Raw genomic sequence first — 72089 nt, forward strand, 5'->3', positions numbered from 1 at the left:
CTGTACCAATGTGTTAACAATTTGTAACTGGTTTCCTGAAACTTCGAGCTTATTGAACATTTATGTGTGAGGAGGAATATTTTGTCCCATTCTTGGTCTGTCAGCTGAATACCAGTCGCCCTCTCCCACCTGCTCGTGTAATCTAATGGGCAACTGTCTCCTGTCCTCTGGAGCATAGCGTATAGGTATGAAACCCCGTGGTCTACATGTCGTCTGTCCGTGCACAGTCGTTTGAATTCCGAAAGTTGACGTTGTAGGTGAGTTCGTCCCGGGAGTTTGGCATAGTACGTCTTAACTTGGTGGTAGTGGAATTTGTCCAGTTGGGTGGGTTGCCGGTCTGGCATCAAGTTACCTAGCATTTGGAGCGTTCCCCCGGGACTCCACTGGCGCATATAGATCCAGTCAGTCCTCTGGAAGTTGTGAAGGGCAGCCGGTTGGAGGCCCCCTGCCAAACCCGGGTTGTGTGTAATGGGTGTAAGCGGGCTTGGGGAGGTGGTGAGTTGATGGGCATACCGCTGTCCGCACCAAACCCTGAGGGTGGCATCTATCATTGGGTTCCTTGTGTGGAGGTCCGAGAAAGTTTAGCCACCGAGCCAGAGCCTTGATGGGATGGTGCCCTGTGTCTGTTGCAGTTCCATGTTTACCCAACGTTTGGTGCTAGGGCGCGCATGCCAATCTACTATTCTGTGTAGATGTGTGGCCCGGTAGTATGAGATCACTGATGGTAGTCCCACCCCTCCGGCCGCCTTCGATCTTTCCAGGATCGACCTGCGGATGCGCGCTTGTCTATGATTCCACACAAACCTGCGGATAGCTGTAGTTACTGAATTGAAAAACGTCTGGGGGATCCTTAAAGGCAGTATCTTAAAGAGATACAGCAGCCTATGTAGTACATTCATTTTGACCGCATTAATGCGGCCGAACCAGGAGATGTACCGTTGTGTCCATCGCTGGAGGTCTTGTTGTATGGTTGTAAGGATAGGGAGAAAGTTCAGCCTGTAGATCTGTGTCAGGTCTGCCGGTAGCCAGGTGCCTAGGTATCGTAATTTCGTCGCGCACCATGAGAAGGCGAACTGGGTACTGAGCTGGTGGACATGCTCCTCTTTCTGCATTATCGGCATAGCTTCGGATTGTTCCAGGTTAAGTTTCAGGTTGGATACCTGGTGATAGGTTTGAAATGCCTATAGCAGGTTGGGCACTGAGATCCTGGGCTGTTCCAGAAAGAAGAGCATATCGTCAGCGTAGGCCGCCACACTGTGTTCTTCGGAACCCACTTTCACACCCGTTATGCACCCGTCCTGTCTTACCACCTCCAGGAATGGTTATAGAGAGAGGGCAAACAGGAGGGGGGACAGGGGACAACCCTAGCGGGTCCCATTGCATATAGGGAAAGACTGCGTTAGGGCTCCGTTAATGTGGATCCTTGCCGTCGGGGTAGAATACAGCGCCGACACCCATGTTCTTATGTGAGGACCGAATCCCATGTGTCTTAGCGTTTCGTCCAGGTATACCCAGTCCACTCTGTCGAACGCCTTTTCGGCGTCCGTGGAGAGGAGGGCTGTGTCGCTTACCGAGGTCCTTGCGCAGTGTATAACATTTAAGGCCCATATCGTGTCATCCCTAGCTTCTCTGCCTGGGATAAAGCCGACCTGGTCTGGGTGTATGAGATCCGGCAAGATCCGCGACACCCTCAGGGAGAGGGCCTTAGTGAATAGCTTCAAGTTGGCATTTAATAACGAGATTTGCCTATAGCTCGAGCAATTAGATGGATCCTTTCCTTCTTTGGGGATGACTGTGACTATTGCTGCCAGGGAGTCCGTGGGGAATTGCCCTCCCTCCTGTATGGAGTTTAGGCCCGCCAGAAGTCGGGGTAGTAGGGCGTCTCGGAATGTTCGTCAGTACGTTAAGGGGAGGCCGTCCGGGCCCGGGGCTCTATGTGGTTTTGAACACTTCATAGCCGTGGCTAGTTCCTCCAGTGTCAGCGGGTCACATTTTGTGTTAGGTAGTATGTGACTCTTCTGCGGTGGTTCTGGGCTTCTGTCCCTTGTGTGGGCGTAGATTGGTTGTAAAGGTCCGTGTAATAAGCCCTGAATGCCGCCATAATGCCTTCAGGCATTCTGGTGTTCGGTCCGTGTCGTGTGTGTATCTGGTGGATGTGTTGGGATCTACGTTTCTCCCGGAGCACTTGTGCCAGGAGTCGTCCGCTCTTATTCGAGTGCTCATAGAAGTGCCTGGCGGATTTCCGTAGTGTGTGTAATAGTCCCTGGGAGAGGTGGTCCCTGAGTGCCATGCGTGTCTCTGTAAGTCGTAGGTACGTATCATCATCTAAGGTCTGTTTATGAGTGTTCTCTAGTTCCGCTATCCGCTTCGTTAGGTCTAAGATTTGACGAGCCCTATCTTTCTTGCGTTGTGTGCTGATGGATAGGAAGTGTCCTCGAATAACGCATTTATGGGCTTCCCAGAGCCTCAGTGGGGGCATGTCAGGGGTGTCGTTGGTATCAAAGTATTGTGTAATAGTCTGTAGTGATGTGGTGCGTGTCTCTAGCTCTGTCAGCAGGGTTTCATTAAGTTTCCACTGTCGCTCGGCGGGTAAAATAGCGGAGAGCTCATTACCATCGTGATTGGGGCATGGTCGGACTGGCTTATAATCCCTATGGCTGCGTCCTGGAGAAGCGCTAAGCTTTCTTGGGGCATGAATATATAGTCTATTCGACTGTATTGTTTGTATACTGACAAATAATAGGAGAAATCCTTATCGTCTGGGTGGGCTACGCGCCAGCAGTCAACCAGCCCCACTCCGTTTAGGGCTCGCCGTGTTGAGCGTAGGCAGTGCGGCGGGACAGTGCTGGTACCCCTGGAGGAGTCAACTCGCAGGTCTAGGGGAACATTAAGGTCCCCCGCCACTATCAGAAGGCCGGCCCTGATTTTTTCCAGTTTGGCTAGCGTTTTGGCAAGGAAGATGTGTTGTCCACGATTAGGGCTTTAAATACATGCGAAAGTGTAGATATGGTTCACAATGGAGCCTTTCAGGAAGATATACCTCCCTTCAGGGTCCGACAGTGTGTCCATGTGTTGGAATGGGACGGAGCAAGAGAAGAGAATCGCCACTCCTGTTTTCTTAGAGTCTGGGTGGTTGGCATAGTACCGCTGTGGGAAGCGACTATTCTCAACCCTCGGTGAGTCTTGGCCCATGAAGTGCGTCTCCTGCAAGAGCGCCACGGACACCTTTTCCGCCCAGAGCTAGTGTAGTAATTGGGAATGTTTCTCGGGGAGGTTAAGACCTCTCACATTGTTGGACCACAGTTTAAGTTGTGCGGGGGTGAATTGCCCCCCATGTCCTCCTGGCGCGAGCTTCCCCCAACGTGCCCCGCTGGGTGATGAGGGGAAGAAACGCCGACAAGTAGGTTGGGAAAAGGAAGGGGGGAGGGAGAGAGAGAAGGGAGGAGAGAAAAAAAAATAAAATGCAACAATGAGCCTCGGTCGGATGGAGTCGTTCGGGAGATGCTCGTCTGCAGTCCCACCGAACTCCGACCAGAATGTACAGTGTGGGTCTGTTGCGTGGGGTGCGAGAAAGGTCACCTACGGTGTCTGTTGCACGAACGTGTGTGGTGAGTCTGTGGCTGACTCCACGTGCACCCAACCCGCCGAACACAGCGTCGGGGTGAGTGTCGTCCTCGCCATGTTGCACCTCTGAGTATGGGGGTCCAGGCTCCCTGGGTTGCGTCACTGTCCCACTTCCTCCCTGGGCCCGTCTTTCATGGTATGTGGGTGGTCCCTAATCTGTCCCTCTGGCCAATCATCTGTTGTCAGCCACTTGCCTCCCAGCCTTGTGGATTGTGGGTGTAGTCTACCCCCGGCCCCCTGGCCTCCCGTGTCCGTCCGGGCTATCGGTCCAGTCGAGTCTGGTCCTGCCGAGACAGCTGTCTCCGTAGCTAGTGCGGTCCTAAAGTACATAGTAATCTATATATAACAGCCAGTAACCTGTGTTTATTATACATTATCCTCCCATAGCCAGTATCCTGTGTTTATTATACATTATCTCCCCCATAGCCAGTAACCTGTGTTTATTATACATTATCCCCCACAACCAGTAACCTGTGTTTATTATACATTATCCCCCCATAGCCAGTAACCTGTGCTTATTATACATTATCCCCCTATAGCCAGTAACCTGTGTTTATTATACATTATCCTCCCATAGCCAGTAACCTGTGTTTATTATACATTATCCCCCATAGCCAGTAACCTGTGTTTATTATACATTATCCTCCCATAGCCAGTAACCTGTGTTTATTATACATTATCCCCCATAGCCAGTAACCTGTGCTTATTAAACATTATCTCCCCCATAGCCAGTAACCTGTGTTTATTATACATTATCCTCCCATAGCCAGTAACCTGTATTTATTATACATTATCCTCCCATAGCCAGTAACCTGTGTTTATTATACATTATCTCCCCCATAGCCAGTAACCTGTGTTTATTATACATTATCCCCCCACAACCAGTAACCTGTGTTTATTATACATTATCCCCCCATAGCCAGTAACCTGTGCTTATTATACATTATCCCCCATAGCCAGTAACCTGTGTTTATTATACATTATCCTCCCATAGCCAGTAACCTGTGTTTATTATACATTATTCCTCCATAGCCAGTAACCTGTGTTTATTATACATTATCCCTCCCATAGCCAGTAACCTGTGTTTATTATACATTATCCCCCCATAGCCAGTAACCTGTGTTTTTTATACATTTTCCTCCCCATAGCCAGTAACCTGTGTTTTTTATACATTTTCCTCCCCATAGCCAGTAACCTGTGTTTATTATACATTATCCCCCATAGCCAGTAACCTGTGTTTATTATACATTATCCTCCCCATAGCCAGTAACCTGTGTTTATTATACATTATCCCCCCCATAGCCAGTAACCTGTGTTTATTACACATTATCCCCCATAGTCATTTATCGTTGGACCTAGGCAGCATGATGTCTTAGGCCGGCCCAGAGAGTGAGTGAGTGAATAATATAATATATATGTTCAGAAACATATTAGTAATATACGTAAATCGGGTTCATGCAAAGAGGGTGAAAAGGTATTAAAGAAAAACACACTTATTGCATCAAATCTACAAAGCCAAACTTTTAAAAGCTTTCCTAATGTCTTTCTCGGGATGAGGAATATATCGGTTGTAGACTGAGGATTTCCATCTGCCCAATCTTTTAATAATATGCACCGGAGTGTCAGTGTTGAAGGAGACCGAAGCTGCCCCTATTCTAAATGAAAGACCCGAGACATGGATACAACCCAATCTTAGGATTAGTGTTCTGATGTAGAAGATGAATTTAGCCGTAGTCAGAGGGATTCAGTGAGAGTAGTGGTGAAATGTGTGTGACATGACTGAGTGTGGGTAAGTAAGAGTCAAGTATTTTAACTGGGCACTAGTTCTATGTGGGATAAAGTGGTATAGCGGATGGATGAGTAGTTTGGTTCGTTTTAGAGGTTTGTAGAGAAAGTATATAGTGATCATGATTTTTAGCGATATCCAATATTTTTAAGGTGGTCCCAGTGCCACCACTCATATGTGGTGTCACAATAGCTTGCATTTAAAAAAAACAAAAACTTTTTTGACTGTAATATAATAGCAGTTTCCTTCACACGTGTGCGTTTCAGGGCCTGCCAGGGCACAGTGTCACACCAGTGCAACTCATATCTGGTGTAACAGTAGTGTACTTTAAAAAAAAAAAACTAGAAATTTGACTGTGAAATAATAGCAGTCAGTTTCCTTCACATGTGTGCGTTTCAGGGCCTGCCAGGGCACAGTGTCACACCAGTGCAACTCATATCTGGTGTAACAGTAGTGTACATTTAAAAAAATAAATACAGGGGGCTTGTTGTCACCTTTCGGGGACCCTTGGTGTTGTACGTGGCTGAATGGAGGAAAAGACCTTCAATGACATCAGTGAGGACAAGGAACGGGACATGGCTAGCTTGGTATCCAACCTTGTGCAAATGGGGAGTTTGCAGTTGTGCAAATGGACTGTTTGCGGTTGTTTGCGGTGCGTTAAACGGGGAGTTTGGTCTGTCACTGTGAAGCGGGCGTAACCCTTACACTACCTGATCGATACAACATCATACCTGATGTTTTAAAGCACGTTATTCCAAACAATTTAGGAATGTTAGGTGATTTATGCCCTTTATGGATTAAAACCAGACTCTGCATCAACTATGTAATTTTCCATGGGAGTTTTGCCATGGATCCCCCTCCGGCATGCCACAGTCCAGGTGTTAGTCCCCTTGAAACAACTTTTCCATCACTATTGTGGCCAGAAAGAGTCCCTGTGGGTTTTAAAATTTGCCTGCCTATTGAAGTCTATGGCGGTTCGCCAGGTTTGCCCGTTCGCGAACATTTGCGGAAGTTCGCATTCGCCGTTCGCGAATGGAAAATTTTATGTTCGCGACATCACTAGTTCCAACATCACTTCTATGCAAATCATAGCCTTTGTCTAGCTATTTAAATCTATAAAAGATAGTTTTCAGTCGTGGTTTCCAATTTGGTTATCCAAGAGCGCATTTTTTCTATTGATTCCTGTGTATTTTGATCATGGCTTGTTAGTTGACTAATATGACTTCTGTATCTTTTGACCTTTGGCTTGTCTACTGTATACATATATTCTGTTTCACTGACCTCGGCCTATCCTGTACTATTCTATATTAACGCTAAATCTGGCTATTCTAAGGTCCAGTAATACATTTAAGGGATTCTTTGTTTATTAATGTATTTGTTATTAAGTTCTGCATGTTGGGTGTTAGACTATCCTGACAATATCATTCCAGATGAAGTGTGGTTGAATTTAAAGCGACTTTTGAATGTGTCAAGTCAGGTAGTCTGATTTTTCTTAGCCCGTCCACGAAGTTTGAGATGGCCTACAAAATTACTCTCCAGGTAGGCTTACATCATAAAGCATCTCTCCTATACCTATACATGTGTAACTGGCCTTTGTGGGTAACATAAACATTTTTTTTAATAACAATTATTGATCAACATTTTTTTTTTTTTTTTTAATTACAAATTTCATTTTTTTTTTTACAAAAACAATTCAATGTTGATCAATACCCAAGATCCACATTTTAATTCCCTTAAGATGAAACATGCAGGGGAGACACAGTCTCAGACAGTCATCCATTGCTTATCTTGGTCAGCAGCCATTTATTTTATTTGCACATGATAAGAGGAACAGTGACTAGGTCCTGTCCACATTTAAAAGCAAAAGTTCCTCATATCAGTAGTAGAAGACTGTCACTGCAACCTATTGTGAGTTCTATTGTTAAAGATAAGAATTGGAAAGCTATAGATCATAAACTTGGTGTCATAATACATTGTCTGACTAAAGATCAAATGAGCTATAAAAGTCTCCAGAACCCTGTGATGACATTATTTTTCTTGAGCAAAATGTATCTTTTATATTATATTATATTTTAAAATATGGATTAAGGCTAGGGTTCCTTTTAATTTGGGACAGCACCGGAATAAATGTGTTCCGGCCTGCCTGAAACTGGTAGTGGTTACATTTTCAGGCAGCAGCTGCGATTTATATTTATGGTCTCTAATCCAGTCTCTCCTCCTTTAGTGATACGTCAGAAGAGGAAGCAATGTTTTCCTTTCTTCCCACCTCCTCTCCTGGCATATCATTAACATGAGAAGGACTGAATTAATGTCAGCAGCTGCAAATGGCAACTACTGCCTGAGAGTGTACGTTTCCCTAATCTCAGGCATACTGAAATATGTAGGTGCTGGTAATGTCTTGATACATTTGGACCTGTACTGTGCTTGCACAGTGTGATGTCACCCACTATATTATTTCAACAAAAAGTCAATTATTTCCTGCTGTTGTCTAATGAAAAGCAAAACAAAAGCATAAAACTGATACTATTTTATCTATAATTTGCAAAGGTCTGATATGGCACCAAATATACCACAGGACAACAATACATATTTTGTAGTACTCTATAACGAGGCAATTACACACTTATCACACAAATAGGATAGAAAGTCAGGTTGTGCAGACAACTCTACAAATATAGTAATGGGATATACAGTGATCAGCGGCAACATTAAAAACATTAACCGGTGAAATGAATAACCTGTCAAGGGGTGGGATATATTAGGCAGCAAGTGAACAATCAGTTCATGAATTTCATGTGTTAGAAGCAGGAAAAATGGGTAAGCAAAAAAGATATCAGTGACTTTGATAAATAGCGATGGCGAGACAACTGGGTCAGATCATCTCCAAAACGGTAAGTCTTGTGGGATGTTCCGAGTATGAAATGGTTTGTACTTACCAAAAACGTTGCAAGGAAGGATAACTGGCGTCAGGGTCATTGATGCACATGGGGAGTTAAAACTGGTCTTGCCCAATCACGCAGAAGGGCTACTGTAACTCAAATTCTTGAAAAACCTAATGCTGCCCATGATAGAAAGGTGCCAGAACACACAGTGAATCACAGTTTGCTGCATGTGGGGTTACATAGACATAGACTGGTCAGAGTGCCCATGATGACCCCTGTCTACCGTTGTAAGCGCATTCATTGGGATGTGCGCATCAGTACTGGACCATGGATCTATGAAATAAGCTTGCCCGGTCTGATGAATCACGTTTTATTTTAGATTAGGTGGAGTGTCGGGTGCGTGTAAGTCATTTACCTGGGAAAGATATGGCGGCAGGATGCACTGTGAGAAGAAGGCAGGCCATCAGAGGTAGTGTAATGCTCTGGGCAATGTTCTACTAGGACACGTTGTGTGCTGGTATTCATGTGGATGTTATATGTACAACCTACCTAGAGATTGTTGCAGACCATGCACACAATAATGTTCCCTGGTGGCATAGGGGGGGCCTACACTATACTAGGCAGGTGGTTTTAATGTTGTGGTAGATCAGTGTAGTGTGTAGTGTAGGTATTCACTTGCTCTAGTACAGACTATGGGTTGTCGTTGCACTCCTTCAAAATAACAAAAAGTAAAAGTAGTAAAATTGGAACACACGCATATGCACTTCATATGTATCATAGTAAATAGCATATCTTAGATTAGGTGGCAGATCTTTCAGAACTAGACTCAGAGCCACATTAAGACTCAATATGCCTTGTCTAAAGCTGGTTTTGACTAATTTTATTATCGTGATACCTTTTTTTTCATTAGCACTCCTGTTCACAGCTATATCATTTATTTTTGATTGTCTCGTGCTATACAATAAAAAAATATTTCTAATTGTATCACCCACAATGTGTCCATGTTCAGATGTTTACTGTAGACCATTAAGAGGCAATGTGGTAAGGTGTCATAAATAGCAAGGTTTTTTTCATTGGCATCATTGTGCAAATCTTTATTTAACTAGCTCTTGACTTTGCGGATATGAAGAAAAACAATATAAGGTATATGACAAAGCTAACAAGTCAATGAAAGAGAACCGGCTCAGCTTTTGATCGATGACATTTTTTTGCTGATTCTTATTCTGTTTATACGTGCAATGAAATGACATTTCCCATGCTCCTCCAGAAGCTTGGAATGCTGGCTATTCACGGAGCAGTTTGTGTTTTTAAAATGTATGCTCCCACTGGTAACAATTATTACTTTCTTAATCAATAGCTTTGACAGTTTCCATGGAAATCCCACATAATCCACTGCCCGCTGGCTTTACAGACATTGTTTCACTTAAAAAAAATGTCTTCTTATTTCTCCCCAATTAAATGCTAGCTGTTAATAAAAACATTCAATAATATGTGAGAAGATTGAGGTTCTTTTTTTTTTCCCCGGTGTGAAAGATTAGTTGGCCGTTTTGGCTATGGGAAGGTTAGCTGTCAATGTACGAGATAGATATATATATATACTAATAGGGGCACAAGGTAAATAAGTGAAACAGATTTTGGAAGCAAACTGCTAACGGATAACTGGTAATTAATTGTTTGTATATAGCACAGGGCTCTTATACAATAATACAAGCTCACAGTTACGGTTTGTGGAGGTCACCTACCATCAGAGGCGGCTCTAGACTTTATGAGGCCTTAGGCGAAACGCAAACATGAGGCCCCACTAACAAAAAAGTGTCACATATACACATTGATGCGCTGTCTACCTGTGTATGTGCCTGAGAGTGTGTCTGACAGAGAGTATCCTTGTGTGTCTGAATGTATGTCTCTGTGAGCATGTTTGCGTTTTTGTCTGAGACCCTATGTGTATGGGGTAGCTGCTTTAAGTGTGTTGTGTGTGTATGGGGGGGGGGGTGATGGTGAGAGGGGGGTGATGGTGAGAGGGAGAAAGGGTGCGATGGTGAGAGGGAGAGGGGGTGCGATGGTGAGAGGGAGCGGGGGTGCGATGGTGAGAGGGAGCCGGGGTGCGATGGTGAGAGGGAGCGGGGGTAAAGTGAGAGTGAGGGGGGTAAAGTGAGAGTGAGAGGGGGTAATGTGAGAGTGAGAGGGGGTAATGTGAGAGTGAGAGGGGGTAATGTGAGAGTGAGAGGGGGTGATGTGAGAAGGAGGGGGTGATGGTGAGTGGGGTGAGGCTGAGGGTGGTGATGGAGGGTGATGCTGAGGGTGGTGAGGGGGTGATGCTGAGGGTGGTGGGGGGGTGATGCTGAGGGTGGTGGGGGGGTGATGCTGAGGGTGGTGGGGGGGTGATGCTGAGGGTGGTGGGGGGTGATGCTGAGGGTGGCGGGGGGGTGATGCTGAGGGTGGCGGGGGGGTGATGCTGAGGGTGGCGGGGGGTGATGCTGAGGGTGGTGGGGGGTGATGCTGAGGGTGGTGGGGGGTGGTGGGGGTGGTGAGGCTGAGGGTGGTGGGGGGTGAGGCTGAGGGTGGTGAGGCTGAGGGGGGTGATGCTGAGGGGGGTGGGGGGAGTGATGCTGAGGGTGGTGGTGATGCTGAGGATGAGGGTGGGGGGGTGAGGGTGGTGATGGTGAGGGTAGGGGGGGTGAGGCTGAGGGTGGTGGGGGGTAATGGTGAGGGTGGGGGGTGAGGCTGAGGGTGGTGGGGGGTGATGGTGAGGGTGGTGGGGGTGGTGATGCTGAGGGTGGTGAGGGGTGATGGTTGGTGATGGGGGTGGTGAGGCTGTGGGGGGTGAGGGTGAGGCTGGTGATGGTGGTGGGGGTGAGGCTGAGGGTGGTGGGGGGTGATGGTGAGTCTGAGGGTGGTGGGGGGTGATGGTGAGGGTGGTGGGGTGTGAGGCTGAGGGTGGTGGGGTGTGAGGCTGAGGGTGGTGGGGTGTGAGGCTGAGGGGGGTGGGGGGTGAGGCTGAGGGTGGGGGGGTGGGGCTGAGGGTGGTGGGGTGTGAGGCTGAGGGTGGTGGGGTGTGAGGCTGAGAGTGGTGGGGGGTGATGCTGAGGGTGGTGGGGGGTGAGGCTGAGGGTGGGGGGTGAGGCTGAGGGTGGTGGGGGGTGAGGATGGGGAGGTGAGGGTGAGGGTGGGGGGGTAAGGCTGAGGGTGGTGGGGGGTGATGGTGAGTGAGGCTGAGGGGGGTGGGGTGGTGAGGCTGAGGGTGGTGGGGGTGATGGTGAGGGTAGGTGGGGTGAGGCTGAGGGTGGTGGGGGTGATGGTGAGGGGGGTGAGGCTGTGGGTGGTGGGGGGTGATGGTGAGGGTGGTGGGGGGTGATGGTGAGGGTGGTGGGGGTGATGGTGAGTGAGGCTGAGGGTGGTGATGGTGAGGGGGGTGAGGCTGAGGGTGGTGGGGGTGATGGTGAGGGTGGGGGGGTGAGGCTGAGGGTGGTGGGGGTGATGGTGAGTGAGGCTGAGGGTGGTGATGGTGGGGGGCTGAGGGTGGTGGGGGTGATGGTGAGTGAGGCTGAGGGTGGTGATGGTGGGGGGGTGAGGCTGAGGGTGGTGGGGGTGATGGTGAGGGTGGGGGGTGAGGCTGAGGCTGGTGGGGGGTGATGGTGAGTGAGGCTGAGGGTGATGGTTGGTGATGTGGGGGGTACGGCTGGGGGTGGTGGTGATGGTGGTGGTGGTGGGGGGTGATGGGGAGGGAGAGCCTACCTTTCCCTGGTGGTCCAGTGGGCTCCCTGGTGGTCCGGTGGCCATTACTTCCGGTCTGCAGCTCCGCAGAGCTGCAGACCGTGTAATCTCGCGAGATTTCAGAGCGTTGCCGTGGTAACCCGCGGCAACGCTCTGATTGGCCAATTCTCGCGAGTCACATGGTCTGCAGCTCTGCACACTGCGGAGCTGCAGACCAGTGTCTGCGGTGGCTGGCCGGGCAGCCAGGAGGGGCCTCGCACCCGGCGGCATACCGGGCAAGCCGCCGGGCCCCCTCCTGGTGTCAGGTCCTCGGTCACTGCCCGAGGACCTGACACAGTCTGCCCACAGGCGGTTTAGGCGGCCGCGAGGCCCCAGCCAGCGCGAGGCCTTAGGCGGCCGCCTAAACTGCCTAATTAGAGAGCCGCCTCTGCCTACCATAATTACTCACATACCGTACTATCTTTGAAATCCTTTACAATCATACATGATACATATAATTGGCATTTCCTCATACATGCTGTTAGTTATGATGCTTCAATACAATCACAGATCTCCTAATATTCTGCCATAACTGGCAGGGGCTGGCTCGTCCATAAGGCTGCCAGACACTCAGTGTAGCGTGGCCGAGCGGAGCAGACTGCGGTACAGGAGCTCATGTTTCCTGTACCTGGCCGGACTGACAGGAAGTGCTTACTGAGAAAGTCAGTCTGGCCGGTACAGGAAACAGAAGCTCCAGTACCAGGGTCTGTTCGCTCAGCCAAGCTACAAGAAAGGTAATGAGGCATACCAGAGAGGGAGGTGAGCAGACTGTGGCGGGACACCGCCACTAGGTGCCATGCCCACTGAGTATTCAGATGTTTGGTTTTGTATGTTGTGTCCCCAATGTGCATTGTTATGATTTTCCCTTGTTAAATATGTGTTTCCCCTTGTATTTTACTTTTCAGCCACGCGGGGGCACTCCGGCGCATGAAGCCCCGTGCACCGGACCACCCCGATACTCCATTTATCGTTAGAATGTTCACACCTCACTAACGAGTTGTGAAAACCGCAGACCGCCAGGAATCAAGCAGCGCGTGCTTCCCCTAGGTGGCCTCCAGTTCGTATAGCCGAACGCCACCAGGGGTCAGCATTCGTATCCCGAACCGGCCTGCGCACCCTGTCTTCGGTCCCCATGTCGGGGGCCGTCCTACCTGCTCCCCAACTGAGCTATAGTCACTGTTTCTCATCCCCCCTACCTGGCAGCTACGAGGAGAACGTGCTCTCCGGCAGATACCTGCGTAGGGGTATCCACCGGAGAGAGGGACGTGCGCCAGCAGGGAATCTCTGGAGCTTTGAGTCAGTCTCACGGCCGCAGAGTCCTGCTGGCCGCATGGAAGTCCATGCCGACCAATAGGAGAGGGAGCACCCATTCAAACTGGGTTCGCCCCATTTTCCTGGTTGGTCGGCACGAGTGAGCACTGATTGGTCCCTGCGGGGTGCAGGTGACCAATCAGAGAAGGAGCACTCGTTTAAACGGGGGTTTGCGCTCTTCCTTCTGATTGGGCGGCGGGGCCCCTCATGCTGATTGGCGCAAATTGGTTTAGCGTCTTTCAGCAAATTGGTGCAATCTGGTTTAGCGCCCTTTCCCCTGATTGGGTGGCGAAATCCCTCTCCTCCCAGAACACCGATTGGTGCAGCCACGTTTGGCTCCCTTTCTTTGGATTGGGCGGCGAAACTCCCTTCTCCCCTGAATGCTGATTGGTGCGATTTGGTTCAGGCCCTTTCAGCTGATTGGTTGTTGCTTGGTTTGGGCACGAAGTTTGAATTCGCCAGAGGGGATAAGACACAAAAGGGGGGTTAAGAGGCACACAGGTGAAGATGCTTTTTTGGTGAGGCGGGAGGTGACCAAAATCATCTTTGCCGGTGTACCCAAAAATACTTGCACCAGCCTTGATAACAGGTGTTATACATTACTGTCTATGACAGGGGTTGGCAACCTTCCAGTACTCCAGATGGTATGGACTGTATCTCCCATAATGCTCTTTAGGTAGTCCACAACATTTGGAGTATCAAATGTGGTTTCCCCAGGTTTATGAGGATCTTCTATCCGTTGTGAATGCTGCTCACTACTGTCTGTGAGCTTGTAATATACCCAGTATACAAATGTGTGAGGTTCTGTTACAATCATATTTCATACACATTCCTGTCTGTGGGGTTTTAATGCAATGATCCATCCTGCACTGGAGGAGGAGTTTGTGTACCGATTCAGTCAAGATAGCTCGACAGGTGTTTTAACTCAGTATGACTACTATGCAGTAAACTCCTTGCTGAGCAAAAAAAAGTAAATTTGATAGTTTTCTTGGTCCCTGCACCCTCATTATACATTTCCCTAGCTTGCTCATGCTATTCCCTTTCTGTACTGCAACTGAGGAACAAAGAGGTACACTTAGCTGCAAAACACATGCATACCTAACTTATGCAGCTAAATAACTGGTTTGTCCCCCAAACTCCGAGGGGGTCTACTGCGAGTACTCATAAAAACATAGCTCTTCTCTAAAAGGTTTAATGAGTGTTCCCATGGAACCCTAGTTTAAGGGTTACTCAAACCACCTTGCTCACTTTGGGTTTTTGAAGGGGTCATGATGGTAGGAGTCTTGATGTGCAGTGTGTTTCAGCTTGAAAGTCTTCACATTCAAAGGTTATTGGCAATTGTGTGCTGGGGACAAGTTGCACCCCTGGCACATGTGACTTAGGCAATCCAGCAGCACCCCCTACCTCTCTATCCCCTCAGCTGATATAAATATATATTTTCCCACCACCCTCCCCCTGTTCCTCCCTCTCTTTCCCTCCTCTAGTTGCTCGCTCAGAGCACGTGCATACACTCTGAGCCGGTTATATCCTCCAATCAAAGGATAGAGGTAAGTTATAACTTTTTTTAAAACACTCTTTGACTGTTTCTATTGAGAATAATGCTGATAAGGCATTATTTTAATTAATACAAAAAAGGGTTGGAGGAATTACTTACCACCTCATCAGGCATTGGGTGTAGGTAGATAACGTCTTAGTGAATAAAGCCTCTGTATAGAACATGAAAAGTTAAGCAGAGAGGAAACACTAGTCCAGTAGCGTGGGGAAATGTTTACACCCCATTGTCTTGTGTTATAAAATATAGGACCTATTCTGGTACACAGGGATCTTAAAACCCTGGCCATATACCCCATACTGCCTCGTACATATACCACATACTGCCTCATACATATACCCCATACTGCCTCATACATATAGCCCATACTGCCTCATACATATACCCCATACTGCCGCATACATATACCACATACTGCCTCATACATATACCCCATACTGCCTCATACATATACCCCATACTGCCTCATACATATACCACATACTGCCTCATACATATACCCCATACTGCCTCATACATATACCCCATACTGCCTCATACATATACCACATACTGCCTCATACATATACCCCATACTGCCTCATACATATACCCCATACTGCCTCATACATATACCCCATACTGCCGCATACATATACCACATACTGCCTCATACATATAGCCCATACTGCCTCATACATATACCCCATACTGCCTCATACATATACCACATACTGCCTCATACATATACCCCATACTGCCTCATACATATACCCCATACTGCCTCATACATATACCACATACTGCCTCATACATATACCCCATACTGCCTCATACATATAGCCCATACTGCCTCATACATATACCCCATACTGCCGCATACATATACCACATACTGCCTCATACATATACCCCATACTGCCTCATACATATACCCCATACTGCCTCATACATATAGCCCATACTGCCTCATACATATACCCCATACTGCCTCATTCATATAGCCCATACTGCCTCATACATATACCCCATACTGCCTCATACATATACCCCATACTGCCTCATACATATAGCCCATACTGCATCATACATATTCCCCATACTGTCTCATACATATAGCCCATACTGCCTCATACATATACCACATACTGCCTCATACATATAGCCCATACTGCCTCATACATATACCCCATACTGCCGCATACATATACCACATACTGCCTCATACATATACCCCATACTGCCGCATACATATACCACATACTGCCTCATACATATACCCCATACTGCCTCATACATATACCACATACTGCCTCATGCATATACCACATACTGCCTCATACATATACCCCATACTGCCTCATACATATACCACATACTGCCTCATACATATACCCCATACTGCCTCATACATATACCCCATACTGCCTCATACATATACCCCATACTGCCTCATACATATACCACATACTGCCTCATACATATACCCCATACTGCCTCATACATATACCACATACTGCCTCATACATATACCCCATACTGCCTCATACATATACCCCATACTGCCGCATACATATACCCCATACTGCCTCATACATATACCACATACTGCCTCATACATATACCCCATACTGCCTCATACATATACCACATACTGCCTCATACATATACCCCATACTGCCTCATACATATACCACATACTGCCTCATACATATACCCCATACTGCCTCATACATATACCCCATACTGCCTCATACATATACCACATACTGCCTCATACATATACCCCATACTGCCTCATACATATACCACATACTGCCTCATACATATACCCCATACTGCCTCATACATATACCACATACTGCCTCATACATATACCCCATACTGCCTCATACATATACCACATACTGCCTCATACATATACCCCATACTGCCTCATACATATACCCCATACTGCCTCATACATATACCCCATACTGCCTCATACATATACCACTTACTGCCAGTCCTTGCCAATTCAATGGATAAATACTTACCTCCTGCACACATGTCTATAAATTGACAGGAAGAGGTTGGTTTATGGATGATTTTCCATAAACTTTAAAAAAAAAATGATTAAAGTAATTTTATATTTATCATTTAGCCATTTAGGACATTGTTTGAAACTGTCTACATCTTATTTGTTTGATTTTAATATGGGAGCTTTGTTAATCACATCACATTTTACTGATTTACAGGCTTACAATCTCTATGGTCATATTATCTTGAAAATGATGGTCTGATTGGAGTTATAATAGTTTACTAACTTCAATCCTGTGCTGAAATGAAACTCAACGTGTGCGGTCAACTCAATAATTCATATACTTTAATCTTGCAAAACTAATGCTTTATAATTATGGTCTGCAAAAACTGCCACTAAGTGTTACTACCTTTCTCTTTCTAGCTGGAATCATAAAATGATTAATTCTTTTTTATGAATTATTATTTAAGGAGCTACCTCACTGTTTAGCCAGTTACTTGAAAAGCTGAAGTAGGCCTCTGCATAACCTAAATCAACCACAAGGTGGCACCTTGCTAGCAAATCTAGTCTATGTGTACTGTATTTCCAAAGTAGAAAAAATAGTGCAGGTTATAACTTTATTATGATAAATACATATGTTATGTTTTTACTATGACTTCATTATAGTTTTAACCTGTTTGTTCAGCAAATATAACTACTTGGCTTATTCATTTCCCACATTCTAATTAACCCATGTGAATGAAAACTTGTGAATTTGCCTTAGTGTTGGAACATTTTCTGCGCAGGTGTAGAAGGACACGTTAAACATTTATTTTAACGGGGCGGGCCTGGACATTATGGCGGCTGGACGCACCTCGTGTGAGCTCCGAGCTCAATTCATTAACTAAGTCTGATTTTAGCTAACCAGCCAGCCAAAACACCATAAAAAGAGACTTACCTGCCACTGGAGCCAGCCGAGGAACCCCGGGTCTGCTGCCCGCGGGTGCATTGCACGCCCGACGGAGGTTGGAGGAGTGAGGCCCAGTACGGCCGCCGGACAGGGGGAGCGGCCGATCCCCTCCTCGGTGCGACGCTGTGCTATCCCAAGCTTACCTCTCAGCCCTGTTCCCCCCCTCTGGACCGGCGGGGGTTATCCCGGTCCGATCTGGTCCGTCTCACGCACAAGAGTATACCACATCGACCTAAACCACAGCCCAGCAAAGCACGCAAAATGGCGGCCCGACATACCCAGCGGGAATCAGCAATCTGTGACAACACCTCTCACTCCTGCGCAGCTATCACTGAGGAAGCTGGACGAAATTTTCCACCGCTTTTGGGCTAAGCTGGAAGCACGCCAAGCTGCAGCAACACTTCTGCATGAGGATGACGGGGAGGTTGACGGCCGGGCGGTGCGTGGAGCCCCTCCGATCAACCATGCCTCAACCGCACACAAGCCTCCTAGTAAGGGATCACCTAGGCCGAGGGCCACCAGGGGCAAAGCCCCACGGCATCACCCACGCAGACGGAGGATCGCCCGCAGTCGATGGCGGTTTACCACCAAGACCTCCTGTCTACCCCATGCAGGGGAGGACCGGGACCCCAGGAGCCCCCAGGTCCGTGGCAAGAAAATGCTGGCCTTTCAACTGGCCTGGGGCGGGAGGGATGCTCAACGGCGCCACCTGAGTGCCGCTACCTCCCTAGCCCTCGATGTACAGGACTTTCGATTCCAGACTAATTGGAAGGCAAGCTGGGTCTCTCTAACTGTTGGCATTGGCTAGGTACTCTGTTAAATCTTACCAGTGGACTACTGGTAATTGAGAAAGGCTTGCTGCAAACCAAACGTATATAAATGCTACCTAGTAGTTATCCTAAGCTTATAGTTCCACATCTTGATTTACGCTCATAGTCTACTTTAAACTACCCTGCTATATCTCAATCAGTATGTATATAATATGCTTTTCTACCCTGGTTAACACAACCACGGGCAAGATCAACTTAAGCATGTTTAGTATAAAATCTTGTTATATTATATGCTTAGCCCCTCATGTGACCAGCATTACCTCTCACTCAGCCATGTTTACTATAACTACTACTAAGCTGGTCTACACTCTGTTTTAGATTGAGAAGCACTTACTCACACACTGTGTGACGAGAGCAATCTCGCCACATTGCATTGGAGAAGCCTGGCTGCCCGCCTGCTGCCTTTGGACTATGGCCCTGGGAGATTGGGCCCTTTAAAAACAGTATTCGGCCATACCAGAGTGTATGTCACTCATTCTGGCCCTTTAAATACAGTGGGGTCATTTGGTACTTGCCCTGTGTGAGCTGTGGTAACCCAGATAGCTATGCCATGGAGCCTATTCGTGTGATTAAAGACTTTGGCTCTATGGCGATTAAACTGTATTCGGTTGGTCTGAGTGCCATTCACCTAATAATGTGCACTCAGACCTGAGCTATCTGGGGATATGTGAAATGTCTGTGTGTTATGTGTAAAATGTGACTTTATGTATTTTAAAGAGTTTTATGTTGTTTTGCAACCATGTGGTTAATGGAGTCTGCCTCTAGTCCTGGATAATTGGATTACTTCTCCAATTATCTCCAGGGCAGAAGGGATGAAACCAGGATGCATTGTGGGGATGTTTTTTTGCCATGCTGCCAGGGGTTTTAAAAGATACTTTACTAACTTTTGAACCCCTGGTCTGATTCATGCCAATTTTTAATATGTTGTTCCCCTGAATGGATTGATTGTGGATATTGATTTTTATGTGAATGTGATGTATGGTTTTAGAGTTATGAAAGTTGGGTAAAAAGTATGTTTTAACTGTATGTATAATGGGATTATGTGTCACACTAAGGGGAGGGGATGTGTGGGTTGCACCCGTGATACTATTGGTTATTTTATGCCTCCCCCTGGGTGTGGCCTGTATGTGTTCACTTGTAATAAAAACCAGGCTGGGTGTGCCAGCACCTCAGACCACTGCTTGACCCTCAACACGGAGCCTTGTCTCGTTCTTGGGGGGATTCACTGTATGCTGTTGGAGATCGATTGCTAGGAGTGTAAGCTGATGTCTGCTTTTCCTGTTCGTCTGCTAGCAGCTATTCGTGAGGTTCCAGTTTGGAGTGCTATTTTGTATCCAGTTCTGGAGTTTGGTGTTCTGCAGTAGCTGTGCCTGTCTCTCAGAAAGGGGCATATCGCCTAAACTGGGTTTTATCCTCTTGTAAGCAAAACGGTCCGTTACACACTGATATCCTGTTTTATCCTATCTCTTGTTTTTCTCCTTGTCCTATGCTGTATTTACTGCTTAAGCGTGTACTACTTTTGTTATCCTCAAAATGGTGCGCAGTTAACTTCATACTCGTTTGAACTTACACATGCATGTCTTATTACTCCTGCAACTCACTCTCTTAACTATGTGACATATCGGAAAGTTTAAGCCTGTTTTTGTTTTATTAAATGCTAATGTGCACCGTTTTCATGCCACTGCCTCATTAGAATGTCAGTATACACGCTGCAGATCTACACTTATTGTCGGCTTACATTATGATCTTCCATACTCGATATAGACTACCTGCTGACATACCTATCGTTTTACCTCTCGTTAAGCCTGAATGTTTTAATTTAAAATTGTGCAGTTTCAACCTATGCCACATCTTGTTAGATATAAGTTGCCGGTACATGCTGTTGTGGCATAACCTGCATGTCTGTAATCTTCTTGCACGCAAAAATAAAGAATTAAAAAAACCCATTTATTTTAACACCCTCTCTCCCCACCTGCAAGATGAACAATATGGGATTGCTCACTGGAGAGAACACTTAGATGAAGCAGCTTGGTTGCTTCATCTAAGTGTTGCTTCTAAGTGTGTGTGTGGTTGGAGATATTCTGGAGATAAACTGGAGGTAATCTGAGGTATCCAGGAGGATAAATAAAAAAAAAAAAGGTAAAATTTGTTTGATTTAAATTATTCGCCTCATTGGAATGGCAGACTTAGTTCAGTGTAATAGTTGCTTTGCATTTGTTTCACGTTCCACTTTTTGGAGGTTTGGTTGTTGTCTAATCTGTAGACAGTTCTCTATCTTGCGGCAGGAGATTGTATTTTTGAAGTCTGAGATTTGTAAATTATCTGGTAAACAAATTCAGGCTGGAACTGCTGCAAAGCCATTGCCGCAGAGACATACTAGGAATGGCAGATGGATTACTGTAGGATCTGGTAGACTTGGAGTTGTGGATAAAAGGCATATTGCACAGTCTGTTGTTCTACATAATTCATTTTCTGCACTTTCAGAGTGTAGTGGTGTCCTGGAGATAGGCACTGAGGCTAGTGGTGTTGTGCAGAGAGGCACTGAGGCTAGTGGTGTTGTGCAGAGAGGCACTGAGGCTAGTGGTGTTGTGCAGAGAGGCACTGAGGCTAGTGGTGTTGTGCAGAGAGGCACTGAGGCTAGTGGTGTTGTGCAGAGAGGCACTGAGGCTAGTGGTGTTGTGCAGAGAGGCACTGAGGCTAGTGGTGTTGTGCAGAGAGGCACTGAGGCTAGTGGTGTTGTGCAGAGAGGCACTGAGGCTAGTGGTGTTGTGCAGAGAGGAACTGAGGCTAGTGGTGTTGTGCAGAGAGGCACTGAGGCTAGTGGTGTTGTGCAGAGAGGCACTGAGGCTAGTGGTGTTGTGCAGAGAGGCACTGAGGCTAGTGGTGTTGTGCAGAGCGGCACTGAGGCTAGTGGTGTTGTGCAGAGAGGCACTGAGGCTAGTGGTGTTGTGCAGAGAGGCTTGAAGACTATGGTGAGGCCTAATAGAAAGCAGTTGTTGTTGGGGGATTCCATCATAAGAGCTGTGGAGATGGACAATGGTGGTCTTGTGAGGTGTCTTCCCGGAGCTACTGCTCACAGAGACAGGAGACGTATCTGTAATATTGTTAAGCAAGCAAAGCAGGAAGGGGAATTGGATGTACTTGTCCATTTAGGGACAAATGACTTGGCTTGCAATGAGGTTTCAGAGGTTAAGGAAGTTTTTAGTGTTTTTGCCAATGATATACGGCAGGTTGCTTCCACACTGTCATTCTCTGAAGTTCTGCCTGTGCATAACACTCAGAACGACAGGCGGATGCGTATTAGGGACTTTAACTTGTGGCTTGGTGAATGGTGTCGGGAGCAAGGATTTGGCTTTATTGCTCATGGTAGCTCTGTTTGGAATGGAAATAAACTGTACAAAAAAGATGGTTTGCATCTTTCTCAAAAGGGAACAAATGTTCTCAGTGAGCAGTTCAGAGGTTTTGCTAGGATGTTTTTAAACTAGGAGGGGGGGGCAAAAGGGTGATAAAACATCAATCCAATTGTCCCCCAAAACAAGGACAGAAGGTGCCTGTAGCAAGTGTGTTAAAAAATGATAAGCTTAGAGTCATGTCTACAAATGCTCGCAGTTTAGGGAATAAGATCCATGAACTTGTGGCAATAATGGCAACTGATAGTGTAGATTTAGTCGCTGTTACCGAGACATGGTATAATGAGAAAAATGACTGGGACATAGCAATACCAGGGTACTCTTTATATAGAAAAGACAGGGAAGGCAAGAAAGGGGGAGGGGTGGCCCTGTATGTAAAGGATAGCATAAAATCTAGCCTAATAAAGGTTAGTGAGGCGAACATAGAGTCCGTTTGGGTTACGTTAGAATTTGGTAATCACACAGTAACTCGTGTAGGTGTGATTTATAGGCCCCCAGGACAAATTGAAGAGTTAGATAATCTACTAGTTGAAGAAATAGCTAAAATGACAATGAAGGGGGAAGTTATCATCATGGGTGACTTTAATCTTCCTGATGTGAATTGGAAAACAAAAATAGCTACTTGTGCCAGGAGCACACATATTCTAAACTCCCTACTGGGATTGTCTCTAAAACAAGTCGTTGAGGAGCCAACTCGTAAAGAGGCCATACTAGATTTAGTGTTAACAAATGGAGATTTGGTATCAGATATTACTGTAGGTGAAAGTTTAGGATCCAGTGATCATCAGTCAGTGTGGTTTAATATAAGAACAGTGACTGAGTCACACCACACAAAAACAAAAGTTTTAGACTTTAGAAAAACAGACTTTTCTAAAATTAGAATATGTGTAAAGGAGTCATTATCAGACTGGAGCAATTTATATGGAGTCCAAAAGAAATGGGATTATTTAAAAGTTGCACTACTGAAGGCAACAGAAAATTGCATTAGGCTTGTCAGTAAAAGCAAAAAATTCAAGAAACCACTGTGGTACTCCGCAGATGTGGCCAAAATAGTAAAAAACAAAAAGTTAGCATTTAGTAATTATAAAAAAACCCAGAGTGAGGAAGACAGAATGACCTATAAGATTAGGCAGAAAGAGGCTAAGCAAGTTATAAGAGCTTCCAAATCCCACACAGAAGAGAAAATAGCACAGTCAGTAAAAAAGGGGGACAAAACTTTTTTTAGATACATAAATGAGAAAAGAAAAGTAAAACAAGGATTAGTTAGATTAAAAACAAAAGAAGGAAGGTATGTAGATGAGGATAAAGGTCTAGCTGACTGCCTCAATGAATATTTTTGTTCGGTATTTACAGATGAAAATGAAGGAAAGGGACCTCAGTTAAGAAAAAGGATAAATGAGTCATTTATTACACGTGAGTTTACAGAGGAAGAGGTTCTATTTCAACTGTCAAAAGTAAAGACAAATAAGTCAATGGGACCTGATGGAATACACCCAAAGCTATTAAAAGAGCTTAGTGGTGTACTAGCAAAACCATTAACAGATTTATTTAACCAATCATTGATAACAGGAGTAGTCCCAGAAGATTGGAAGTTAGCGAATGTTGTGCCCATTCACAAGAAAGGTAATAGGGAGGAGTCGGGCAACTATAGGCCAGTAAGCCTTACTTCAGTAGTGGGGAAAGTGATGGAAACCATGTTAAAGGATAGGATTGTTGAACATCTAAAAACACATGTATTTCAAGACCAGAGACAACATGGGTTTACTTCAGGGAGATCATGCCAAACTAATCTTATTGATTTTTTTGATTGGGTAACTAAAATTATAGATCAGGGTGGTGCAGTAGACATTGCTTACCTAGATTTCAGTAAGGCTTTTGACACTGTTGCACATAGAAGGCTTATCAATAAACTACAATCTTTGAGTTTGGATTCGAATATTGTTGAATGGGTAAGGCAGTGGCTGAGTGACAGGCAACAGAGGGTTGTAGTCAATGGAGTATATTCGAAGCTTGGGCTTGTCACCAGTGGGGTACCTCAGGGATCTGTACTTGGACCCATTCTCTTTAATATTTTTATTAGTGATATTGCAGAAGGTCTTGATGGTAAGGTGTGTCTTTTTGCGGATGATACTAAGATATGTAACAGGGTTGATGTTCCAGGAGGGATAAGCCAAATGGAAAATGATTTAGGTAAACTAGAAAAATGGTCAGAGTTGTGGCAACTGACATTTAATGTGGATAAGTGCAAGATAATGCATCTTGGACGTAAAAACCCAAGGGTAGAGTACAAAATATTTGATAGAGTCCTAACCTCAACATCTGAGGAAAGGGATTTAGGGGTGATTATTTCTGATGACTTAAAGGTAGGCAGACAATGTAATAGAGCAGCAGGAAATGCTAGCAGAATGCTTGGTTGTATAGGGAGAGGTATTAGCAGTAGAAAGAGGGAAGTGCTCATGCCATTGTACAGAACACTGGTGAGACCTCACTTGGAGTACTGTACACAGTACTGGAGACCATATCTTCAGAAGGATATTGATACCTTAGAGAGAGTTCAAAGAAGGGCTACTAAACTGGTTCATGGATTGCAGGATAAAACTTACCAGGAAAGGTTAAAGGATCTTAACATGTATAGCTTGGAGGAAAGACGAGACAGGGGGGATATGATAGAAACATTTAAATACATAAAGGGAATCAACACAGTAAAGGAGGAGACTATATTTAAAAGAAGAAAAACTACCACAACAAGAGGACATCGTCTTAAATTAGAGGGACAAAGGTTTAAAAATAATATCAGGAAGTATTACTTTACTGAGAGGGTAGTGGATGCATGGAATAGCCTTCCAGCTGAAGTGGTAGAGGTTAACACAGTAAAGGAGTTTAAGCATGCTTGGGATAGGAATAAGACTAATATCCTCACTAAGAATAATATCCTCACTATAAGATAAGGCCAGGGACTAATGAAAGTATTTAGAAAACTGGGCAGACTAGATGGGCCGAATGGTTCTTATCTGCCGTCACATTCTATGTTTCTATGTTTCTATGTTTCTATAATCCAGCTTGGTCTACATAGATCAATATTAAGGAATCTATAAGATTCTAAGGCATGAGATATAGACATTAAAGGTTTTGACAGACTAATGCACTATACAGGTAAAACAAAATTTAAAATTAAAAAATATATAATTTTATGACAATTGAAATAATTCAAATAAAAATTTACTCGCCATATTACTTTGACTACACTATGTAAAAGACTGCTAAGTATTTGTAATATTTAAGATTATGTGATGCAATTTACTTCTTTAATACGATTTTTTAAAGAAAATAGAAATATACTCACTTTAATTACCTAATTTTTCCATTTGTAAGACGCCCCCCTGTATAATACAAAAAAAGATATATATAACACACGTGCACCCCAGTGGGTAAACAGATATAAAATAAAATTTACCCAAATAAGATTGTAAGAAGATCCCCTCGGTCTTCTAATTCAGTGTATAGACAAATACAATCTATAAAACAATGTAGCAAAAGGATGGTGTAGAATGTTTAAAACACCATAAAGTGCGCAAATATATAATGCACTCACAGGATGGGATAAAAATGCAGACAGAAAAAGGTTTCTTTAAAATTCAATGAAGGTCAAAATCTTTTTAAACAAGATACGAGGTAAAATGCCAGCATATCACAAAACTCCTGGAAGTTCAGCTCCAAAGGCGACCTCCTGGATGAGCAGATTGGATGCAGCAGTAAAAATAAATTAAATGAGAAGTAATAAAATGATAAGAATAAAAGAACATACAAATAAAACAAAAATATAAAAATATAATTAAAAGTTAAAGTCTTGGTCTCTCCGCCCGACGCGTTTCGTCCTAAATAAGGACTTCCTCAGGGGCAAAATAAATAAAGTGTACCTTTATTTTGCCCCTGAGGAAGTCCTTATTTAGGACGAAACGCGTTTGTATGTTCTTTTATTCTTATCATTTTATTACTTCTCATTTAATTTATTTTTACTGCTGCATCCAATCTGCTCATCCAGGAGGTCGCCTTTGGAGCTGAACTTCCAGGAGTTTTGTGATATGCTGGCATTTTACCTCGTATCTTGTTTAAAAAGAAGATTTTGACCTTCATTGAATTTTAAAGAAACCTTTTTCTGTCTGCATTTTTATCCCATCCTGTGAGTGCATTATATATTTGTGCACTTTATGGTGTTTTAAACATTCTACACCATCCTTTTGCTACATTGTTTTATAGATTGTATTTGTCTATGCCCCCCTTTGAAATTTTAGAGGTGGCTTCAGAGAAGAACAACACACTTCTGATTCTCATGCCTCCCCTGTGCTATGGTACTCTGTGAAGCTAATGGCTCCATAGTGCATGCTGGGAGACTACAGCTCCCACAATACAGCAGGTGGTATGAGGGCATGCTGGGACATCACAGTAGTATTCCCTCTGCTCCCTGATCCCCATTTCCTCCCAATAGATATAAATCAGAAAGCAAGATCTACCTGAGGTGGAGCAAACCTTAATATGGCTGCTCCTTTTATGGTGTGACATGTCTCTGGAGCTCTGTTGGTGGCAAGTGCTGATGTCTGCTGCAGCTCCCACGCATATAGAGACCTCTTCCTCCTAGCCACAGCATTCAGAAGTGGATCGGTAGGAGGGAGGCCAGGTATGTGTGATGGCCGTGGAATACTGAAATGCGTCAGGTGCCATTTTAACTTACAGGGAGTGCAGAATTATTAGGCAAGTTGTATTTTTGAGGATTAATTTTATTATTGAACAACAACCATGTTCTCAATGAACCCAAAAAACTCATTAATATCAAAGTGAATATTTTTGGAAGTAGTTTTTAGTTTGTTTTTAGTTATAGCTATTTTAGGGGGATATCTGTGTGTGCAGGTGACTATTACTGTGCATAATTATTAGGCAACTTAACAAAAAACAAATATATACCCATTTCAATTATTTATTTTTACCAGTGAAACCAATAGAACATCTCAACATTCACAAATATACATTTTTGACATTCAAAAACAAAACAAAAACAAATCAGTGACCAATATAGCCACCTTTCTTTGCAAGCACACTCAAAAGCCTGCCATCCATGGATTCTGTCAGTGTTTTGATCTGTTCACCATCAACATTGCGTGCAGCAGCAACCACAGCCTCCCAGACACTGTTCAGAGAGGTGTACTGTTTTCCCTCCTTGTAAATCTCACATTTGATGATGGACCACAGGTTCTCAATGGGGTTCAGATCAGGTGAACAAGGAGGCCATGTCATTAGATTTTCTTCTTTTATACCCTTTCTTGCCAGCCACGCTGTGGAGTACTTGGACACGTGTGATGGAGCATTGTCCTGCATGAAAATCATGTTTTTCTTGAAGGATGCAGACTTCTTCCTGTACCACTGCTTGAAGAAGGTGTCTTCCAGAAACTGGGAGTTGAGCTTGACTCCATCCTCAACCCGAAAAGGCCCCACAAGCTCATCTTTGATTATACCAGCCCAAACCAGTACTCCACCTCCACCTTGCTGGCGTCTGAGTTGGACTGGAGCTCTCTGCCCTTTACCAATCCATCCATCTGGCCCATCAAGACTCACTCTCATTTCATCAGTCCATAAAACCTTAGAAAAATCAGTCTTGAGATATTTCTTGGCCCAGTCTTGACGTTTCAGCTTGTGTGTCTTGTTCAGTGGTGGTCGTCTTTCAGCCTTTCTTACCTTGGCCATGTCTCTGAGTATTGCACACCTTGTGCTTTTGGGCACTCCAGTGATGTTGCAGCTCTGAAATATGGCCAAACTGGTGGCAAGTGGCATCTTGGCAGCTGCACGCTTGACTTTTCTCAGTTCATGGGCAGTTATTTTGCGCCTTGGTTTCTCCACACGCTTCTTGCGACCCTGTTGACTATTTTGAATGAAACGCTTGATTGTTCGATGATCACGCTTCAGAAGCTTTGCAATTTTAAGAGTGCTGCATCCCTCTGCAAGATATCTCACTATTTTTGACTTTTCTGAGCCTGTCAAGTCCTTTTTTTGACCCATTTTGCCAAAGGAAAGGAAGTTGCCTAATAATTATGCACACCTGATATAGGGTGTTGATGTCATTAGACCACACCCCTTCTCATTACAGAGATGCACATCACCTAATATGCTTAATTGGTAGTAGGCTTTCGAGCCTATACAGCTTGGAGTAAGACAACATGCATAAAGAGGATGATGTGGTCAAAATACTCATTTGCCTAATAATTCTGCACACAGTGTAGGCCCGTGTATAAGACGACTCCCCTTTTTAGACTAAAAAACTCAGAAAAAAACATAGTCTTATACATGAAAAAATGCGGTGTGTACTTTCACATATATTATTATTATTATTATTATTAATATTATTGGCATTTATATAGGGCCAACAAATTCTGTAAGACTTTATAATATTATAGGAGGGGGTGATTTAAAAATAAATGAGAAAACTTACAGGAACAATAGGTTGAAGAGGACACTGCTCAAACAAGCTTACAGTCTAGAGGAGGTGGGGTATAAAATACAGTAGGACAGGAGATGGCAATGAGGAGAGAGTAGAGTGCTACCCTTAGGAGAGAGTCAGGGACTGGTATGTGAGGTAGAGGTTACTATGGGAGACCATAAGCTTTCCAGAATTAGATGGGTTTTAAGGCACTTTTTAAACCATTGACTAGGGCAGAGTAAGATGGTGGTAGACAGGCTATTCCAAAGGAAGGGAGCCGCCCAAGAGAAGTCCTGCTAGCGTGTGTTGGCCATACAGGTGTGAGCGGCTTCCAGGAGAATGTCATGGGCAGAGTGTAAAGATCGAGAAGGGCATACTTATGGATCAGGGAAGAGATAAAGGAGGGGCTAAAATCATTCAGTGCTTTATAGGTTTGGATTAGTACTTTGAATTGACTCCATATAGGATACAGGAAACCAATGTAAAGACTGACAGAGGGGAAAGGTGTGAGAGGAGAGACTGGAGAGGAAAATCAGTATGGCGCCAGCATTCATTACAGACTCTAGTGGAGCAATGCGGCTTCTGAGAAGACCAATTAGAGAGGGTTAGAATAATCCATGCGAGAGATTACTAGAGCATGGACAAACTCCTTTGTAGTATCTTGCGTAAGAAAGGGGTGGATGCGAGCAATGTTTTTATGGTGGAATCAACAGGATTTGGTGACAGACTGGATGTGAGGCGGAATCAGAATGTCAGGAAAGTTGGTGGCCCCACCCACTCTTAGAGCATGCCAGTCTGGCATAAAGAAAATCAGGATGGCAGACAGTCTACTGGCATCCCACGGCCATGGAGAGAGAGCTGCGAAAGCACGCTGAATAAAGCGTGTGTGTGACACCAGGGAACAAAATCAGGACAGTGAGAGAGGAGTCACAGGACCCTAAAATAGGAACTCTACCACCAAAAACTGGACAGTGAGAGATGAGTCACAGGACCCTAAAATAGGAACTCTACCACCAAAAACAGGACAATGAGAGAGGAGTCACAGGACCCTAAAATAGGAACTCTACCACCAAAAACAGACAGTGAGTGATGAGTCACAGGACCCTAAAATAGGAACTCTACCACCAAAAACAGAACAGTTGGGTGGTCTGCATTATGTACATGAAATATTATTATCTCCCATGAAAGACACACAATCTGTTTAATAACAATACACAGAGACAGAATCCAATATGTTGGATAACCTGTGGCAGGGGAATCCTAAAGAAAATATAGAGGACTGGGTGAGCATGGGTGACAGCAGCTATTTTACCATGTTATAAACACTGCTTGTTCAATAATTCTATTACTTGCCTAACCTGATATTTTTTAAAGTTATGATACCAGTTCAAATAGGTTCACATTTAAACTTAATTAGTTTGACATAAGCACCAATGACAATTCAGTAATTGGATTGCTGCAAAATAAATAATGCGAAACTCAATGTTTAGCTGGTTATTACATTTTACTTCTGATTAATTTGCTAGAATATCTTCCTCTGCGAGTAACACACTCATGTAGTAATTGGAACTAATTTTTTTAACGTTTCAACATAATTATATTGCAACAGACCTTGGAAAAATCCTTTTCAGCAATGGATGTAAAAATATCAAATTAATCAGCAATAGATAACTATTATAACTATCCTTTAAAGGGAAATATCGTGCATATTTAAAAACCTTTTATTTTTAAACAGCCATAAATAGTAGAGCATCTCCATGTACCTTCAGTTATACAGTTTGCTTGCTACATATTGACTAAGCTCAGTTTGTTTATCCACGTAACAGAAATATTGTATCTCATAGGATAGGTTATCATCTAAAATATACCTCAACTCAATATGACTAACGCGTCTCTAAAACATCTCACCAGGTATTGGTTCTTTACACCAAAGCCAGTCCAATAAAGGAATACTTGAGGCACCATAACCACTACAGCTCTTTGTAGCCACAGTGCCTCCTGCATTTACGTAGCCAAGTAGAAACACTCACACATATACAGTACACACACATACAAACTTACACTGATGCACACAGACACATACTGACACACACATACTGCCAGAATGTGTCTGGCAGGCTGCCTCAGTATCTGTGTATACATGTCAGGTATTGTGGATCTGTTCATGTGTGTATCTGGCAGTGAATATTCTTGTATGTGTGTTTGTCTGTGAGTGTATAGCTGTGTGCATGTGTATGTGAATGTGTTTGGAATGCATATCTGTGTTTATGTGTCTGTGAATTTGAATCTCTGTCTGTGAATATGTATATTTCTGTTTCTGAGAGAATATGTGTGTTAGGGAGCTGCGTGTGGTATGTTGTGTGCATGAAGTACTGTTGTTTTACTTTTGATAAAACTGTTAGTTTTGTGTGTATGGCGGTGACTGTGTGTATGGAGGTGAATTTGTATATATGGGGGTTGACTATGTGTATATGGGGGGGACTGTGGATATATGAGTGGTAACTGTGTGCGAGGGATGACTGTGTGTGGAAGTGACTGTGTGTGAGTGAGGGTGACTGTGTGGGCAAGGGGTGTGACAGAGTGTGGAGATGACTGAGTATTTGGAGTGAGTGTATGTCCAAGCTCCCAGCATAGTATAAAATATATTATTATTTATTGTTACACCCCTCCTGCTTACCATTTTCAAAGACATGAGGCTATATGCCCTAGGACAGGGGTAGGCAACCTACGGCACTAGTGCCATGTACGGCACTCGAGGAGTCTTTGCATGGCACTCAAGGCTGCTAGAGCCAAACAGGCTCTGTCCTATCTTGCAGCTCCTGTCCTTGACCTGTACCTGGCCAGCCTGGTCCCAGGGAAGCCACCGACACAGCTAGATATACACAGAAATGCAGAGTAACCCTCCCCTTCATAAAATTAATACGAACAGCCCACACACAAACACAACACACAATTTGTACACAACACCACTGATAATCCACATACATGCACACAACCCCACATGCAGCCTCTCACATGCAATTTCCCAAACTGCCCCACACACTACCAAACACACAATGTGACATATCCATCCACACACAATAACACAAGCAGCCCTCATACACAGCCCACATTCATATGTATCATACATGATACTATAAACTACTAATGAACACATACAATATAATAGCTCATATACGCACAAATACAACGATACAAAGCAATTACAGTAAAAATAACACAAGCAGAATACGGCAGCATACACACCTCAATTAAAAAAAATAGGATCGGCACGCTACGGGACATCATAATCCTATATCAGCACAGTGCTGCTAAAAGGTTGCCTACCCCTGCCCTAGGACATTCTTCCTAGTGGTCCAGTATCCTGTGCTGCAGGTCTGCACATAGCCAGAGGTGTGAGAGAGTATCGGGAGTGACCTGCATCTCCCTTGATTCTGCAATAGACCTGCGGCTCCCCTCACTTCTCCACTAGAGCGAAAAGCCAACAAAAGGATCTTTAGATACCCTCATTGGCTCAAATTCTATTGGCTCTGTCTATCACAGGGGCAGACTCCCACTGTAAAATAGGCACTAATTGCTTCCAGTTGGTAAAATCATGTATATTCCGGGGTATATAAACATAACCTGGGAATCCTGTATATATGAGTCTCTTAGTGAAGGGGTAAAAGCTGAGATATGTAGTTGTATTGTTAGTGTATAGGAGACATGCTATTTATTTTGTTGGTCCTGAAAGGGTTTAGCTGTAGAATATATAGCGTACTCATAAGAAAACTTTTCCCTTTGACACAGTTCAGGAACCTGTACACCGTGCACATACTGAATTCTACACATGGCCTAAGGTGACATAAAATTTACACCAGGACTGTTTACATTTTCAGTGTGTAAGTCCTTTAGTCTATTGAATGAAAATTGGCATTGTGTTTCTGAGCTCTCCTACGGGACTCTTTGCATTCAACTGAAGCAGGGTTCTTTCTGGCAACGCACCTCTAGCTAGTAAATCACAATTTTGCATATTTGCTGCAACGCCAGTATTTGTCGGTGGTTCCACATAGTAAATCTATTTCATAATTTCTTAGTAACTGGTACTGGAAGGATAATGTATTTGCTTAAGCAGAAAATTTGGGCTCACTTTTAGTAATTGTGCCTATATTTATATACAGTGTTTACAAAACAAATATATCATAAATTTGTCAGTGCCATTTATTTATAGAGACATGAGAGTAATGGAACTCAGTATAGTTACTGCCCATGTTATAAAAGAGAAAATTAAAACTGCTGACGTTTGCATTTTTTTTGCCTTTGAAAAAAGTGAAATTAGCCTCTCATTCCAGTCTTCTAATTCTATTTATTTTATTTCTTTTTCATTATCCTAGAAACAGGGCCGGATTAACATAGGGGCTGATGGAGCTGCAGCTCCAGGCCCAGGCCCATGGAATAGGCCCATTGAAAAAAAAAAAAAAAAAAAATTTTTTTTTACTTTTTTTTTTTACACACTACTCTTAGGTTTGCCACCTGACTGGTATTTTACTGGCACAGCTGGTATTTGAGACTGCCTGGCCGTGCCGGTATTGCAGTAATACTGGCAATACAAATGCAGGTATTTTTCTCAGAATAAAGGGAGATTACTCTGCAATACCAGCACCGGCCAGTAGGGGTCACTGTGTGTGGAGAGAGGCAGGGATAGAAAGTTACAGCATATCCCCATAGACATATAATACCTAGACGCCGCATTGACCTCGGGGGGCCATGAAATGCGGGCGCCATTTTGGGCCGGTCACCCGGTGTGGTATTATATGTCTATATATATGGACTTCTGTCCCTAATTTTTTTTATTTACTTTGCCTTAGTGACAAATCTCACTTTAGTAAATAGTGATGTGATTGTTTGATTTCTCCTATTCTCTTTATGCTATCTCCATGCGGACTTCAAAGTGCAAAAGACAGAGCTCACAATAATAAAGAGTTGTAGATATCTACATTTTATTTTGCACTGTTCCAAAATCCATATTAGTTAAAAATAGGTGAAAAGTAAATACATTACAAATCAGGCAAAGATCCAGTCCCAGTTTAAAACATGTATATTAAGATGATAGATTGTGGGGTTAGTTCACTAAACTTATAATTTTAGCAAACCTAAATCCAAATGCAACGCATAGTTTCAATCTGGAAATTCAAATAATTTCAATGTATTGAGTAAACTTAGTCGATAACGTAAATAACCACAGAGGTCTTAAAGCAACAAATGTCAGTTAATATTATTTAATATCCCAGGATTAAACATCATGCTACTGGATCTATACACCCTCCGGGTGGATTTTAAGACTAACCATGTTTACTTTGAGGACCTTGCTCTGCAGATCATAGACATATATATTCTATATATGTCTATGCTACAGATCACACTGTGACCGATCCAAGATGGCGGCCCCGCAGCTCATCAGCGCTAATAGGAAGTAGCAGTCAATGCGGCGTCTAGTATTTTATGTCCATGCATATCCCTGCCTCTCTGTACTACTCACTGATCCGTGGGGACCAGCAACACAGCACAGAGTCCAGAAAACAGCTCTACAGCTCAGATAAGTGAGGGATGGGGGGGGGAAAGGCAGCAGGGACACATGGGGACACTGAGACACTAGGGGACACATGTGGACACTGAGACACATGTGGACACTGAGACACTAGGGAACATATGGGGACACTGAGACACTAGGAGACACATGGGGACACAGACACTAGGAGACACATGGGGACACAGACACTAGGACACATGGGGACACAGACACTGGGAGACCTGGGAACACTGAGACACTTGGGGACACTGAGATACATGGGGATGCTGAGACACATGGGGACGCTGTTTCTCCCAGTGTCCCCCATCCAGTGTCTCAGTGTCCCCAAGTCTCCCAGTGTCTGTATCCCATGTCTCTGTGTGCCTAGTGTCACCATGTCTAAGTCCACAACTGTCCCCATGTCTCCCAGTGTCCCCAAGTGTCTGTCTCCCAGCCAGTGTCCCCTAGTCTCCCAGTGTCCCATAGTCTCCCAGTGTCCCATAGTCTCCCAGTGTCCCATAGTCTCCCAGTGTCCCATAGTCTCCCAGTGTCCCATAGTCTCCCAGTGTCTGTGTTCCCATGTCTCTGTGTCCCTAGTGTCTTAGTGTCCCCAAATGTTTCAATGTCCCCATGTCTCCCAGTGTCTGTGTCCCTAGTGTCTGTGTCCCCATTTCTCCCAGTTTCCCTAAATGTCTGTGTCCCCATGTCTCCCAGTGTCCCCGGGTCTCTCAGTGTCCCCATGTCTCTCAGTGTCCCCATGTCTCTCAGTGTCCCCATGTCTCTCAGTGTCCTAGTGACATGGGGACCCACTGAGAAACTGGGATAAATTGGGACACTGAGACACTGGGAGACTAGGGGACTGGGCGACATGGGGAAACTGACACTGTGATACATAGGGACACTGAGAGACTTGCGAGACTGAGACACTGGGAGCAATCCATCTATACAGCAGAATCAAACTGTGAGTAGTTTGTTGGTGATTTTACAGAATATTCTCTGATGTCACTCCTTGTGATTATACAAAGGATTAAGGCTGGTATTTTGTTCCAAGAAAGGTGGCAACCTTAACTACTCTTCACATACTCTTGCTTAAAGTAGCACTATAGGGTCAGGAACGCAATCATGTATTTCTGACCCAATTATGTTAAAACCACCACCCTGCCCCCTTCTTGCCTCCCTAAGTATAGTAAAATATAACTTGTATTCAAGTCTGCAGCTGCTAGCTCTGCCTCTGAACTGACTGTCTGCTGACATCATCAGAAGTGGTGGTCTGAGCAAATTACAATACTTCCCCATAGGATTGTCTGAGACTGTCAACTAGGCAGATCAGGGGCAGAGCCAGCACAAGTCATAGCCCTGGCCAATCAGCATCTCCACATAAAGATAAATTTAATCAATGCATCTCTATGAGGAAAGTTCAGTGTCTGCATGCCGAGGGTGGAGACACTGAATGGCAGTGCTGCACACTAGGCAGTACTGCCCCAGGAAGCACCTCTAGCAGCCATCTAAGGAGTGGCCAGTGGAGTTATTTTCTCTGAAAAGACAGTGTTTACTGCAAAAGGCCTGAATGGAATGATTCTACTAACCAGAACAAATACAATAAGCTGTAGTTGTTCTGGTGACTATAGTGTCCCTTTAAGTTTGGAAGCTTAAGAGGGATGTGTGGGAACAAAACTTGTGTGGACTGGCTGACAATACAATTAGTTTAGGTAATGCAGACATTGGTCTCTCTAACACTGTGGCATGTCCCCATTCATCTACACTCACTACATACACCTTTTATCTGTCTCAGACTATATACCAGGAACTTCTGCCTGCTAGTAAGAAGGTAAGGAGACAAGTGGACCAGCGAGTGCTAGGGGACAGTCCTTAGAAAGCATTGAGTGAGCGCATCATTAGACGCATTTATGTTAAGCTCAGGGTGCTGCCTGCATAGTATGCCCTTAGTTGGACAGCCTGCATGATTGGCGGGCAGCCTGACATGCATTCATGTCAGGCTGTCCTTCAAATTCTTTGGACAGACATGCCCCCTTTTTGGGCATGTCCTCGCCTTTTGGCAGGTCTGGTCACGTGATTCGCACCAGTGGCCACCCTTTTACCCTGCCCATTGACTGCCTGCTTCACTGGACACTGCTGTTAAGGGTTATGGATTTAATTGAAAGATGAAAGATATAAATTAGAGAGAGATTAGCATAGAGTATGTGTTTTCTTATAGCTGCATCCTATGAGTTTCCCTCCAGCACCATCTCCATCAGATACATGACGCTTGGGAGGTATGATTGTTTTAATGTTTTTGGTCAATAAGATTCCGTAATTAGGCCCATCATATTTGTCAGCACCAGGCCCAGTGTGCTCTTAATCCGGCCCTGCCTAGAAACCTCTGTCCAGAAGAGGTAATTACGATATGCAGTTTATCCCTAGCTGCCACTTCTGTACAGGGAGGCTGGGTGCTGGGTACTCTTTGCACTGTAATCTTTTCTATAATTCATCATAGACAAAAACATGAAGAAAGGTTAACAAATTTAAACGTCCTTAGTTTAGAAAAACGTTGCCTCAGAGGGGATATGATAACATTATACAAATATATCTGGGGCTAATACAAACCACTGTGTGGAAATCTATTCACAAACAGGACTATAAATAGGACACAAGGTCATGCGTTTAGACTGGAAGAAAGATTTTTTTTACCCTAAGAACAATACGGATATGGAATTCTCTGTTGAAGAAGTGTCAGAGTCTGTAGTCTGTACAGTGTCAGAGTCTGTACAGATGTTTAAACAGCTACTAGATGCATACTTGCAAAAACAGACTATTCAATGATATAATTTTTCAACTGTAGGGTAATAGCTTCTTGATCCAAGGATAAATCTGTCTGCCAGCCTGGGAATTTTTTTCCTAGTTTGTTGCAAAATTGGAAGTGCTTCAAATTGTTTTTTTTGTTTTTTTGCCTTCTTTTGGATCAACAGCAAAAAACAAATGTGAGGAAGGTTGAACTTGATGGACACATGTCTCTTTTCAACCTATGTAACTATATAACTATATGAACTATTAGGACCCTATATTAGCCATTTTGCTCCTGATACTCTTCTGAGCTTTGTCTCACTCCATTACAGAAAGGTACTATCAACATAAAACTTAAATTTCAGTGCTAATGACACACTAGAGGTATAAACGTGCAGCTGATGTTACAACTGTCTCTCTTGGATGAGATGATTCCAAAGCAGGTGGACCCGGAGATAGTAGAGAAGATGCAGGAGCAAGTGAACACTAGCTGCTGGTATAAATACCAGGCTGCTGCTTTTCCTCTCCAGACTCTTCTAATTCCTCTGGTTCATTATACTCATAGTTGAGTATCTCCAGGTCCAGAGGTAAAAGTGCTATGCCTGCAGTGGTGGGTACTTTAATACAGAACATATAAGCACATTTAATCAAAAGCCATAACAAAAAAGTCCAGGCAGAGCCACAGAACACAAAACTTAGGGTGCTCACTCTAAAGCCTTATTTCCCAAGGCCCTAAACAAACAATCAATAGTAATGAATGAGAAGCACAACCATCTAAATAAAACGTACTTTATTAATAGGATACAAAATAACAGGTATCATAAAATGTATACCAATAAGCCTCAGCATAGATAGAGCTACATACGAACAATAAATATATACAATGTATCCTAATCACAAATATGAATATTCAATCATTGAAAACAGTAGTATCAATCCAGATACAGAATCTAATGGATACCTGAAAAACTGCCCTACAAATAATACATACCAGAAAAAAGAAGAAATACCAGAATGAGTGAGAAGAGGGAGAAAAAAAAAAAGCCCCCAACGTTTCGGCAAGAATGCCTTTATCAAGGGAGCACTTACTATTGCCGTGGTGGGTGAAGTAGAGTATAAGCCGACTCGAATATAAGCCGAGGCCCCTAATTTTACCCCAAAAAACTGGGAAAACGTATTGACTCGAGTATAAGACTAGGGTGGGAAATGCAGCAGCTACTGGTAAATTTCTAAATAAAATTAGATCCTAAAAAAAAAATATTAATTGAATATTTATTTACAGTGTGTGTATAATGAATGCAGTGTGTGTGTATGAATGAGGTGTGTGCGTATGAGTGCAGCGTGTGTGTATGAGAGCAGTGTGTGTGTATGAGTGCAACGTGTGTGTATGAGTGCAGCGTGTGTATGAGTGCAGCGTGTGTATGAGTGCAGTGTGTGTGTATGAGTGCAGTGTGTGTATGAGAGCAGCGTGTGTGTATGAGTGCAACGTGTGTGTATGAGTGCAGTGTGTGTATGAGTGCAGCGTGTGTATGAGAGCAGTGTGTGTGTATGAGTGCAGTGTGTGTGTGTGAGAATGCAGTGTGTGTGTGTGAGAATGCAGTGTGTGTGTATGAGTGCAGTGTGTGTGTGTGAGAATGCAGTGTGTGTGTATGAGAATGCAGTGTGTGTGTATGAGTGCAGTGTGTGTATGAATGCAGTGTGTATGAATGCAGAGTGTGCGTGTGTGTGTGTGTGTGTGTGTGTGTGTGTGTGTGTGTGTGTGTGTGTTGCAGAGCCTTGGCGGGGGTGGGCAATTTTATTATTATTTTTTTAATTATTTAGATTTTTTATTATTATTATTTCTTATTATTATTTTTTATTTAATTTAATTATTTTTTTATTTTATTATATATTTTTTTTCGTCCCCCCTCCCTGCTTGATATATGGCAGGGAGGGGGGCTCTCCTTCCCTGGTGGTCCAGTGGCATTGGCAGTTCAGTGGGGGAGAGGGGGGCTTCACAGGGGGCTGTGGGGGCTGGCAGAGCTGTAACTTACCTGTCCTGCAGCTCCTGTCAGCTCTCTCCTCCTCCGCGCCGGTCCGTGCAGCTCTTCTGTCAGCTCCCACTGTAAGTCTTGCGAGAGCCGCGGCTCTCGCGAGATTTACACTGGGAGCTGACCGAGGGGCTGAACGGACGGCGCGGAGGAGGAGAGAGCTGACAGAAGCTGCAGGAGAGGTAAGTTACAGCTCTGCCAGCCCCCACAGCCCCCTGTCTGTATTATGGCAATGCAAATTGCCATAATACAGACTATTGACTCGAGTATAAGCCGAGTTGGGGTTTTTCAGCACAAAAAATGTGCTGAAAAACTAGGCTTATACTCGAGTATATACGGTACTATCACTGGACTCATTACTGACACCACAATCAAGATATTGGAGACAATGCTTTGATACTCTCCTCTAAGTCTTCTTAAGGAGTGGCTTTGATGCCCACAAAGTAGACTTTGCTGCATTCTTCCTTACTTGCTTCTTGGCATGGCTATGGTAGAAGGACCTGCAGTGCCAGTTGAAGCAGCAGCACAAGTTGTGCTGCATGAACAAGACGAGAAAAAAAAAACAATTGCCTAAAGGGATTTGGACATGCTGCTAATCCCACTATCCTCCCGACCCTATGCCAATTTCTTCTTGGGATTAATATGTAACATTGATGATAGTACAACACATTTGGGATATGAATGTTTGTGTATTGTGTAAACATTTTTTGCATTCTGCAAAAATAGGTGTTTGTTTTGCAAAATGGGTTGTTGCTTGGTATATTTACTACTGTAACGTTATTGTTTTTGACTTTAAGAAACACTATGTAACGGATCCACTGGCACCCCGACTGGGTACCTCCGTTGAAAGATGCTCCTAGCGCTTCCAGAGGACTCCAAGCACTCCACCAGACACCATAAGCACCGCAGGCTGCAGCTATCTCCCTTCAGAACGAAGCAGGAACAAGCTCTTACAAGAGCTCAGTGATTATAGCAAGGGAATATGCCTAGCATAGCAATCCCTTGTAGCAGATTCCCCCAATAAGACACAGGACTCAAGTTGAGGGTAAAACAGGAACTCTGGACTGGCTCATCCAGCCTGGCTTTTATTTCCAACTCACACATACAGGCCACACCCAGGGGGAGGCATAAAAGAACCAATGACATAGATGTTACCTCCCACACATCCCCTCCCCTTAGTGTGACACATAATCCCATTATGCATACAGTGTAAAATATACTTTTACACAACTTTCATAACTTTAAAACCATACATCACATTCACATAAAAATACATATCCACAATCAATCCATTCAGGGGAACAACATATTAAAAAATGGCATGAATCCGACCAGGGGTTCAAAAGTTACTAAAAGTATCTTTTTGTTCCTTTCTGGCTGGCAGAAAAACATCCCCACAATGCACCCTGGTTTCCTCCCTTCTGCCCTGGAGTTAATTGGAGAAGTAATCCAATTACCCAGGACTAAAGGCAGACTCCATTAACCACATGGTTGCAAAACGACATAAAACACTTTAAAATACATAAAGTCACATTTACACATAACACACAGACATTTCACCTATCCCCAGATAGCTGGGATCTGCACGCACAAAACTACCGAATAGCGCGCAGATCCTACTCCCACAGTACAATTGCCATGGAGCTAAAGTCTTTCCCATAGTCTTTCATTATATGAATAGGCTCCATGGTATGGCTATCTGGGGTATCACATTCCCATAAAGTCTGGTCCATAGTCCAAAGGCAAGAGGCGGGCAATCAGCCCCCTCCAAGGACACGTGGCGAGGTCGGTTTCGCCACACTTCTCCCCTTTACCAAACAGACTAACAGGGTACCTGACCTCTTGCCGGTCAGTGCCCTTGTTAGTCCAGCAGCCCACCCACAAAACAGAAACAGCAGTACAGCCCACCCACATAAAATGGTTACTACACCTGAGTAAGGGAAAAACTTGTCCAGGTCCAGGTGCCTCACCACGGCTGTGTGGGGGACTGGTAGGCTGTTTTGGTGGGTTGCTGAGTGGGCAGAGACCAGCGGTACTCTGCCCTGGTGCCAGCACTACCCCGGGAGTAGTCGGGTTGAAGCTTAGTTGTTGGAGACCGACTGTCTCCCCTTTAAATACACCGCTCTGCTCCTGGAGACCGACTGTCTCCCCTTGAGTTACACAGCTCTGCTGCTGGAGACCGACTGTCTCCCCTTGAGTTACACAGCTCTGCTGCTGGAGACCGACTGTCTCCCCTTGAGTTACACAACTCTGCTGCTGGAGACCGACTGTCTCCCCTTTAGTTACACAGCTCTGCTGCTGGAGACTGACTGTCTCCCCTTTGGCTAAACAGCCCTGTCGTGGGGGGGCAGGACCGACCGTCCCTACCCCCTGTGCTGGAAGTGCAGAGACCACTGTCCCATCTGCACAGGTGTGGGGCTTACAGTCTCCCCCTGGTACATTAAGCTGCCGCTGGGGAGAGGTGGTAACCAGCTCCTCTCCCATTAGAACACTCTGCCGCTGGGGAATGGAGACTGGGCTCTCTATTCCCTGTACATTAATGATCCGCCGCTGGGGAGAGGTGGTAACAATCTCCTCTCCCATACATACTTCCCGTCTCTGCGGAGGGAGACCGACTGTCTCTTCTCCCAGCACAGAGTCCTGCTGTGGGGAAAAGGGGGCTGGGCTCTCCATTCCCTGCTGGATACTCTGCCGCTGGGGAATGGAGACTGGGCTCCCAATTCCCAACATATCACACTGCCACTGGGGAGGGAGGACGGCCCCTTCAGCTCCCTGTAACTTGGGCGCAGAGACCACGGTCCCATCTGCGCTGGTGTGGGGCTTACTGTCTCCCCTTGGTGTGCTAAGCTGCCGCTGGGGAGAGGGGGTAACAAACTCCTCTCCCTTACACACTTTCAGCCGCTGGGGAGCAGGGCTGACCCTCTGTACTCCCTGTAGGCAGGGCGCAGAGACCACGGTCCCATCTGCGCTGGTGAGGGGCTTACTGTCTCCCCTTGGTGAGCTGTGCTGCCGCTGGGGAGAGGGAATAACAAACTCCTCTCCCTTACACACCTTCAGCCACTGGGGAGAGGGGATAACAGGCTCCTCTCCCTGCACCGTAGACTGCCGCTGGGGAGCAAGAACGGCACCTTCAGCTCCCTGTAACGCACACTGCCGCTGGGGATCTGGGCCGACTGCCCAGCATCCCTGTAGGGCCGGTAGAGAGACCGCAGTCCCATCTCCACCTGCCATCTGTGGGTCTTCCCAGGACCAATCCGTGAGGCCCCTCAACATTTGTGAGTAAGGGCCACCTGCTTCCCCACCTGGCAACTCTGGCTGCTGCTGGGGATCTGGGCCGGCTGCCCAGCATCCTGGTCGGCCCGGTGGAGAGACCTTGGTCCCATCTCTACCTGCCTGTTGTGGTTCCTCACAGGACCAGTCTATGAGGACCCCCACTTCAGGTTCCTCCCGCCGCCTCAGGGAAAGACGGCTAACCTCCTCGGATGCAGCCTCTACTCGGCTGCTGTAACGCTCCTGCTGCTGAGCATACTTCCTCTCTTTCGCCAACCGGAATTCTCGGTCCAGCCTTGTGTTTCGCTCGGCCATGACCTGGTTCCAGATCACCCGGCGTGTCTCCATGGGTATATCATCCCCATACTCGGCCACTCGCTGCCTCACCTCGGCCAGCCAATCATCTCCAGAGCCAGAACCTTCCATACTAGTCTGCTCCCAGGGGCGCTGCACGACTGCTAGCGTTGCCCTCAATTTGTAAATCCAAACGTACTGTGTCTCCGAGCTGCTTTACCTCGCACTAGGACGCCATCCCACCGCTGCCACCAATGTAACGGATCCACTGGCACCCCGACTGGGTACCTCCGTTGAAAGATGCTCCTAGCGCTTCCAGAGGACTCCAAGCACTCCACCAGACACCATAAGCACCGCAGGCTGCAGCTATCTCCCTTCAGAACGAAGCAGGAACAAGCTCTTACAAGAGCTCAGTGATTATAGCAAGGGAATATGCCTAGCATAGCAATCCCTTGTAGCAGATTCCCCCAATAAGACACAGGACTCAAGTTGAGGGTAAAACAGGAACTCTGGACTGGCTCATCCAGCCTGGCTTTTATTTCCAACTCACACATACAGGCCACACCCAGGGGGAGGCATAAAAGAACCAATGACATAGATGTTACCTCCCACACATCCCCTCCCCTTAGTGTGACACATAATCCCATTATGCATACAGTGTAAAATATACTTTTACACAACTTTCATAACTTTAAAACCATACATCACATTCACATAAAAATACATATCCACAATCAATCCATTCAGGGGAACAACATATTAAAAAATGGCATGAATCCGACCAGGGGTTCAAAAGTTACTAAAAGTATCTTTTTGTTCCTTTCTGGCTGGCAGAAAAACATCCCCACAATGCACCCTGGTTTCCTCCCTTCTGCCCTGGAGTTAATTGGAGAAGTAATCCAATTACCCAGGACTAAAGGCAGACTCCATTAACCACATGGTTGCAAAACGACATAAAACACTTTAAAATACATAAAGTCACATTTACACATAACACACAGACATTTCACCTATCCCCAGATAGCTGGGATCTGCACGCACAAAACTACCGAATAGCGCGCAGATCCTACTCCCACAGTACAATTGCCATGGAGCTAAAGTCTTTCCCATAGTCTTTCATTATATGAATAGGCTCCATGGTATGGCTATCTGGGGTATCACATTCCCATAAAGTCTGGTCCATAGTCCAAAGGCAAGAGGCGGGCAATCAGCCCCCTCCAAGGACACGTGGCGAGGTCGGTTTCGCCACACACTACATTGCAAATAGTGCTCACATACAACGGACTGAATACACTGAAGGATTTTATTTCTGCAAAAATGTAACAAAAGAAACATGTCAAACTAAATCTGTGATTTCAAGTTGGTGTTAAGTAACACAGAACTAACTGCACCCACCAATCTCACAGTAAGATAAACAAAGCAGTAGGCATGTGCATGGGAAAAACTTTCGTTTCGGTTCAACAATTCGGGACTTCGGCAATTCGGCACTTCGACACTTCGGAACTTCGGCACTTCGACACTTCGGAAATTCGGTAATTTCGGAACTTTGGGACTTCGGCACTTTGGCAATTCGGAACTTCGGCAACTTCGGGACTTCGAAACGTCTCTTGCAGCCACTTGGTAGATAACTCCCTAATTCCCATGGTATTAGGGAGTTATCTACCAAAAGGCTGAAAGACCTAAATTGGTCTTTCAGCCAAATTTACTAAAACTAAGTAAAAATTACTTAGTATTAGTAAATTGTGCCCCTACTCGCTATACCACGAGTAGGGGCATGTCTATTAAACAGTGAGCAGCCAGTGGCTATTGCCCCCCCACCCCCACCCATGAGTGGCGGGTGGGGGCCCTAAGGTAAAATAATGGGGGGGACCTATTGTCCTCCCCCGGCCCCCACCCCTGAGCGGTGGGTGGGGGCCCTAAAATACTAATTAGGGGGGGACCTAATGTCCTCCCCCTGTGGCCCCCACCCTTGAACGGTGGGTGGGGGCCCTAAATTAGAATGAGGGGGGACCTAATGTCCTCCCCCTTTGCCCCCACCCCTGAGCGGAGGGTGGTTGCCCTAAAATACTAATTAGTGGGGGGACCTAATGTCCTCCCCCTTTGCCCCCACCCCGGAGCGGTGGGTGGGGGCCCCTAAAATACTAATTATGGGGGGGACCTAATGTCCTCCCCCCTGGCCCCCACCCCTGAGCGGTGGGTGGGGGCCCTAAAATACTAATTAGGGGGGACCTAATGTCCTCCCCCTGTGGCCCCCACCCTTGAGCGGTGGGTGGGGGCCCTAAATTTGAATGAGGGGGGGACCTAATGTCCTCCCCCTTTGCCCCCACCCCTGAGCGGAGGGTGGGGGCCCTAAAATACTAATTAGGGGGGGACCTAATGTCCTCCCCCTTTGCCCCCACCCCGGAGCGGTGGGTGGGGGCCCCTAAAATACTAATTATGGGGGGGACCTAATGTCCTCCCCCTGGCCCCCACCCCTGAGCGGTGGGTGGGGGCCCTAAATAAAAAAAAGAACCCCCCCTCCCCGGGTGACTAGGGGTCCCCAAACCCCTAGTCACCCCCCTCCCCCAAAAAATTAACCCCTACCTACCCCCTCACCCTAAAAATAATGAGGGGGGACCATTTAGCTAAGTTCCTGAAAAAAAAAATAAACAACTTACCATTTGAGGTTTTCTTTCTTCTAAAATCTTCTTTTTTTCAGCCCCAAAAAAGGCCACATAAAAAGCCATAATAACCGACGCACTTAAAAAAATAATACAAAAATAAAAAAAACGAGTGCAAAAAATAATCCTTCTTCACCCGGCGAGGGCTCCGCGCAGACTGAGCTATGCAGGGCGGGGAGGCTTATAAAGCCTTGCCCCGCCCTGCAATTAGGCTCAGAGCACTCTGATTGGTGGGTTTAAGCCATCCAATCAGAGTGCTCTGACAGGTAAATGAAGAGACTGACAGGTACGTCTCTACATTTACCTGTCACAGCACTCTGATTGGTTGGTTTGATATCCACCAATCAGAGTGCCCTGTGTCATTTTACACAGCGTGGGAAAGTTCTTTGGAATTTTCCCACGCTGTGTAATTTGACTCATAACACTCTGATTGGTGGATTAAGTAAACTATCAATTGGACACAGCACAACCGTAACAACCAATATCACACCAGAATAAAAGAAGCAGGCTATTTCTAATTTAATGTTTGTGTGAGTGCCACTGTGCCAGTAGCTAGACAAGAGGAACATTTGATTTATTTTTTCCTAAACAACTCCCTCCCCTGAATATGCCCCACAACAGCCTCATTGAGAAATACTTGGCAAGTATTTATAATTTAATGGTTAGCTCTTTAAAACATTTCATAGAAACTTTGCAACATCACATTTGAAAACTTTGTCAATAGTTATTTAGCTGTCTCTGACCTATATCCACTGCGTGGCATCTAAAAAGGCAAACAATACTAACTGCATAGAACACATATAAACAATATAACTAGGTGAGTGATAGGAGTTACAGTGAATGAGAGCTTTTGCAAAAAAAATTTAACACAATCAGATGTGTCTCTCTATGTCTGTCTCTGTATCTGAGCTCTATACTGCTATGCTATACTGAAAAAAACAGTATGGAGTTGTTTTTGTATTGTCATTTATGAATTTGTTTGTTTAGGAACACGGGTAAATGTTCATGGTTTACAGATTAACTTTCTGTAGATTAATATAAATAAAATACACCCAGCACATTTGTGTATGTGGTGCTCGATACACATCCATTCTGTGTAAACAAAACATGTCATGAAGTGCTTTGCACTGACTTTGACCCGTAGTACTGATATTACAACTGGCTGTGGGAGACACAGCTGGCAGATCAGCCAGAAAACACGCATTCATCTGTATGATCACCTCAGCTCTTTTGCTAGCTAGCAGACATTGTGGTTGCCCGGCAGCCCTGTGACACGGCACAGAGGGTGCAGCCAATAAAATCTACTCTGGATGGAAGTTCATCTATAACATACTAAAAAGCAGGGCCCTGCGTGGGGAGTGGAGGGACAGCCATGTTTGTACTGAGAGAATGCTTCTAGACTGGGCATGTTTGCTCTGCCAGTGGCAGCTTTCCAGTGTAATTTGTGCACCTTTATTCATTCATTTTGTGTTCCCTTCAAAGTAGGTCATGGAAACAGAGTGTAGTGGATAGAGGAGGGGGAGGCGTTTAACCCCTTAAGGACACCTTTTATTCCAGAAGTTTGGTCATTAAGGGGTTAAACGAGTAGTGGGCAGGGAGCTCTGCCTGCTTCTAAAGAGATGTGAAATTGAAGGCTCCCAGGCCGGCTGCAACAAGGTGCCTGTCTTGTCCAAACAGCTGACAGACAAGCTCCGTCAGGCCCAGACCTTTCTGACATTTATAGATGTACAAGAGCCAACTGTTCTCCTGGCCCAGACGGTTTAATCCATGGGTTAAACATTAACCTGAATGTGGTAGAAAAAAGATAACCCCCACCCCTTTCTCCCTGCTATGTCTGATATCCGAATTTACTGTGCCAGCGTTAAAATAGTCATTACTAGGAAAGGACAAATGGGCAAATGGATTCAATTGTATTGTGCTTTATGGTCCCTATCTGCATGGATATAGGGAGGCCCTGACAGCAATTCGCCTGTGTCAGGCAGCAAAAGATCTGCTGTCTGCTAATTTACTGCCGGATTTGCTAAACCTAAGGGCATGAGCAGACACTTTTACATTTTAATCAGGTTGCCTACCAGTTTATAAGCAACTGAAAAATGAAGACACTGAATTATTAACCCCTGCCACCTATATGGTGTGTAATTACTTATGCTCTAGCGATTAACCCCTTCAATAGTTTCAGAACTATATTATATTGCTAGATAGAATTAGCAAGAGCGCCAACAAAAATATTTAATACCATTTAAATACAACTTTTCCTCTATGGGATTTGAAATAACATGGGTAAATGCATAACTGAAGCAGATGTATTCAAATATATGAACAAACTAAAGAAGAAATACACCACATTATTAACCCCTGTCTGCCTTATGCATGGGGCTACCTTATGGCCATCCGAGGTACTTCAGTTTAATTCAATATGTTGTAATATTAGTGTCCTGAATAAAAAGCAGGTTCTATGATGTTGAGACATTCCACTGCGGCATTCATAACAATAGAATTTAAGTAAAATTTACAATTACATTAATTAATGCTCTAAAAAGTTGTCTCACATTCGCGATTCTCACTTCATGAAAACATATTTAGATTGCATGTATTTAAACTTGTAGCAGAAGGGTTTATATATAACTTATCATTTAGTTATGTGGGTAATTTTTAACCCCACATTTACCACATGTGCAACCAACAAGGACCCTATGCCAGAATGCCCTGCTTATTTTGGATTTCTAGTTCTATATAGCCCTGCATTTGTTAAATGAGGTAAACATAACATTTTAACATTTGATATTTGATCTTTAAATGCAGGTTTGTTATGCGGTATATTTATGTAATTGGCCTTTAAGGGGTTAAACAACCAGTTCAGCTAAAGCAAAATACATTTAAAAGAAAAGTCATTTGTTCTCATATGCCTTGTATTTTCACTTATTTTGTGGTGTTACTGATACCGGAGAAACTGACGGAAGCGAAGCACAAAGAGATGGACACAGGTTTCTTCAGGAAGGAAGAGATTCTTTATTGGATCACCGATCGGGACTCAGAGGGACTAACGTCACCAAAATACAACAAGTTCTGAGCCCCGGACAATAGTGCAGGCTCCTTATATAGGCACATAACTCCTCCCATATTAAGCTCCACCCGCACATTCTCTTGACCAATCAATACAAATAAGAATTAACTTCCTGCTTGACCGCATGGCCTGTCCAGCACAATGGAGGAGGGGAATACTACATCCTGTATTCTTGCACATGCTCCGTACACTACTGATCGTATCTTGCCTCGTGCAACCAACTGATCGATACGTCAGCATATGCACGTACACATGCCACGTGGTAATCTCGGCCTACTAAATTTATTTTTACCGAGATTCCACCACATTCCCCCCTTTGATGCCTCTTGATATTTCACAATTACTTGAGGCATCACTTAACCTTAGTTTGCATACACCGCAAGTTACCTTGAACCAGACCAGACTTAACTTATGATGTGAATGTTCAACACTCATCTTCCTGCATTGGTTCTCCCTGATCTAGAGCCTCATATTTATAAATTTCCATTATCTGTGCAGCAGCCTTCCTCTCTGATATATTTTCTATCAGGCTTTGCACAGACCTAACTACTAAGGGTATAAGACACGGCAGGAGTAGACACAACATTAAAATCAGTAGGACTCCACCTACCACTGCCTTAAGCCCTCCAAACCACTCATACCAGCTACCAAACCAACTACTTGGATTATACCCTTTCCATACCTGAGTAGGCACATGCGCTAGTTTAACCATATGGCTAGTAAGCTCAGCTATTGCTTGCCCTTCGTCATCTATTTGAAGACAGCAATTGCTCAGGTTAAACTTCCCACATACACCTCCCTCTACTGCCAAAAGGTAATCCAAGGCTAATCTATTTTGGTAGACTGCTGTCCTCATCCTGGTATTATGTTTCGCTAGAAGATTGAGCGCTTGTGATGTCTCGTTAGTAATAATCTCAACCACCGCCTGTAATCTTATAATACGGTTGAGCATATAAATAGGGGTTCTATAACCAAAGGTACCATCTTCTGCCCACGTGGCTGGCCCATAATAATCTATAATACGCTGGGGAGGCCATTCATTATCTTCCCAGGCGCCTATCTCTATGGGTCCCCTTTTCTTCCTATGATTCACATCATACACTTTAACACCTAAAGTCTCACCTGTTTCAATAGGTAACAAGAAGAAGGATGGTTTGAGCATACCCAACACACATGCCCCTTCCCAGTCCTGTGGCAACTCCGAATAGGCTTTCTTACCACAGATCCAGTACAAATTTGCTGGGGCTTTCCAGGTAGATGTGATGGATAGATCAAACCACACATCCTTTAAATTGGCGTATCTAGCAAACGGGTTAGATGGTTCTGAGACATTTGAAGCCGACCACCAAGTTGTATTCTTTGTATCATCATCATAAGCTTTTTGCCCTAGACAAGTTAATTCTCCTACAGAAGTATTATACATCATTCCTTTCCTTGCTATGCAAACATAACCTATGATGGAGGTCTTTAATCTCCACTCAGATTTACCTCTAACACTCATATGATAATCGGCTTGTGTAGATATTAATTGGTCAACTGCCTCAGAACCGGACATTACCTCCTTTGCTTCCCAAGGCCATTGGTCTCCCATGTTAGTACCTCCACACACATAGCAGTTGGTAACATTAAGACTACCGGCAATACTTTCGGCTAAATCAATGAACAGGTTTTTAGCATTATGGGGGATCTTATTATCTATGCTCATCTCTTCATAAAAGGAATGGTATACTTGATGAGTTTGGGAGGATACCGTATCAGTTTCTATCCCTATAAACAATACTGTCCCAGGATCTAAACCCGTCCCATATATTTGAAACCCAAATAAATTACCATACTTGTCTAAGAATTTGTCGGGGTTATTTATAAGTATATGGACTGGATTGCATTCCATAGACTTACAATATGGGCTGGTAGACAACTTAGTCACTATCATGTCCTTGTCTACTGTCTGTCCCCAAGTTGCCCACCCCACACAAGACCAATATGGGCAACAGTTATAATCTCTATTTGGGCATCTAGGACTCACATATTTATTTTTACTACTGGGACAAATATATTTATCGTTAGACCCATACGTCCTCTCCCATCTAAGATCCCCACGTACATTCCACGGCTTTCTACCACTTGATATCGCCTTACACGCATCAAATAGCAGAACACCCGAAGAATGTACGGATTCTAATACTGTCTTGTTAATTAGGGTCCCCTGAGGATCTCCATTCCTGAGAGTCAACCAAATTGTACGAGGTTGATACTCCAGACTGAAGCACTTAGGTTCTCCTACTCCTAAATGGCACACACTATATTCTATATTTAGGTATCTACATCTTGATACATCTCCTTTACACTCGTATTGTGAATGCCAAATTAGGGTTTGGGAAATATGGTTACCTGTTCTTGTAGTCTTAATGCATACCTCACAGCTAGGAGTGTCGGTACCTCTACCTTCCTGAATATAAAAATACACATAAATAAACATTATCAAGAACACATCTTTCGCCGTCATCCTCAATCTTCGTCCGTGCGAAGGCACCTCAGCTTCCAGGATGTAAGGGCTGCAGGGAATGCTCGTCTTCACAGGAGTCCCTTCGAGACTTTCCCTGGCTTATATACTATACGTCGGTGGGCGGACAGGCTTTATTATGGCCCTCTCACTCACGCACCAAATCCCTGAAACAATAAAATTTTGTAATCCACAAAGTTCCTCGTTACTCCGACTGAGTCGTGCGTTTTAACCGGATCTTGCAGGGATTCTCTGGATCTGCTGTAACTTGCCAAGAATCGACTGCTGCTGGTTTAACCCTGGAGTGATGTATCCACGGAGTCACCTCGGCTACTTTTATCGCTGTAGGGGTAGACAAAAGAACAACATAAGGACCTCTCCACTTGGGCCCTAACGGTACATTATTCCACTCTTTAATCCACACTTGGTCTCCTGGATGGTAACTATGAACTGGGGGATAAATATTCACAGGTAATCTATCTTGTACCCATTTCTGTACCTCCTCCATAGTCTTACCCAACTCTACAACCTGCTGCCGGGTAATTCCTTCTCCCAACTGACTCAAGTCCCCCCTTAAGTTACCAAGTACGGGAGGTGGTCGCCCATACATGATTTCAAAAGGAGAGAGGCCCATCCTTCTGGTAGGGGTACTGCGGATTCGCAATAGAGCTATGGGTAAGAGAACGTTCCATTTAAGTTGGGTTTCCTGACACATTTTAGCCAACTGATTCTTAATAGTTCTATTCATTCTCTCTACCTTACCAGAACTCTGGGGTCTATATGCCGTATGAAGCCTCCACTTTATACCAAGCATATGAGTCAGTTGTTGTAGGCACTGATGAACAAAAGCTGGACCATTGTCCGATCCTATAGAGCAGGGTAGTCCATATCGGGGTATTATTTCTCGTAACAGGAATCTCACAACTTCTCCTGCTTTCTCTGTACGAGTAGGACATGCTTCTACCCAGCCTGAATAGGTACACACAATTACCAACAGGTAACGATGTCCACCCGATTTAGGCATCACTGTATAGTCAATTTGTAAATCGGACATGGGGAGTCCCCCCATAAACTAGACTCCTGGTGGCTTTACTGGTCCTTGTCTTGCATTATTTTTAGCACACGTTACACATCTTCGTACAATGGCCTGAGTCAAGTTGGACAATCTTGGTATGTAGAAATGTTTTCTGAGAGATTCTTCTGTGCTGTCTCTCCCAGAATTTGTCCCGTTGTGATAATTTTGGACAATTTCTACCGCTAGTGATGCCGGAATGACTATTCTTCCATCTTCTAACTGATACCATTTGTTCTCCAAATACTTTCCAGGTTCAGTCTTTAACCACTCCTCTTCTTGAGCTGTATAAACTGGAGTCCATTGAGACAGTGGAGTTGGTATAAGGGCAGCTATATGCCCCACATATTCCTGTCTTCCCGATTCAGCGCCACGCTTAGCTGCACTATCTGCCATCCGATTTCCTTTAGTTACATCACCATCTCCTCTCAGATGCGCTCGACAATGTATGATACCGACTTCTTTCGGTTCCCACACTGCTTCCAATAGTTGTAGGATTTCAGCTGCGTACTTGATTTCTTTGCCTTCTGAATTCAATAGTCCTCTTTCTTTATACAAAGCTCCGTGGGCATGAGTGGTTAAAAACGCATATTTGGAGTCCGTGTAGATGTTCACTCTTAAACCTTCAGCCAATTGTAACGCTCGTGTCAGTGCTATCAATTCTGCCTTTTGTGCTGATGTTCCTTTCGCCAGTGGCCGAGCTTCTATCACCTTGTCTATTGTTGTTACTGCATATCCTGCATAGCGGATCCCTTCTTTCACATAACTACTGCCGTCGGTGTAATATTGAACATCGGGGTTCTGGATGGAAAAATCACGAAGATCTGGTCTACTTGAAAATACTTCATCCATTACTTCCAAACAATCATGTTGACTTTCAGTAGGTTGTGGCAAAAGGGTAGCTGGATTTAAGGTGTTTACAGTCTCTAAATGCACTCTTGGGTTTTCACACAACATTGCTTGATACTTGGTCATACGGCTGTTACTAAACCAATGATTTCCTTTGTAATCCAACAACGTCTGTACTGCATGTGGGACTCGTACATAAAGTTCTTGACCCAGAGTGAGTTTATCGGCTTCAGCTACTAGCAGGGCGGCTGCAGCTACGGCTCTTAGACAAGGTGGAAGTCCGCTGGCCACTGCATCCAGTTGCTTAGACATGTAGGCAACAGGTCTTTGCCATGATCCCAAGTACTGTGTCAATACTCCCACAGCCATTCTTCTTTGCTCATGTACATACAGGTAGAATGGTCGTGTGTGATCAGGTAGACCTAATGCTGGGGCACTCATCAAAGCCTTCTTCACATCTTCAAATGCCGTTTGCTGTTCTTGAGTCCATAAGAAGGGGTCGTGCTCTGTACCTTTGATAGCTGCATACAGAGGTTTTGCCAGTATCGCGTAGCTGGGAATCCATATCCTACAGAAGCCTGCTGCCCCCAAGAATTATCGCACTTGTCTTCTATTCTTGGGTATCGGTATTTGGCACACAGCTTCTTTTCTCTCTGGCCCCATAATTCTTTGACCTTCAGAGATATGGAATCCCAGATATTTGACAGTTGGCAAACACAACTGAGCCTTCTTTCTAGACACCTTGTATCCTGCCTTCCAGAGAATGTGTAGTAGATCGTGCGTTGCTTGCTGACATATTTCCTTTGTAACTGCTGCTATCAACAAGTCATCTACATATTGTAACAATACACACTCTCCTGGGATGGACTCGAAATCCAGTAGATCTTGACTTAGAGCTGAACCAAATAGGGTAGGTGAATTTTTAAACCCTTGGGGCAGTCTTGTCCAGGTCATTTGGCGTTTTGAGCCCGTTACAGCATTTTCCCATTGGAAAGCGAAAATACATTGACTTTCTGCGGCAATTCGGAGGCAAAAGAAGGCATCTTTGAGGTCTAAGACTGTAAAGTAAGTAGCCCCGCCCGGAATTAAAGCAAGCAGGTTATATGGATTGGGTACAACTGGATGTATACTAACAACCGCATCATTGACTGCTCTCAAGTCCTGCACAGGTCGATACTCATCTGTACCGGGCTTTTGAACAGGCAGCAATGGGGTGTTCCAGGGGGAAGTACAGAATTTTAGGATACCATACCGTATGAACTTATCCAGATAAGATTGTATGTTCTTCTTAGCCTTCTGCGGGATGTGATATTGTCTTAGGCTCACTGGATAAACCCCAAGTTTTAGTTCAATTTTAATAGGTGGAATATTGCGGGCCAGTCCTGGTGGGTTGTTCTCTGCCCAAACTCCTGGTATGTTGAATAAGGACTCATCACTCCTAGGGTTTTGGCTAGTCAACGCTGTATAAAGTCGCCACTCTTCTTCCTTTGGTACGGATAATGTCATAATACCTGAAGGTCCATTAAACTTTAAGGATGTTGTTCCATTTGGTAGGAACGTAATCTGCGCTTGTAATTTAGATAGCATATCACGTCCCAGCAATTGGACTGGACATTCAGGCATATAAAGGAATTGATGTTTTACTACGTGGCCTCCCAATGTACAGAGTCGACTTTTAAGAACCGGTTTTTCAGCACTTCTTCCAGTTGCTCCTATCACAGTAATAGTCCTTCCAGATGGAGGAGCAACTAGATTAGTCACCACTGAATGTTCAGCACCAGTGTCGATCATGAACGCACTCCTTTTTCCCCCTATTGATACATCGACCATAGGCTCCGCTCGACCAAGGGGGATGGAGCCCGGTCGGTATCAATAGTCCTCCATGACCGTGTCAGCCAATCCTACAAAGTCCCTGCCTTCTCTATCGCGGGACCTTTGCGCTGCTGGGAAATACCTATCTTCCCTAACACTTCCTCTGTTCCCATTGCTCCCTCTATTACCATTACTCCCTCCGGGACCTCCTCTACCTCTCGCTCTGCCTCTAAAGTTTCCATAACCTGCCCTGGGTTGGTCTCTCTCGTACTGCTCTCTTTGTGGACACTCGTTCCTCCAATGCCCTTCTTCCTTGCAATACGCGCACTGATTCCTACTCAAAGGCTCCCTATTCCATCTACTATCGCCTCTATCTGGGCCCCGTCTATCTACGCCTGCGATCGCTACCGCTAGCATATCTGCCTTTCTACGCATCTTGCGCTCTTCCTCTTTCTTACTTTCTGTTTCCCTGTTCATGTATACTTTATTCGCTACCTCCATTAGTTGGGTGATGGACAAACCTGCAAACCCTTCTAACTTCTGTAGCTTGCGCTTAATATCTCCGTAAGCTTGGCTGACAAAGGCGGAGTTCACCATTCGGGAATTATCTGCGTCTTCCGGATTAAAGGGGGTATACAAACGGTATGCCTCCAATAATCGGTCATAAAAGACACTGGGCGCTTCATCACTTTTCTGAATCACCTCAACTGTCTTCGACATATTAATGGCTTTCTTTCCTCCAGCTTTCATGCCAGCAATTATAGCGTCTCTATAGGCTTTAAGTTGGACCATATCTGCGCCATTAACATTCCAGTCGGGATCGGTGTTAGGATAATGTGTTGCGGCCCATGCTGATGGATTGGCTTGATTCAAAGCACGGGCTTTATCCTCTAGCGCTTTAATGGCCGCTTGGTTAATCCTTGTCCCTTCCTCATTGTTAAACAAAGTCATTAATAACTGCTGGCAATCAGCCCATGTCGGGTTATGTGTCTGAACTATCGAGGTGAACAGATCAGTCATAGCTTGTGGTTTCTCAGTATACGAGGAATTGTGGGTCTTCCAATTCAAGAGATTGGTTGTCGTGAACGGGACATACACGAAGACTGGGTCAGCATGTGCCATTTGACCTGCGGCATCGATATAGGCTGACCCGGGATTCAGACGAAGAGGCATCTGATAATGTTTTAATTATTGGGTACCGGTCAGTTGTCGGGTTAGTATGGGGCTACGTGGAGGGGCGTCAGTTAGAGGTTCCGGTCGGGGGGTAATAAAACATGAGGATGTGGGAGCTTGGTTTTGGGAAAAATTAGTAAATAAAACACTTCGAGCCGAGCTTGAAGAAGCTTGACCGGAAGTCTGAAGTGGCGCCAAATCAGGATATTCGGATCTAATGGGGGTTGGCTCTGGTTCCGGAAGGGGAGATTTAGTACGAGAGGGGGTGGATTCTGTACTGGAGGAGGAAGCGGAAGTGGATGAGGGCAATGAGGGAAGGGGTGCAGGACTTCCTGCATTTGCGTCACTTCCTCTTAACGGAAAGTAAGGGGGCGGCAAAGGGATCTCGGACTCAGGGGGCGTGTCCAAAATGGGCCTAACACCAGTCCTAGTGGACAAACAAGTCCTAGCCACCATGAGGCGACATTGCTCCTCGTGGCATGTCTGAATCCATTTTGGCGAGTCATTTACGGCCTGTCTCCAACAATCAATATAAGGAAACTGCCCGTAAAGTTCAGGCCTACCCGATACAGCCACGTGTAAGCGCTGTACCAGAGTTGGATCCAAACTGCCACGTGGCGGCCATGCCGCAACCAAAGTAGGCCACTCCCTAGTACACAAAGTGACCAAACGTACAGGAGACATTTTAACCCCAAAATCACATGTTTTGAATCCCTTTTTAAAATTCTTCACCATACAACCTAAGGGATCCGGAATCGTTGACTGCGACGCGCCCATACTTATCAATGGAACGTCGTTGGCAACGAATACTATGCACGCGTACTATTCAACAATCACACCCGTTTCCTCTGGCAACAGCACCACGTGGTACAGTTACCAAGTGAAACGTACACAATAACACAATAAACACTCAGGGAATTCCCGTACACACACAGCTGTTACACCAGTCACTAGATAATCAATATTATGCCCTTTGGCGAAACTATACAGTCACCCACGCTATAATTCTCTATATATGAATTACCCGTCTATAACACACCCCAGTAACATCGTCTTTTACAAATAGCGGTTACAGTACGGTTAGCATAGGTCAAAGCACAATTTAAGGTCACAATACAATTATTAGTGGTTATGGTGTTAAACATGCAATAGACAACAATGATTAGTACTTATATACAGTGTCAGTAAATATACAGGGTTATGGTACCGTGCACTATGATACAGCAACACACTATTAACACTCTCGCTAGACGGCTGAGCTCGCGCTATCTAACAAGATATACACTTTACTAACAATCTTTAACACATTTACAATTCCCAACTAAACTATTGGCCAGGACCTTGAATGGACTACCTAAAACTATGTACACCCGTTTTGGTTAGCCACACTGCCCAAGCACCACATATAGCGAGCTAGAGGACCGAATTTACACAGGCGCCTCTTAGTCGATTACTATCAAAAATCTAGTGGGTTCCAAATTTACACGCCTTCCCACTTAGCCAAGATAGGTTGAGAGCTAGCGAACCGAATTTACACAGGCGCCGCTTAGTCTCCCGGTCCCTCCGACCTAGCGAACGTAATATACACCCTAGAACGCTAGTCTAGACAAGACACCGGTGTCCGGCTAGGGCTATTTACACAGGACCCCGCCTGACTAACCAAATCAAACGGTCTGACTAAAGAGCGTTCGATTGAGCGGTGCGCCTTCGCTCCTTCCCTCCGACAGAGGGGGCAGATTCCATACACAAATAACCCCTTATGGGCCTACCGCACAATCGGTATACCCCTAGTGGGTCTGCCGTCTAAAACAGCAGTTGTCTTACCTCCTCGTTCCTGAACCTGAGTTCACACTCATCGACGGGGACACCCCAGCACTTCTTACGTAGAGGCCGATGATCTCCTGGACAACAGACCAGTGGCGCCGAGACGAAGGGAGGTCCACGCAGAAGTTCAGGGGTGCAGCCGTAGAGAACGTGGGCAAAGATAGACCGTCTCACGCCTCTGCCTCTCAGCTACCGTTGAACGATGAGCTTCCCGGCCAATGCACCAAATGATACCGGAGAAACTGACGGAAGCGAAGCACAGAGAGATGGACACAGGTTTCTTCAGGAAGGAAGAGATTCTTTATTGGATCACCGATCGGGACTCAGAGGGACTAACGTCACCAAAATACAACAAGTTCTGAGCCCCGGACAATAGTGCAGGCTCCTTATATAGGCACATAACTCCTCCCATATTAAGCTCCACCCGCACATTCTCTTGACCAATCAATACAAATAAGAATTAACTTCCTGCTTGACCGCATGGCCTGTCCAGCACAATGGAGGAGGGGAATACTACATCCTGTATTCTTGCACATGCTCCGTACACTACTGATCGTATCTTGCCTCGTGCAACCAACTGATCGATACGTCAGCATATGCACGTACACATGCCACGTGGTAATCTCGGCCTACTAAATTTATTTTTACCGAGATTCCACCACATTACAAGTCACAAATTGCAAGAATAGCTTTAGTCTTTCAAACTGAATATTTTCAATAACACATTTCATGCAGCCATTTTATTGCCACTGCCTACAATAGTTTCTAGTAATATTTGGGGCATTTTTGTGTGGTTTTGTAAGAATGTGCCAGGAAAGGGTTAGCTTAGCCTTATGTTTCATTTTATCGGTGCTGTGTTTAATTAATTCAGGTTGTTGTAATTAATTATTGCATTTTTAACCATTGTTCTTTCCTTGCCTCATTGATTGATTATTGTGTTCCCCCACCCCTGGCTTGCCTTGCTGTGTGTAACCTCATTGCCTTGCAACCTCAGGGTCCCGTTGGCCCAAAGAAATCCATCTGGTTATTCCATTCATGATTGGCTTCAGACCTCAGTTCATGTTCCCGACTACTTCTCGGATTGTCTTTGTCCTCCATTGTTGACTCCTGACCCTGGCTCTCTTTCCTGAACTTTTGGATCACCCCTCCATGGCAGTTTCCTTCTTGGCTTCTGACCTTGGTCTTGACTACCTAACAACTCTCTCAGATTATTCCTGTGCCTCATTCCAAGGCGGGTTTTAGACCCCACTTATTAATCATGTCTACACTCCTGGATCATCTATTCAACCATTGCCTCATCAAATATGGATTTCCAAGTGTTCAACTCAGGATAAACTTCAATTTTACTATATTACCATAATCTCTCACTCCAAACACTCTGTTTTCACTTACATACTTTGTTTCACACTTACGCACTTTGTCTTACTCGTTCTTCCATGTTAAACCTCTTCATTGTCTCATTACTGTTCTCCCTTTTCAAAGCTGCCTATCTGCCACCTCTACTAACCACCAGGCGACCTAAGCAGCTCACAGTTACTCCTCCCCTGAACTTCCACAATTATTATTATTATTATTTTATTATTTATATAGCGCCAACAAATTCCGTAGCGCTGTACAATGGGTGGACTAACAGACACATAATTGAGATCAGACCACTGGACGTACAGGAACAGAGGGGGTTGAGGGCCCTGCTCAATGAGCTTACATGCTAGAGGGAGTGGGGTATAGTGACACAAACGGGTTAAAGTAGGGGAATTAAATAGTTTGTTAGAGAAGGGTTTATTGAGTGCTTGGTAGGTCATTTTTGACAGTTGCAGGAAAGGAGTCATGGGGTGGGGGATGAGAAGCCTGCTGACAGTTTAATTGATACGCTTTAACGAAGAAGTGAGTTTTCAAAGATTTTTTGAAGGAGTGGAGGCTGGGTGAAAGTCTGATTGAGGAGGGAAGGGAGTTCCACAGAATAGGTGCAGCCCTAGAGAAGTCTTGAAGACGAGCGTCAGAGGTGGGGATCCGGGCAGAGGATAGGCGTAGGTCTTGGGATGAGCGCAGGGGTCTCGACGGGACATACTTGTGTATGAGGGAGGATAGGTATGTTGGAGCAGCATTATGTAGGGATTTGTAAGCAAGTGCCAGAATTTTGAATTGGGCCCTATATCTAACTGGAAGCCAATGCAGGGACTGACAGAGCGTGGAGGCGTGGGAGGTGCGACCGGACAGGAAAATAAGCCTCGCAGCCGTGTTCATTACAGATTGCAGCGGTGCAAGCTGGGAACATGTAAGACCGGTCAGAAGGGGATTGCAGTAGTCGAGGCGAGAGAGAACAACAGCATGAACCAATATCTTAGCCGCGTCTGGCGTTAGATATGGGCGGATGCGCGCTATGTTCTCTAGTTGGAAGCGACAGGATTTGACTATCGATTGGACATGGGGAGTAAAAGAGAGGTCAGAATCGAAAAGAACCCCTAGGCAGCGAGCCTGCGAGGTAGAGGTGATAGTAGCGCTGTTGACTTGGATGGAGACAACAGGAGTAGCAGCACTTGAGGGAGGAAAAACTAGAAGTTCTGTTTTGGACAGGTTGAGTTTAAGGAAGTGAGCAGCCATCCAGTTGGAAATAGCAGAGAGGCAGTCAGAAACACGAGTCAAGGTGGGCGGAGAGAGATCAGGGGAGGACAGGTAGATTTGCGTGTCATCTGCATATAAATGATATTGGAAACCAAAGGAGCTGATGAGTTTACCAAGGGAGGCAGTATAGATAGAGAACAATAGGGGGCCGAGGACAGATCCTTGGGGGACGCCGACAGAGAGGGGTTGGTGAGAAGAGGCGGAACCAGAGAAAGAAACACTGAAAGAGCGCTGGGAGAGGTAGGAGGAGCACCAGGAGAGAGCAGTATCCCGTAGACCAAAGTTACGAAGAATGTGAAGAAGCTGTTGATGATCAACAGTGTCAAATGCGGCAGAAAGATCAAGGAGGATTAGGATAGAGTATTGGCCGTGAGATTTAGCAGCAATTAAGTCGTTGGATACTTTGGTCACAGCAGTTTCGACAGAGTGACCAGCGCGGAATCCAGACTGAAGGGGGTCAAGCAGAGAGTTGGAATCGAGAAAGTCTGTCAATCTGGCGTACACAACTCTCTCGAGGATCTTGGAGGCAAATGGGAGTAGCGAGATAGGGCGGTAGTTGGATGGGGAGTTGGGATCAAGGTTGGGCTTTTTCAGAATCGGGGTTACGGTTGCATGTTTGAAAGGTGAGGGAAATGTGCCAGAGGAAAGGGAGAGATTGAAAATGCTAGCGAGAGGAAGAGCAAGAGAGGGAGACAAAGTGCGGATGAGATGTGAGGGAATAGGATCGAGAGAGCAGGTGGTGGGGCGGGAGGACAGGAGCAGTGCAGAAACCTCTTGTGCTGTAGCAGGTGCAAATGTGCATAGGATGGCAGGAGGAGAGGGGTTGGGTGATATAATGATAGGGGAAGGAGAGAGATTAGAGATCTCTTTCCTGATTGTAGAGATCTTCTCAGTGAAATGAGATGCAAAGTTTGTGGCGGACAAGGTGGTGGAAGGAGGGGTAGTCACAGGGCGAAGAAGAGCATCAAAAGTGTGAAACAGGTGTTTGGGTTGATGGGACAGTGTGCTTATGAGGGTTTTGAAGTAGTTTACTTTTGCAGAGGAAAGAGCCATGCTGTAGGAGCGCAGCATAAATCTATAGTGGACAAAGTCAGATGCAGAGTGAGACTTTCTCCAGCAGCGTTCAGCAGTTCTGGAACATTTTTGGAGGTAACGGGTCAGCTTAGTGTGCCAGGGTTGTAGTTGGGGGCGCTTGCTGCGTTTAACTGTAGGAGGTGCCATGATGTCAAGTTGAGAGGAGAGAGTGGAGTTGTAGAGTGAGGTTGCAGAGTTAGGGCAGTTGAGATTTGAGATGGGTAAAAGGAGTGTTTGGAGTGTGGTGGAGAAGTGCTGGAGATCGAGGGAGTTGAGGTTTCTGCGAGGTTGGAGAGTTGATGGTGTTGAAATTTTGGTATGAGGTATGCAGATGTTAAATGTTAGCAGATGGTGGTCAGACAAAGGAAATGGATCAGTGGAGAGATCAGAGGTGGTACAGAGATTGGTGAAGATGAGGTCAAGAGTGTTTCCTGCAGTGTGAGTTGCGGAGGAGGAAATCTGTGTGAGTCCAAAGGAGGAGGTTACAGAGAGCAGACGGGAGGCATCAGGGCAGTTGAGCTTGTTGATAGGGATATTGAAGTCCCCAAGTATGAGAGAGGGAGTGCTAGAGGAAAGAAAGTGGGGTAACCAGGAGGAAAAGTGTTCAATAAATAGTTTAGGGTGACCGGGGGGGCGATAGATGATGGCAATTCTTAAAGGAGTGGGCTTAAAAAGGCGTACAGTGTGAACTTCAAAGGAAGTAAAGGATAGGGCAGGGGCAGGGAGGATAGGTTGAAAGGTGCATTGAGGGGAGAGAAGGATGCCTACACCACCTCCTTTACAGTCGAGTCTAGGAGTATGGGAGAACTGTAGACCACCGAAACATAAAGAAGCAGGAGTAGCGGTATCGGATGGGGACAGCCAGGTCTCAGTGAGTGCCAATATTGTGAGCGAGTTAGAGATGATGAGGTCATGAATAGCTGTCGATTTGATGTTAGTACAAATGGAGCGAGCGTTCCAGAGTGCACACTGAATTTTGGTAGAGTTGGATAAACTGCAGGGTATTTGGAGGAGGTTTGCATGGTGTCTATTTGTTTTGGTGTGAGGAGATGAGGTGTGGGGCCCTGGGTTGGGAGAGACGTCACCAGCTGCCAGAAGTAGGAGGAGAGATAGTGACAGGAGGTGTGAATGGGTTTTATATGGGCGGCGACTAGGGTGAGATTGGGTTAGAGCAGGAGAGAGAGAATAGAGAAATGAGTGCAAGGCCCTGAATTTGTTCTGCGCATCGCAAGCAAATTTAATAACATGCTTGCGCTGTGTTTGCTTTTAAATTGCCTCTGGTGTCTCCACAAGTGGGATACCAGAGGACAAAAGGGCCAGGAAAGTGTATGGTGCATGTGTTGAGGGATTGCGTGTGTGTACAGTGTGGTGTGGTATTGTGTAAATAGGTCAATTTAATTTGTGTTTGTGGTGTAATATGTGTGGCTAGGGGCTGTAGAGAGTGTGTGTATAGAGGGCATAGTGTTATAGGGTATGTAGCGAGTGTGTGTACAGGGGCGGACTGAGAACCCTCAGGGCCCCCGGGCAAAATAAATCAAGGGCCCCCTTACAGGCCCCACCCATACTCCGCAGCAAGCCCCACCCATGCCCCGCCTCCATGCACCGCCTCCAGCCACACCCTACACAATCTTTAGACACAAAGAACAAAAGTGCAATAATCCCTTCGAGGCCCCAGTAGAGACTACAATTGAGGGCTAATGGGCCATGGAAGGGGGTCTTTCTAGCAGAGGCTATCTCAGTGTCCTTTAGAGAGAGTGTTAGAAAGAATCCCCTCCAGGCCCTATTAGAGACTACAATTGAGTCTAATAGGCTTGGAAGGGGGTCTTTCTAACAGAGGCCATCTCAGTGTCCCTGTTGGAAACAGTCGCCTCCAGGCCCCAGTAGAGATTACAATTGAGGGCTAATGGGCCATGGAGGGGGGTAGCATTCTAGCAGAGGCTATCTCAGTGTCCTTTAGAGAGTGTGTTAGAAAGAATTTCCCCCAGGTCCCATTAGAGACTACAATGGAGTCTAATGGGGCCTGGAGGGGGGTCTCTCCAACACTCTGGTTCCTATTCACAATATAGCAACACAACATAGCTCGCTTATACCTAGGCCAAGTTGGCTCCTCTTACCTTAATTACTGGAAGGCTGTGGGCTTACTGGCTGCAGCTGGCAGGCTGTGGGCTTGCTGGCAGGCTGTGGGCTTGCTGGCTACTGCCGGCAGGCTGTGGGCTTGCTGGCTGCGGCTGGCAGGTTGTTGGCTACAGCCGGCAGGCTGTGGGCTTGCTGGCTGTGGCTGGCAGGCTGTTGGCTTGCTGGCTGCGGCTGGCAGGCTGTGGCTTGCTGGTTGGCAGGCTGTGGCTTGCTGGCTGCGGTTGGCAGGCTGTGGGCTTGCTGGCTGTAAGCCTAACTGGTGGCCTGTGGGCTGGCTGGCTACTGGCCAGCCTGTGGGCTGGCTGGCCGGCCTATGGGCTGGCTGGCGGGTCGGCCTGTGGGCTGGCTGGCTTGCTGGCTACTGGGGCACTTGTAGATTATTTAAAGAAATAATCCATGCACAATAACCACTACTGCTCTGTGTAGTCATTATGGTGCCAGGAGGGCCGGGCCCCCCTTTCAGAGTAAGTAGTCAAACCGTTTAAGAACAGTTTGACAACTTACCTGGGGTCTGCTGGGATATGAGGCTGTAGTAGGGTATAGGAGCAATGTGTAAGGGGTGCAGTGTGTGTGAAAGGTTCAGTGTGTGTGAGGGGGTGTAGTGTGTGAATGTGTAGGGTGTGTGGGGCAATGTGTGTATGAGGGGGCTGTGTATGTGTGTGGCAATGTTAGTATGGGGGGCTGTGTGTGTATGGGTGGGCAGTGTATGTGTGTGTGTGTGTGAGGCAATGTGTGTAAATGTGTATGGTGTGTGTGGGTGTATGGGGGGCATTGTGTGAATGTGTATGGTGTGTGGGGGCAGTGTGTTTATGGGGCTAGAGTTCACTCTCACCACTGCGACCACCAGGAATCCCTGGTGGTCGCAGTGTTGAGAGTGAACTCTAGCCTGTAGCTCCAGGGCTAGAGTTTACTCTCGCAAGAGCCGTAACGTTGCCGTGGTAACCGCGGCAACGATCTGTGCTTGCGCAAGAAGGACCCAGAGGAGCTGAAGACTGAGCTCCCGGGTCCTCTCTTCCTCCCTCCCCTGCAGGCTGCCCGCACGGAGCCTGCGGACAGGGGAGGGGGCAATTGCCCTCCTCTTACTCCCCCCTCACCCTCTTCTTACCCCCCTTCTTACTCTCCCCCTCTTCTTACTCCCCCCCTCTTCTTACTCCCCCCTCTTCTTACTCCTCCCTCTTCTTACTCCCCCCTCTTCTTACTCCCCTCCCCCTCTTCTTACCCCCTCCCCCCTCTTCTTACCCCCCTCCCCTCTCTTCTTACTCCCCCTTACCCCCTCTTCTTACTCCCCTCCCCCTTTTCTTACCTCCCTCCCCCATCTTCTTACTCCCCCTTCCTCTTTTTACTCCCCCCTTCCTCTTTTTACTCCCCCTCCCCCTCTTCTTACCCCCTCTTCTTACCCCCCTCCCCCCTCTTCTTACTCCCCCTCTCCCTCTTCTTACTCCCCCCTTCCTCTTTTTACCCCTCCCTCTCTTTTTACCCCCACCCCCTCTTCTTACCCCCTCCCCCCTCTTGTTACCCCCGTCCCCCTCTTCTTACTCTTCCCTCCCCCTCGTCTTACTCCACCCTCCCCCTCTTCTTACTCCCCCCTTCCTCTTTTTACTCCCCCCTCCCCCTCCTTACTCCTCCCCCTCTTCTTACCCCCTTCTTACTCCCCCCTCTCTTCTTACTCCCCCCTCCTCTCTTCTTACCCCCCTCTCTCTCCTTACTGCCCCTCCCTCTCTTCTTACCCCCCTTCCTCTCTCTTCTTACCCCCCTCCCTCTCTCTTCTTACCTCTCCTCCCCCTCTCTTCTTACCTCCCCTCCCTCTCTCTTCTTACCCCCCCTCCCTCTCTCTTCTTACCCCCCCTCCCTCTCTCTTCTTACCCCCCTCCCTCTCTCTTCTTACCCCCCTCCCTCTCTCTTCTTACCCCCCTCCCTTTCTCTTCTTACCCCCCTCTTTCTTCTTACCCCCTCCCTTTCTCTTCTTACCCCCCTCCCTCTCTCTTCTTACCCCCTCCCTCTTTCTTCTTACCCCCTCCATCTTTCTTCTTACCCCCCTCTTTCTTCTCACACACCCCCTCCCTCTTTCTTCTCACCCCCCTCTTTCTTCTCACCCCCTCCCTCTTTCTTCTCACCCCCCTCCCTCTTTCTTCTCACCCCCTCTTTCTTCTCACACACCCCCTCCCTCTTTCTTCTCACCCCCTCTTTCTTCTCACACACCCCCTCCCTCTTTCTTCTCACCCCCCTCTTTCTTCTCACCCCCCTCTTTCTTCTCCTCCCCCTCCCTCTTTCTTCTCACCCCCCCTCCCTCTTTCTTCTCACCCCCCTTCCCTCTTTCTTCTCACCCCCCCTCCCTCTTTCTTCTCACCCCCTCCTCCCTCCCTCTTTCTTCTCACCCCCCTCTTTCTTCTCACCCCCCTTTCTTCTCATCCCCCCTCCCTCTTTCTTCTCATCCCCCCTCCCTCTTTCTTCTCAAACCCCCTCCCTCTTTCTTCTCACCCCCCTCCTCCCTCCCTCTTTCTTCTCACCCCCCCTTTCTTCTCACCCCCCTTTCTTCTCATCCCCCCCTCTTTCTTCTCATCCCTCCCTCCCTCTTTCTTCTCATCCCCCCCTCCCTCTTTCTTCTCTTCCCCCCCTCCCTCTTTCTTCTCACTCCCCTCCTCCCTCCCTCTTTCTTCTCACCTCCCCTCCCCTGTAGCGTGGCCGAGCTGCTGTGCGGTCCGCGGCGGTGCCCGGCCGGAGTGATAGGAAGGTGCTCAGTGTGCGTCTGAGGGTGCTGTGTGTGTCTGAGGGTGCTGTGTGCGACTGAGGGTGCTGGGTGTGTCTGGGGGTGCTGTGTGCGTCTGGGTGCTTTGTGTGTCTGAGGGTGCTGTGTGTGTCTGGGTGTGCTGTGTGTGTCTGGGGGTGCTGAGTGTGTCTGGGGGTGCTGGGTGCGTCTGGGGGTGCTGCGTGCGTCTGGGTGCTGTGTGTGTGTCTGGGTGTGCTGTGTGTCTGAGGGTGCTTTGTGTGTCTGAGGGTGCTGTGTGTGTCTGAGGGTGCTGTGTGTGTCTGGGGGTGCTGTGTGTGTCTGGGGTGCTGTGTGTCTTTGGGTGCGCTGTGTGTGTCTGAGGGTGCTGTGTGTGTCTGGGGGTGCTGTGTGTGTCTGGGGGTGTTGTGTGTGTCTGGGGGTGCTGTGTGTGTCTGGGGGTGCTGGGTGCGTCTGGGGGTGCTGTGTGCGTCTGGGGGTTGTGTGTGTGTCTGGGGGTGCTGTGTGTGTGTGTGTGTGTGTGTGTGTGAGAATGTATTTTGTATTTAAATTAAAATAATTATTTTTTAATAATTAAAAAAAAAAAAGTTATATCCCCCCCTCTCTTCTTACCTTTAGCCTGGGAGGGGGGGAGACGTTCAGCCATGAGGGGGGACACCATGCTTCCTTCCCTGGTGGTCCAGTGGTGAGAGTGAACTCTAGCCTCTAGCAACGCTCAGACCTCGCGAGAGGACCCGGCGGAGCTGCTCTCCTGCCTTCCTCCCTCGCTCTCATGCCGGCGGCCGCCTCTAATTGCCTGTGGGCCGGTGAGAGAGATCTCTGATCTCCCCACCGGCCCATGGAGGCACATAGCAGGGCCGGCGCTCGGGTAGCGCTGGCCCTGCAGGGGCTGGCAGGGGAGTTCCTGTGATCTCCCCTGCCAGCATCGGCCCCACGGCCATCGCGGCCCACCGGGCATTTGCCTGGTATGCCCGATGGCCAGTCCGGGCCTGCACAAACACAACAGTACATTCCCTGTGAAACTCATAACCTGAATGTGTATTATTGCAAGTCAATAGTGCAATGTGTGTTCAGCTATACCTTATGTTCAGTAATTCCCCCCAAGTTGTACAAATTGCCCAGGTTTTTGGAAAGTTACAGAACCACATTTTCTGTTTTCAAACATGGAATTTTAGCAGATTGGTTTGCTGAGCCTGTGTCACATTTCTGGGAGCATACCAGCTGAAAAATTAGCATTACCCCACATTGGCATACCATGTTTGAAAAAGATGTCTGTCTTAATGTAGTTTCTGAGTATTGTTAATATTGTATATTTGCTGTTATAAAATATATCTATAATTGAAAGTGTTAATTTATCTTTAGCTAAATCATAAGACTAACAGTCTTGTACATTGCAAGGACGTCCACGTTACATACATAGTTTTGCACATGACCATTTTTGATTCCCCTCTTCTAAGAAGACACTACCCCTACATCCTCCTGTTCTAAGAAGTCCCCACCTAGTAACGCCCTTAGATAAGTTTTATATCAATGATTTGTTACATGCTTTCACCATGCTGTTTGCACAAACGTGCCCATGATATTAGTTAAAAGTTTGCAATATTTGATTGGTAATGAATGATACTATCCCTAGACTTCCCTTTATTGCATGTTATTTTAAAACCTTTGTTCTGTTTAATAAAGATAAGACATTTTCTAAAACTGAATCCCTTGTCTGTCTATCAAGACTGTCTCCCAGTACTGAAAGGGTGTGGTTCGTTCTGAATTGAACTGTAAGACCATGGCAGGTCATTCTGGTGATCACCAAGGACAGGGCAGATGTTTTAACAATCAGACATTTGAAAAAGGTACTTTTACTCCATTTTTCCTTTTCTCCTCAATTGGTTACTTCTGCTAAATTCATATGTGAACCAAAGGGTGCAAAATGCATTCATCAGTGTATTGCTAAATATATATAGCACAAACCAAGAGAGTTATGGTGGGAAAAAAATGTGATTGAAAACCCCTTCCACCTGAAGTCAGTACATAGTCAATATACAATGTTAAACATATTGCACACCAGTCAAGCCAAAAGACTTGCTTTTCCCACACAAATCACAAACTTGCAGTGATGTTACTACTGCAAAGGATTCTGGGTGGACTGGTGTGCAGATACATGTTTAACATTGTATTCACTATAACATTTATATAAGTCTAGTGAATACCAGGAACTGTGTGGGTAGCTAGAGCTCCACAAACTAACTTTGATGCTGATATATACCCTTCCAAATTAATAATTCAGCTCTATTTTCTTTCCACTTTCCTTCATTTTAAATTCGTAAAGTGTTAATAATAAAATTAGAAAATGAGATTAATTTTCAGTAAAATAGAATATCTGTCAAGTGCTCCTCTTTGATTCCACAATCCATCTGTCAAGTTTGTTTTCTACATAATTACCCACGTTTTAAGGTGAAATAAATTATTTAATGTAAGTGTAAAATGGCCCTACTTCAATAAAACTCACAGTTGTATATATTCAACCTTTTGCCTTTTATGCACCAGCAATACGATGAACATCAGAATTTTTATATATTTTTTTTCAGTCATGGAGAATTAAGAATATATTTTATTTCACCTAATACATAGTTTGTAACGGAAATAGGAACAAAAATGAAAAAACAAAACAAAAAACTATGCTTTTCTTGTTTAAAAGAAATTACAAAGAAAATAATGGCATATGCTTAGAATTTAAAAAAATATTGTATAATTTCTTTGATAATTATAGAAATAGTTCAGGGATATACATTGTTAATAAATATACAGTATTCTTTGTATCCAAGAGATTTTGAATAATATCTGTACAGGGATAGATATTACTTGTATTACATACAGTAGTATGAGGAAAGAATTACAGGTGTAATTATCTGGTTTAAATAGATATATGACTATAATAAGGCTCTAATACGGGAAACAAAAATGTTTTATTTGATAAATATAAAAATAGTACAATTAAATCGGGGCGGAGCTTGCCTGCTGATCAGATCAGACGTGTTTTGTCTGAGCTCCTGCAACTGTTCCCAAAAACTGGACCTAGCTGCGGGCCACACGTCTATACTGATGTAGATTGCTACCCACTTTGCTAAGCTGACGACGGTGCACACAGGGATACTTTACAAGACCCTGTGCGGCATTGAACTTTGCTAACTGAGCCTTGAGGCCTACCTGAGCTCGAGCTGGGGTGAAACGGCTGCTCTCCCAGTTCTCCGACCAGCGCTTTGCTGTCTCCCCCCCCTCTGGACCGGTGACGGTTATCCCGGGCCCCATTGGCGAACACCACTAACCACAGTCGCCTTTCAGCACTCGCTTTGACTCTGATTCTGGACAAGGCAGCTTACCCCAAGATGGCGGACGTGCTGCAGCCCCGTGAACAGCGACCTGCCATGCACCCACTGAGTGCCTGTGATCTAACACTACAGCGCCTGGAGACTTTCGGCAAATTCTGGGCCAAACTATCAGCCCACTTTGATGCGCCAAAAGCTCCAGTTGAGGGGAGAGAGCGGAGAGCAGCGGATCGGGAGAAGATCGGACCCCCCTGGGTGCTCCTTCCACAACAGCGTTGCAGACTCACACTCCTGGTGCACCCGGGCTGAAGACCAACAGAGACCCAGTGCCACAGGCGGCGACAGTCCAACAGGATCCACCGCCGTTCCCTGCAAGCGAAGAACTCGGCATCCTATATGAGCACCCAAGTTCGTGGTACAAGAATACAGGCCTTCAAGATGTCCTGGGGCCGTGGGGAGGACTTGCTCGGACTCGGACTCATGACACCGCCTGACCCGGCTGATTCGAGACTCCACATCACAAGCACTTGGAAGTCGGAGGTCTGGCCCCTATGCTGGTCTACTCCACTACCCACTGAATGCCAGCCTACACCTACATTCCCCCATATGTTTTTACTAACAGTGAGCACCATGCTATCTTTATTTGACTATTTTTCCTGTTTTCAGGCTGTGTCCCGTTTATCTTTTTTTCTGTATGCTTGAAACTACGAGAAGCAGCTTACATTACTACACTAGCTACACGCTGGCTGCTTGGTCACCGCCTAACGTAGGCGCACACCCCAAGCACATACTGGGACATAGCCCTTCTAACCCTACTCCTAACCCTAACCCAACCCTAACCCTACTCCTAACCCAACCCTAACCCTACTCCTAAACCTAATCCTACCCTAGCCCTACTCCTAACCCAACCCTAACCCTACTCCTAACCCTACTCCTAACCCAACCCTATCCCTACTCCTAAACCTAATCCTACTCCTAACCTAACCCTAACCCTAACCTTTTGTGTGTAGTGTCCCTGTCTCCTTAACGCTGCAAAATAAAACATTGCGGTTTAAGAGGGTTTTAACCTACATTAAAGGGTTAAGACTGCCTCTATTGCTTCACGCGCCTTCACTGCATTCGGCACTGGTGAAACGCTTCTCCTCCTGGTTCGTGTGGGCTGTATATCATAGTTGCTGCTTTCCTGAACAGTAGTAGACGCTGCCCGCTTGAATGACACATCTTTTAAAGGGATGTGCCTGGGCAAAAAAAAAATCAGTTCGGAAATTCATGTAAATCAAAAAATGCAGAGAGGTCGCATGGCACTGTAGCTCCTGCGACTCCAAGCCTAAAAAGCACCCAATTTGAAAGCAAAACCGGTCAAAATAGCCACAAACCTCAGGCAATAGCGGGGGACTCGACATGGGCCGCAAAAATAAAAAAACGAAGCCCGACGAGCCCAGACTAGGCCTCGACATTGGAGCCATGTGGCGCCAAGCCCGCGGAGCAGCTAGGCCCAAGATGGCCGACTACCCGGAGACTTACTCCGACTTATCGGACGACCTCTCCCAGGAGGAAGACACATATCCCTCTCCCAGTCTATCGGCAGCCAAAGCTACACCAATAGACCCTGAGAATGCACCAGTCACGACCGCGGTGCTCAAGGCATTGCTGGCGGGCCTGGAGACCACGATCCAGGCTGAAATGGCAGGCCTCCGAACGGATCTCCAGGGAATAACCGGGAGACTGAGCACTCTGGAGAACACATCCACCAATAATGCCACCGCTATCACGGCCATGCAACAGGAGATATCGAGCTTGCGGGCCACAACAGAGGATTTTGAGCGGCGGCTCGCCATGATGGAGGATACTAGGAGGGCATCCAACATAAAAGTACGGGGTGTACCTGACGACTTGCGAACTGAAGAACTCCCACATTTCGCGCGTAGGCTCCTAACAGCACTCATGCCCGCGCGACAGGTCAAAGCAATAAACCTTGAGGGGGTCCACAGAGTCCCCAAATCGGCCAAAGCCCCACCAACGGCCTCCAGGGACGTTATACTCCGCTTCCAACGTAAAGCAGATAGAGCCACAACCATGGCAGCGGTCAAAAATCTACCCCAGTACTCCTTCGAAAATATGTCTCTCTCCTTTTTCACGGACCTGTCTGGCAGTACCCTGGCATGGAGACGGTCGCTCCAACCCATCACGACGCTACTCCAACGAAACAACATACCGTACCAGTGACGCTTCAACCGCTCACTGCAAGTGTCCCATAGCGGGAACACCCACGAGATATACGACCTGCAGGGAGCTCAGGACTTGCTGCCCACACTGGGACTACCTTCCGATGCCGTACAGTCCATGACAACCGCCGAGGCCACCAAACCGCAACATAGATGGAACCCAGACATGGTGAAGAATTTTGTACCGAGACGGCTCGGAAACGGCACCCATACCAACACCCCGGCGTGAAAGCCCAAAGCCATGTCCACACCGTAATGAAAGAATTGCTGAGACTGTAAGACCTCACTAATCTGGAACTGGTGTTTCTATACCTCACTGACTTACTATGCTTACCTGCGGTTCCCCCGCCCCCTTTATTATTATTATTACCACCCTGGAAGCCATCTAGGCCTCACAATGTCACGACTAGCAGCCAGACAGGGTCGAGAAACGCCCGAGACCCAAATGTCATACCAAACAGGTGCCCTAGGGCCCGCTACAGCCACTGGCAGGAACGTATTTCCAGATCACAATGGTCATTTTATGGCTATCACGCTACCCAGCT

This window comes from Pelobates fuscus, chromosome 4 (assembly GCF_036172605.1).
Source record: "Pelobates fuscus isolate aPelFus1 chromosome 4, aPelFus1.pri, whole genome shotgun sequence".
Taxonomy (NCBI): domain Eukaryota; kingdom Metazoa; phylum Chordata; class Amphibia; order Anura; family Pelobatidae; genus Pelobates; species Pelobates fuscus.